Raw genomic sequence first — 72,089 nt, forward strand, 5'->3', positions numbered from 1 at the left:
GGTGCTAGCTAGGTACCAAGCTAACGCTAACCAGCCCAGAAGTTGCGGTCGAACAAATGATGCTTTAATACCAACGCGGTATTGTAAACACATCGTTTGAGGCCGGTATTTGCATGTTTGCAGACTTTTTTGTACAGCTTTGACAGTGCTACTGTATCTTTTTTGACACGCAAAGACCCAAACGGCGTTCCATAGTATGTATGTCATGAAGCTAATAGTGATGCTATTACTGTGTAACTCTGGTAGGGCAACATCTGAAAAATAGCACAGCAGCGAAAGCCAACATCACCCACGACAGAGAACGGTTGATTGTCAAGGGGAGTGAATTCCATTATCTTGGCTTTAATGGATTTCGCCTTTGAGTTGTCTCGCTGAAATTGTCTTACTCTTTCAAATGACTGCTCGACTTTTTGACTGCTCGATCCGCACATCAGACATTGTGGGCTAGGTTAGGAATACTGTGTCGCACGTGCACTGTAATTTCTAAACAGTTCACCCAATATGAATGAAAATACCCTCAAATTAAAGCTGACAGTCGGCACCTTAACCTCATAGTCATTGTTTAATTTCAAATCCAAAGTGCTGGAATACAGAGACAAAACAAACAAACAAGCTACTGGAGTAAATCCTCCTGCTCCCTACCATTTGCCCCTAGCTGCTCCACTGGCCTGCTGTTCTCATCTTCCTCCTCCTTGGCTCATCTGCAAGGTAGCAAGGTAGAGGTGCAACATGTCATTAGTTCGTTTTAAAGGGAGACTGCACTTACTGTTTTGGCCTCGTTCTAGAGTTGGCTCACAAAGACATGCTAGCGGCCATGACTGAATTAAATTCCTAGCAACTAAAGACGATATCGTCATAGGATATATGTTGATATTGGCCATTGTGGATCTTCTTCTTCAGTGGGGTTTATCTGTGGTTGGCATTCAACGTTATGGTGCATTTCCTGTATCCCCTTCTCACTTATACTGGATTTCAGCCTCTATCTTTCCCCCCTCATACTGCCCACACAGTAGCAGTACATGCTCCTCTCTCTCTGTTTCCTGGCAAAACTCACACTTTCTTGTTGGATGCTTTCCTTTGACATTTAAAGTCTTATTCAACCGGCTGTGTCCCACCCTTAGTCTTGTAGAAAATATCCTCCTCTCTTCTGTCTCTTCCTGCCGTCCTCCCCTCCCGACTTTCCTCTGTACTTGGAATAGACGCCTGCTCATAGTATCGCTATTCCACTGCTCCTGCCATCTTTGCACCACCACTGTCCATATCAGGCTTTTTGCTTCTGCCTTGCTGATAGCAAAAACTACAACATCAACATCCCCACTTCTAAGTGCTTGTTTAGCCAGTACATCAGCTGCCTCGTTTCCCTCCACCCCCACATGGGCTAGGACCCAAGTAAACCTTGTCTGTATTCCCATCTGTCTAAGCCTGCCATGGTTTGTAGTACCTCATACAGCAGGTCTTGTCTGCTACGTGAGCTAAAGGACTGCAGACTCATCAACACTACACATAGGTCAAAGCAAATAACTACTCTGTCTGGCTTGACTTCTTCCACCCACTGCAAAGCCAACTGTACAGCCATCAGCTCCACCATATATACAGCCAGGGGATCTGTAATACGTTTCCTGACTGCCACCCCACATTCCCGCACTACAAATGTTGACCCAGTACGTCCTGTCCGTGGATCTTTTGAACCACCTGTGTAAATGTACACAAAATCCTGATATACAGTATCCAGACTATTAAACAAATCAGATGGATCAACCACCTTCCTATCTTTCCGTGGTCTCTCCAACATGGAGGGCATGTTGTCCGGACCTCTGGCAGTCTCTATGGGGGAGCCACTGGGTTCCATCCTCGGGCCGACTCTTTTCTCTATACATCAATGATGTCGCTCTTGCTGCTGGTGATTCTCTGATCCACCTCTATGCAGACGACACCATTCTGTATACTTCTGGCCCTTCTTAGGACACTGTGTTAACTAACCTCCAGACAAGCTTCAATGCCATACAACACTCCTTCCGTGGCCTCCAACTGCTCTTAAATGCAAGTAAAGCTAAATGCATGCTCACCAACAGATCGCTGTCCACACCTGCCCACCCGTCCAGCATCTCTACTCTGGACGGTTCTGACTTAGAATATGTGGACAACTACAAATACCTAGGTGTCTGGTTAGACTGTAAACTCTCCTTCCAGACTCGCATTAAGCATCTCCAATCCAAAATTAAATCTAGAATCGGCTTCCTATTTCACAACAAAGCATCCTTTGCTCATGCTGCCAAACATACCCTCATATAACTGACTATCCTACCGATCCTTGACTTCGGCGATGTCATTTACAGAATAGCCTCCAACACTTTACTCAGCAAATTGGATGCAGTCTATCACAGTACCATCCGTTTTGTCACCAAAGCCCCACATACTACCCACCACTGCGACCTGTATGCGCTCATTGGCTGGCCCTCGCTTCATATTCGTCTCCAAACCCACTGGCTCCAGGTAATATATGTTTTTGCTAGGTAAAGCCCCGCCTTATCTCAGCTCACTGGTCACCATAGCAGCACCCACCCGTAGCACACGCTCCAGCAGGTATATTTCACTGGTCACCCCGAAAGCCATTTCCTCCTTTGGCTGCCTTTCCTTCCAGTTCTCTGCTGCCAATGACTGGAACGAACTGCAAAAATCACTGACGCTGGAGACTCATATCTCCCTCACTAGCAGCTCACAAATCACTGCACCTGTACATAGCCCATCTGTAAATAGTCCATCCAACTACCTCATCCCCATACTGTTATTTTTTTATTTATTTTGCTCCTTTGCACTCCAGTGTCTCTACTTGCACACTCATCTTCTGCACATCTATCACTCCAGTGTTTAATTGCTATATTGTAATTATTTTGCCACACTGGCCTATTTATTGCCTTATCCCTCTCTTATCTTACCTCATTTGCACACACTGTATATATACTTTTTCTATTGTGTTATTGACTGTATGTTTGTTTATTCAATGTGTAACTTTGTGTTGTTGTTTGTGTCGAACTGCTTTGCTTTATCTTGGCAAGGTCGCAGTTGGCCAGGTCGCATCTTGGCTAGGTCGCAATTAATTGTCAGCTGCTGTGTCCTAATCTGCAATGCATATCCCCAATCTCCACCTGTAATGCAGACACTGGGGAGGTCTGAAATGCCCCACTACATATTCTGAGTCCTTGCTTTGCAGTTCTTTTAGTTTGCTTTTTCTTCTCTGTGGCTTCTTAATTTTTTAATCATAGAACCCCTTGTTGGTCACCATGGCAACCAGCAGACCTGGGAGCTACCACACCTGAGCCTGATGAGCTTAACGAGCCATGTGCACCATACAAAAAGGAGTTATCAGCTCACTTCCGGCAGCTACGCTGCAAGGAAAAGTTGGCGAATGCGGACGCTGAAGTGGATTGTGAATTGAATGGCAGTAGAATTAAGGAGAATTTGAATATTATCCAAAAGAATGGAAAACGGAGCAAAGTAGTGAACAGTGCTGAGAAGGTCCCTTCGTATCATCTAGGAGAATGGTTTGTTAATGAGGAGCATCTGATCGGATTACCAATCTTGAAGAATCCGTTTGAGAGAGTGCTGGGTAAAGGGAAGGCTGTGAGGATCACGAGAGGCTGGCTTGTTCTGATTTTGTTGTACTTCTGCTTCTCATCTGATTTTATACATTTGACCTGTCGTGTGTGTCTCCTTGGAACGGGGCACCCCTCAAGGGGGTAATATCTGGCGTCTAGTGGGAAGTTGTTGTTGAAGAGATTAAAATTATTTGATTAATGCACGTCGGCTGAATCGTGTGGTGAATGATAACGAAGTTTAGAGTCTATCTGTTCTTTTGAGTCTCTACCTACTCAAGTGCAGTTGGGGTATATAAACTGCTGAGTCAGAGGATGTATCCCAAGACAAATGCAGTGTGGTCACTGTAAAGCTTTTGAACATGTTTCAAGTGTTTGCAGAAGGGAGAAGCAGAGATGTCCAAGTTGTTGAAAAGATAATGTCATGTGTTTTAAAAGTGATGAAAATGTGACATGTTGCAATTGTGGTGGGAAAAATGGAGCCACGTCTTTGGAATGCCTAACAGGGGTGAAAGAGAATGAGATGGCCAAAGTCAGAGCTGTCCAAAGCATTTCATATGCAGCGGCTGTTACAAGGGGTTAGGGTTTGAATGGTGCTCCTGAAGAGTCCATGGTGGTGGATTGGCTTTCAATGCAAGCAGCAGGGGTTGCCTTTCACCAGCAGAACACAGATATTTTGAAGGTTAAGAAGGTGGATTTTGTAGCTATGGTGATTAATGGCACTGCCCAGGTGGAGAGAATGTCCAGAAAAATAGATATCATTGTGGATATGCATCGGAGCGTTTCCTGGGACTGAAAGATTTCTTGGTGGAGGAGTTGCATGGAGTATTGTCACAAGCCGTACCACCCTCTCAGGCCCTAGAGCCTGAAAAGGCAGATTTGTTTTGGTTTTGTCAATGTACTATTTTTTATTTGGGTGGAAGTTGCTAACTGGTGCAACTAGCGTTACCCATAGCCTTCCAGTCATTGTGCTAACGCTAGTTATCATTGGCTCGCAAGACTACTAACTTCCGTCATACTGGACACAGACATATAAATGGCATCCACAAATTAATCTGACTCTGGGGAAGTAAATAAAAAGCCTCATTGCCAAAATCTTGAAGTATCCCTTTAATGTAGATCATATCATGATTACAGGTAACCCTGAATGAATTGTGAATTAGTGAGGAAAGTTAGAGACTCAAGGGTCATACCCCCAAGATATGCTAACCTCCCCTGTTATTGGTAATGGTAAAAACATTATCAAATATAATTTCCCCCATTTTGCATATAATGTAGCTCAGTATGTTAATTATTTTATACAGCCATTGTTGGTCATCTTTATCAAGGGTGTCAACAATGTCGGACCCCACTGTGTATCTTGCTAGATACGAAGTGATATGTAGTTTCTGCTAACTTTAAAACAAATGATTAAAATGTTCTATATTAAAAGTGTTCACTGTAATAACCTTGTCCTTACAGAGCATAACAAAGAGAGAGTAATTGAGTTGGATGGGTGGATGGGGTGGCAGGTAGCCAGCCTAGTGGTTAGAGCGTTGGACTAGTAACTGGAAGGTTGCAAGATCAAATCCCTGAGCTGACAAGGCAAAAATCTGTTGTTCTCCCCCTGAAAAAGTCAGTTAACCCACTGTTCCTAGGCTGTCATTGAAAATAATAATTTGTTCTTAACTGACCTCCCTATTAATGGATGGGGCAGGAGCCAGGTTTAAATAGCAATCCTCTATGGAGCAGGACTAATCGTGTCACTTTATTCCATTAAACCATTCAACTCGGTACGAGACACGAGAGAGAAAAGTCCCCCAGCTTGAAAAGTTGGAGTGGTAGTACTAAGACGTAACAGACGAGGCACAAATCAGCTCTCTTAGAGAGACAGGATAACTTCTGGAAGGTTTCATGTTCTGAATATTGAATGAGTGTGAGATTGTGACAAGCCATTCGTGTTAGAAGTTTATCTACTGTGTTATATCAACAACAACAAAACGAATCAAGTGCGTTATTCAAAGAAGTCTAGCAGCAGGTAGGTAAAAAGAATAGGTAATGTTGATTGTTGAAAAGCTCTTGTTTGAACAGAACATCTGACGACATGGCCGTCAGGCCCTAACTGTAGATACACTTCGGTTTCACAAAGGTTCTTAGACTGTACAGTACATATGCCTACTCACCGCGGTTTCTTTCTTCTATGCAAATTAGACTCCAGAAGAGAGAAATGATTGACAAATGATACCATCTAACTCATTATTGTAATAATTATTTGCGGTGCACTAATGCGTTTTCAACAACCACAGTGGACAATATGATCAATATTTCATATGGCCTACATCATTTCAGACCAAGTGTCCTACAGTAACGATGAATGAATTAAAGATGGATGAAGAATGTGTTGCGCTTGGTGATACATTTCAATTAACAGTAGCTGGATATGTATGACACTTACTGCAGTGCCAGGCCATGTTCATGTAATCCAAACAGGAAGTGAATGATTATATCCATGAACATGAATATTATTTAAAGATGGAATGGATGTGGTGGTTTCACCATTAAGGATTCCAGCTTTAATGTTCAGGTTTGACTAATGGCAATGATTGGTGGGCTAGGCTGGGACATTCAACTACATCAGCCATGCTCTGCAGTGAGGACATTGTCAATAAAGTGGTCAGACCTCTTGTTGATCAGTCTTTTTAAATGTCATTACACACCTTAAGAACATTGTAAATGTACTAACAGTGTTAAGGTTTTCTTCCGTCGGAAGAGAGGAGGACCAAACTGCAGCGTGGTTATCTCGATACATCTTTAATAAAGATAATAACGAACAATACAAAAAACGTACCGTGAAAACCAAAACAGCCCTATCTGGTGCAAACAAACACAGAGATAGGAACAATCACCCACGAAACACTCAAAGAATATGGCTGCCTAAATATAGTTCCCAATCAGAGACAATGATAAACACCTGCCTCTGATTGAGAACCACTCCAGGCAACCATAGACTTTTCTAGACAACTACACCACAATCCCATAACCTACAAAAAACCCCAAGACAAAACACACCACAAAAATAACCCATGTCACACCCTGGCCTGACCAAAATAATAAACAAAACACAAATACTAAGACCAGGGCGTGACAAACAGCAATAACAGTAGATAAAATATTTTTTGTGAGGTACTGTATTGACCTCAATGAAAAGTATTTTAAATGATCAGATTACTTTTATTTACAACATATATAAACGGGGGTTCAATTATTATTATTTGAGCCATTGCAGTACAGTTGTTATAGCTAAAGCCATGGTAAAGAATAATGCAGCTAAAACGCACTTGGGATTTACTTGTGCTTTGTATTTCTGGAGCTATTCGAATAGGGATTTAATTTCTTACTTATGTGGGAGTATCCTATTCATCCCCGGTGTTCTTGACCTTCCGGAAGGTGTATCTTAATTTGACTCTGCTTCTCACAGCAGCAACAGAAATTGGAATCATTATGTGGATTACCATTAATGGACTTTTTTGTAAGGGTTGATACATTTTTCGTCAGGGGAAAATGAAGTCTGGAATTTCAAAGTGGAAATTACAAACTTCAGAAGTGTTTTAAAACCTAAAATACACAACAAATGTTGCGGTCGCCGGACGCTCCGGACCGCAGACCGTCGCCGGACGCTCCGGAACGTAGACCGTCGCCGGACGCTCTGGAACGCAGACCGTCGCCGGACTGGGAACTGTCGCCAGAAGCTCCGGACTGGGAACTGTCACCAGAAGCTCTGGAATGTGGAGGCGCACTAGAGGCCTGATGCATGGGTAAGATACAGGTGGCACCGGGCTGATGGCATGCACCTCAGGGCGAGTGCGGGGAGGAGGCACAGGACGTACTGGACTATGGAGGCGCAATTGAGGCCTGATGCGTGGGACCTGTACAGGTGGCACCGGGCTGATGACACGCACCTCAGGGCGAGTGCGGGGAGGAAGCACAGGACGTACTGGACTGTAGAGGCGCACTAGAGACACAGTACGTATGGCCGGCGCAGGATATACTGGGCCGTGGAGGCGCACTGGAGGTCTGGAGCGTAGAGCTGGCACAACGCGTCCAGGCTGGATGCTCACTTTAGCCAGGCAAGTGCGGGGAGCTGGCACAGGATTCACTGGGCTGTGAAGGCGCACTGGCGACACAGTGCGTAGAGCCGGCACGGGATATCCTGGACCGAGGATGCGTACTGGAGACCAGGAGCGCTGAGCCGGCACAACCCATCCTGGCTGGATGCTCACTTTCGCACGGCAAGTGCGAGGAGCTGGCACAGAACACACCGGGCTGTGGATACGCACTGGAGACACATTGCGTATCTTCGCAAAACATGGTGCCATGGTCCCATGCTCCTCACTGCGACTGTCTTGCTCCAGACACTCAAAACATCCACTCTACCTCATTACTACCCTCAACTATCTCACAATACTCCTCACTCAGTCTATCCCAATATTCCTCTTCGCTCTCAGATTCGCCGACCAACCCGTGTACCCCCCCAAAAAAAATGTTTTATGGGCTGCCTCTCAGGCTTACGTCGTGGTCGTGAACTTCTGAGTCGCCGTTGATCCTCCTGCATCTGCTTCCATGGAAGGCTTTCGTCTCCTGACATTATCTCCTCCCAAGTCCAGGATGTCTTCTCCTCCTGGCCACGCTGCTTGGTCCGTTTGTGGTGGGATCTTCTGTCACGATCATTATAAGGAGTGGACCAAGATGCAGTGTGGTATGTTTCCATCCTTTATTTTGGAATAGAAAACTTTAACCCTCTTAAAGATCGGGTTAATTTTTTCAACTTTTTGTTAAAAATCGCGCAAAATTTCAACGTCCTGCTACTCATGCCAGGAATATAGTATATGCATTTGATTAGTATGTGTGGATAGAAAACACTCTGAAGTTTCTAAAACTGGTTAAATTATGTCTGTGACTATAACAGAACGTGTGTAGCAGGCAAAACCCCAAGGAAAACTGTTCAAAAAAAAAAAATAATAATCCCTCCGCTAGTTCTCTGTATTGTCTATGGCAAGGGAAAATAGTTAGCGCCCAGTTTACAGTTCCTACAGCTTCCACACGATGTCGCCAGTCTTGGCAATTTGGTTTAAGTTAATCCTTGGTGAAATGAGGAATAGGCACTTCCTGTCATCGGGTACACCGGGGGAAGTTATGAAAGAGAGAATATCGACCATGATTTCAAGACTTGCTGCTATTGAATACAGATCGCCCCGTGATCAATTTGATCGATTATTAACGTTTACTAATACCTAAAGTTGGATTACAAAAGTAGTTTGAAGTGCTTTGTCAAAGTTTATAGGCAACTTTTTTAATTTAAAAAAATTATGTTGCGTTTTGGAAAGCTGTTTTTTCCTGGATCAGACGGGCTTCATAAATGGACATTTTGGGTATACATGGACGGATTTAATCGAAAAAAATAAACCCAGTTGTGATGTTTATGGGACATATTGGAGTGCCAACAAAGAAGCTCGTCAAAGGTAATGAATGTTTTATATTTTATTTCTGCGTTCTGTGTAGCGCCGGCTACGCTCATTCTTTTGTTTACGTCCCCTTCAGGTATTTCGGGGGGTTGCATGCTATCAGATAATAGCTTCTCATGCTTTCGCCGAAAAGCATTTTTAAAATCTGACACGTTGGCTAGATTCACAACGAGTGTAGCTTTAATTGAGTACCCTGCATGTGTGTTTTAATGAAAGTTTGAGTTTTATCGAGTACTATTAGCATTTGGCGTTGCGCATTTCCATTTCCTGTTGGCTAGGTGAGAGGCTAGCGTCTCACCTTGCTCTAAGAGGTTTTAAACAACAAAACAACAAAAATGAAGAAACGAACCGCTACTATAATGCTCACAGGCAACTGTACATAGACAAGATCCCACAAAGCACAATGGGAAAATGGCTACCTAAATATGATCCCCAATCAGAGACAATGATAAACAGCTGCCTCTGATTGGAAACCATACTAGGCCGACATAGAAATATAATTCACCTAGATAACCCACTCTTAAATCACACCCCGACCTAACCAACATAGAGAATAAAAGCTCTCTATGGTCAGGGCGTGACACTTAACTCTAATTGCTCTGGATAAAATCTGAATGAATTCCTTCATTAAAACAATATAATAAGAATCTTCACTGTAAGGTATTGAAGTGATCTATTGCTATAATATGTTACATTATTCAGATTTTCTGTACTAAGTATCATGTTATTGCTGTTATATTGGTTAATACTACTGGGAGTGGTGCGATTAAATTGGTTTGAAATCCAGCAACAATTGGACTAAAAATATGAATTTGAAAGTCCATTTAAATTAATGGAGTCAGTCATACCCTTCTATGAAATCAGATATGCATCATTAAACTTAATAAGTTGTCAATATCCCTCCGATTGACCTTGAATTGACCGGTGCATCAGCGACCCCACATTGATTTATGTCTGTGTCATCATGTTTCCAGCAGGTCTCGCTCATGGGTTTTGACATAATTAGATCTTGTATTTACGCATTACATCGTGATCAAGAAAAACGAGTGGTTTGCTCTCAGCAGGTTAAACATTGTATTTATCTAAATAGAAAGTGTTATTATGTTACAAAGCTGCCAGAGACAAGACAATCACCATCTGCAATGTTGTCTGTCGCCTGTGTAGACTTGATAATCAATATATTTTTTTAACCTTTATTTAACTAGGCAAGTCAGTTAAGTACAAATTCTTATTTACAATGACGGCCTACACCGCTGGGCCAATTGTGCGCCGCCCAATGGGACTCCCGAACGCGGCCAGTTGTGATACAGCCTGGATTCGAACCAGGCTGCAGTGACGCCTCTAAAACTGAGATGCAGTGCCTTATACCGCTGCCCCACTCAGGAGCCCACAGTAGGAGGCTATATTTCCTACTCATACAAAGCAAGCTAGTGACTATACATTTCTCTATTTGCTTGAATAAATAGCATAACGAATGTAAGAAAAAGAATACTTTATTTGCAATATATTTATACTTTTACACAAGTAAAATAAAATGCATATCTATAGTACACAGCAACTTCAGTGAACAAATAGACAGTACTCTTTTGAGAATGCTACCCATAACCACAGCGTGACAAGAAACATTAAGTATTTGTCTTACGTTTACACTTATAAACATAAAAATAGCATTTAAATCAATGTTCCACTCTAAAAAAAGATTAACAAAAATAAATGGAGAAATACGATCTATCACATCTTTGGGGTTGTCATGAAGGAAACCTCAAAACATTCTTAGTTTTAAACAGCTTGTGCTGTTTCAATGTCTTTGTAATAACCAATCACCACCATTGGCAGAGTAAACCTAGAGAGGATAGGGCCTCCCAGAGTAAGTGCTTTATATCTGGGCAGAACATACAGTATCACCTGGGAACAAATCCATTACATATATACATTTGGAATGGACATACTGTAGAAAGGCATCCATTTGTTGATTTGTCTTTTTTTTAGCTCTTCCAATTCTCTTTTCAAATTCATATCATCAGATCTACATGTAACTGACAAAATAAAGGAAACACAGACATAACGTGTCTTAATAGGGTGTTGGGGCACCACAATCCAGAACAGCTTCATTGCACCTTGGAATATATTATAGTGTCTGGAACTCTATTGGAGGGATGCAACACCATTCCACGAGAAATTCCATAATTTGGTGTTATGTTGAATCTACCATAAGTGTTCAAATGGGTTGAGATCTGGTGACTGAGACTGCCATGGCATATGGTTTACATAATTTTCATGTTCAACAAACCATTCAGTGACCACTCATGTCCTATGGATGGGGGCATAGCCATGGTAGCCAAATTATTGGCCAAAATAAAGGCCTGCCCAGTCATTTTAAAGATGACTCTAAAGGCCAATTTATGCTTGCTCCATAAATGCGAAGGCTTGCGGAGATCAAATTGAGCTCTGTACAGCATCGCTGTGCGCTCTGTAATTCTCAGTATAGCTCTGCATTAAGATGATTGGTTGACAGTAGCTGGGGGTGAGAGGTCCTATATAAACACAAACTTACTTCCTTGACAATTTCCTTCACAACAGCTCTGCTCTGCACCGCAAAGTGCAAAAAATATCAATGCCCTGACTTCTGGTGAGGCCATATCACACTAAATGCTGTACGGCCACTGCAGATGGCAGATTGATCATGCAGAGCCTTTGAGCATGACGGGATGTTAAGTGCCTAATTAAATCAGGAACCACACCTGCGTGAAAGCCCCTGCTTTCAGAATACTTTGTATCCCTCATTTAGTCAAGTGTTTCCATTATTTTGGAAGTTACTTGAATGAAAGTTCTGTTCCCCTTTCCCACCCTTGGCACTTAGCAGGGCCTCCTGCACTGGCCTTACACTGGCCCATATTATCCCTCTGTTATTGTAACTTCTAACAGAAGTCTAAGGATAGCCAAAACACAGGCAGAAAGACAAGCCTCCATGCTCCAATTGTAGATCCGTGGGACTTGAGACACAGAGGGTCTGACATGTTCTCCTTTGCACACCTTTTCTTCTTTTCAGGGTCATTGGAGGGGCTTAGATGCTCTGAGGACTGGTCCAGGTTGTTAGATAATGTTCCCACTGGCCCATCGTTCAAACTCTGTTTGTTCTGGGGTTTGTTGGGGTCAGCTTCCAACAGCTTAGTTTTGGAGATGTTCTCTTTCTCCTTCAGAGGATTGTTGGTGATTTGTCTGCTGTTGTAAGAGGAGGGATCTGGGAGACCCTTGCTGGAGATGATGGATGACTTGTCTTTATCTGAGAGGCAGCACCTGGGAATACCAGCCCTAAGTGGACTCTCCGTGGTGAGTTTTCCAGATTGTGTCTTGGAACTGAAGACGCTAATCCAAGTATGGTCAGAGCTGTCATAGCAACCTTCCAGGTCAGGGATCTTTAGCTGTTTCAGGTCTTTTCCGGACAGTCTGGCCGGAACATGGCACTCAAGCTCTGAGCTAGACCCTTTAAATCCCTTAAACCAGTCCCACAGGGTCCTGGCCCGGCAGTCACAGATCCACTGGTTCCCATTCAGACGCAGGTACTGGAGGGACACCAGTGGGTCCATGGTCTCCCCTGTCAGCACTGTTAGATTATTGAAGAACAGAAACAAAGTGGTCAGCTTGCGTAGGTCATGAAAAGAATTGCGCTGGACGAAGGTCACTCGATTCTGATGCAGCAGCAAGCGGTCCAAGCTCACCAAGCCTCGCAGCATGTGATCCGTCACAGTCTTTATCTTGTTGTTGTGGAGGAACAGGTAGGTCAGGTTGGCCAGGTCCAGAAAAGTATCGTCATGGAGAGTCTGTAAGTTGTTGTCCTGGAGATAGAGGTGCTGCAGGGAAAATAGTCCCCTGAAAACGCCTACAGGCAGCACAGACAAGCCACAGCTGTGCAGGTGCAGGGTGTGCAGTCTAGACAGGCCTCGGAAGGCAGTGGGGCTGATGATCCTCAGGTCATTGTCCCCTATGTCCAGCTCCTCCAGCCTCTCTAGGCCGTAGAAGGCACCAGCCTCGATGTGGCTGATGTTGTTGGAGTAGAGCCAGAGTACGGTGAGGTTTCTGCAGGGGCTGAAGCTGGTGGAGCGGACCACGGTAAGCTTGTTGTTCTGGAGGAAGATGCGCTGGCTGTGGATGGGGATCTCTGTGGGAATGGAATAGAGGCCCTGCTGTTGGCAGGCCAAGGTGGGCCGTGGCTCGCTGTGGCATATGCATGGCGCTGGGCAGCCCTCCACCCAACCTTCCATCCGAGGCACTGACTGAAGCCAAAGGACCAGAAAGTAGAGTTCGCCAACTGCAAAAGAGGAATAAACAAGTGGGTAATGAGAATATGTTGGGGTTCTGTTGGATTTAGAAGAAAAGCATTTGTGTTAACTTCCAAACACCCAGTCTGCTGTAAATCATACAACATGAATAGAGTCTTGTCCTTGAGGCAGAACTGAGCAATTTCCTTTAAGGTAGGCCAGGTGCAAAGTTAAAATTGGCTATATTGTAAAAATGTATGAACCCCAAAAATGTGTTCTTTGTTTCTAATTTAAGGTTAGGGTTAGGCATTAGGGTTAACAGTGTGGTTAAGGCTAGGGTTAAGGTTAGGGTTATGTTTAAAATCATATTGTATGACTTTGTTCTAGCATAGGGTTTCCCAAACTCAGCCCTGGTTGATTATTTGAATCGCCTGTGTAGTGCACCCAGGGGGGGCCCCAGGACCAAGTTTGGGAAAGCTGATCTAACACATACTGTAGAATATTTAAACAGTCTCTTAAACTACCTCACAGTACGTTTATAAAGTTCGAATTTACCTATTAAAGCTAGAATATATTTAAACAATGGAAAATACAACACAATAACAGTAGAAGCATGGAATTCATGATTTTACAAATTTAGTGCTCTTTAGATCTTTACGTTTTGGGATTTTGTTGAATGAAGCAGCAAAACACAAGACCCTCTATAAAATGGCGATATTTACAATCCTTAGAAGGAATAAGTTTTGCAAGTCTAATCAGAGCAGAAGATCCTGGTTTAGTTTTCACTGACTGTGCCTCAAAATGTCATCTCTGTTCAGCTCTCCAACTACTACAGTATCACAGTCTCTTCCTCTGTTTTACTACTATATAATCCCCTTATGATGTCTTCAAATGTAGTTTTTATTTACTATAGAAAACAACATTTATTAAGTGAAATGGATATAATGCACACATGATGTACTCACTCAGTCAATTCACATAAAAATCCACATTTCCCTGTATGAGTAAACCATACCATATAAAGTGGATAGCGGCTGAATACACACCAAATTTGGTAGCTTTTGACCACTTCATTTTGATTCCTGTTCTGGAAGCACAGGCCAGAGAGATAGGGAAAGAGACAGAGGGGAGCGAGAGAAAGGGGGGATGTAGGGAGAGAATGCAGGAGTGGGGGGGGACTATTTGACAAATTAACAAAACATTAGTGGGTTGAGAAAAATTTCTCCAGCCTAACAGAGCAAATCACATTTGAGGATAGCTGGGAATTACCACTTGGCCTGTGCTAGAGATCTCAGAGTGGATTTTCTTGCTTCAATGGTAGTGATGGAGTGATGGGGTGGAGAAAGGAAAGTTGGCATAGGGCTCTCACATCAGTACTGACATCACATGAGTGCCTACAGTAGAACTCGTGTCCAGTGCAGGACTTTACTCTTATAGTAAAGGACAACTCAATTTGATAAAACAGATATGTTTTCTTAAACATAATATCCATAAAAAACATAAACAAACTGTGTGCTGAAAAGTCTTACATTGCAGGACTATGCCACCTCACCAAAATATCATATGGACTACAGGTTTTCACATTGGCTACGGAGAGTGGGATCACATTTGTCCAGAACAGCTGGTGCTCACATGCACGCTTCAGTGTTGCTTGCCTCGAATTGAGCATAAAAGGCATTTGGCTTGTCTGGTAGGCTCACCTCACTGGGCAGCTCTTGGCTGGGTTTGCCTTTGTAGTCTGTAATAGTTTGCAAGCCCTGCTACATCTGACGAGTGTCAGAGCCGGTTAGTAGGATTCCATCTTAATCCTGTATTGACTCTTTGCTTGTTTGATGGTTCGTCTGAGGACATAGCAGGATTTCTTATAAGCAACCGGATTAGTGCCCTGCTCCTTGAAAGCGGCAGCTCTACCCTTTAACTCGGTGCGGATGTTGCCTGTAATCCATAGCTTCTGGTTGGGATATCTACGTACGCTCATTGTGGGGATGACGTCATCGATGCACTTATTGATAAAGCCTGTGATTGAGGTGGTATACTGGTCGTTGCCATTGGATGAAACCCGGAACATATTCTGTATTGAGTGAGTCACTGGTACTTCCTGCTTTAGAATTAGCTTGTAAGCAGGAATCAGGAGGATAGAATTATGGTTTGATTTGGCAAATGGAGGGCGAGGGAGAGTTTTGTATAGATCTCTGTGTGTGGAGTAAAAATGGTCTAGTTTTTTTCTCTGGTTGCACATGTGACATGCTGGTAAAAATGAGGTAAAACAGATTTAAATTTGCCTGCATTAAAGTCCCTGGCCACTAGGGGTGCCACTTCTGGATGAGTGCCGTCTTAGTGCCAGCATCGGTTTGTGGTGATAATTAGACGGCTACGAAAAATATAGATGAAAACTCTCATGGTAGATAGTGTGGTCTATAGCTTATCATGAGGTACTCTACCTCAGGCGAGCAATACCTTGAGACTTCCTTAATATTAGACATCACGCACTAGCTGTTATTGACAAAAAGACACACACACCCACCCCTCGTCTTACCAGACATAGCTGTTCTATCCTGCCGATACACAGAAATCCCAGCCAACTGTATATTATCTGTGTCGTCAATTAGCCACGACTCGGTGACACCTAATATATTACAGTTTGTAATGTCCCGTTGTTAGGATAGTCTTGAACAGAGATTATCCAGTTTATTCTCCAGCAATTGCACGTTGGCCAATAGAACGGATGGTAGAGGCGGTTTACCCACTCGCCAACGAATTCTCACAAGGCACCCCGATCTCCGCCCCCTGTATTTCTGTCTTTTCTTCACGCGAATGACAGGGATTTGGGCCTGGTCTCGGAGAAGCAGTATATCCTTCGCATCAAACTCATTAAAGAAAGAATCTTCATCCAGTTCGAGGTGAGTAAATGCTGTTCTGATATCCAGCAGCTCTTTTCGGTCATAAGAGACGGTAGCAGCAACATTATGTACAAAATAAGTTACAAACAACGCAAAAAAACACACAAAATAGCCCAGTTGGTTAGGAGCCAGTAAAACGGCAGCCATCTCTTCTGACACCATTATTAATTAACACAATATAATCTATTTGTATTCTAGGATTTTTTTAGAGCCATTCCAACCAGACAGTTATTTCATCAACATTGCCCAACGTGTTCTGGGATGTGGGCATTGCCCATCGGTCCTCAGTGTGATAAAGGCAGGCCTTAGTCATCTAAGTTAAATATTCCTCTGGCACAGGTGCCAGCTTTGGGACTAGGAGACCTCTCAGAAGAGATGCTCACAGCTTCAGCATTATGTTCTCTCTCGTAAAGGTCCCCACAGCTACAGTAATTATCCTGTAAATGAAGCCATCATCATTTCAGGAACTGAGAGGTGACTCCCAAATGAACTGCCGCCACATAGCATATTTACTCACAGTGAAAATGGCACGTGTGCATTTTCCGACACTAAAACGAAACCTGAAATTGTACAATGCACTCATGAAGATGTTTGTCGGTATTGACATACTGTACATGTATTTACAGTACATTCATAGAAACTCATAATCAAATGTCTTAACAGGGTTTAATTTATTATTGGTATAAAGATTTTCAGGACACCCATTGTTTCTGAACTGCTTGGGAGTCTATGGCTATTATAGTTGGCAGCAATTCCGCTGGTTCTTTTCAGAGGGAGAAAAAAAGCATAGCTTTCAGCATCGAGCCATGCAAGAAGAAAAGGCTGATGCTTGCTAGACAGGACACCACAGTACAGACAGTCACAACAAGTCATTAAATCTGCAAAGCATTGAGATCAGCTCAGGAAGAAGTGTTTGCAGTAAATATACAGTACATAAAGTCAACTCGACACCCAAGCATACGGTATCAGTATTTATGAAAAATGTGTTTTTCCTCCAGATGTTTCAGAGTTTATAACACATTTTTTCACCTTTATTCAATCATACAAATCAGTTAGAATGAACTTAAAACGTTCAATTCCATTATAAAACTGGTTGTTTAGATCCCGGTTGCTAATTGGGCGAGCTGTCTACCTATAGTAAACTGTAGTATACCGTAGAATACTATACTACACACTGTACTATCCCTCGATCATGATGGAAACTCTATTCACAGTAGGATACTATAGTGAACACTACAGTATTATGCTAAAAAAAACACTGTAGTAAATACTACAGTATCTAATTTGCATATACCCTGCCCATTCCCCTTCCCCATATCACAGTTTGTACCACATATAAGTGAGAGACCTACATGCCAAGTATAGATGATATATTGTGTTCCCTACAGATAATATGAAAGAACAGAAGCACTGAACTATCTGTTCAGATCTACCTACCTACTGGTTATGGAGAATGTGCTCTTTTAGTATTTCTCCAGTAGGTTCCCTCAAGGAAACAGGCTCTGTTTCTATGTCAAATGTAATAATACCAAAACACTATAGTAAATACTACAGTACAATAGATTCTGCAAAAACACTACAATAAATACTACCGTTTTGTAATGTCTGCAAAAATGTGACAGTAAATACTACAGTACACTACAATCTGCAAAAACAGTATATTAATTACTATAGAATAATATATACTACAGTTCTTTTACTACAGTATTTATACTATAGTTAACTGTAAATACTACAGTATACTACAATATACTACACTAAATACTATAGTAGGCCTAAATACTAAAGTATTGTCCACAAAAACACTCCAGTGAATACTACAGTATTTATACCATATTATAAACTGGGTGGTTCGAGCCCTGCATGCTGATTGACTGAAAGCCATGGTACATCAGACCGTATACCACAGGTATCACAAAACATGTATTTTTACTGCTCTAATTATGTTGGTGACCAGTTTATACAGTGCATTCGGAAAGTAATCAGACCCCTTGACATTTTCCACATTTTGTTACCTTACAGCCTTATTCTAAAATTGATTAAATTGTTTTTTTCCCCTCATCAATCTACACAAAATACCCCATAATAACAAAGCAAAAACAGGTTTTTACACATGTTTGCACATTTATATACATATAAAATATATATATATATATCACATTTGCATAAACATTCAGAACCCTTAGTACTTTGTTAAAAGCATCTTTAGCTGCAATTACAGCCTCAAGTCTTCTTGGGTATGAGGCTACAAGCTTGGCACACCTGTATTTGGGTAGTTTCTCTCATTCTTCTCTTCAGATCCTCTTAAGCTCTGTCAGGTTGGATAGGGAGTGTCGCTGCACAGCTATTTTCAGGTCCCTCTTGAGAAGTTTGATTGGGTTCAACTCCGGGCTCTGGCTGGGCCACTCAAGTACATTCAGAGACTTGTTCTGAAGCCACTCCTGCGTTGTCTTGGCTATGTGCTTAGGGCCATTGTCCTGTTGGAAGGTGAACCTTCGCCACAGTCTGAGGTCCTAAGCGCTCTGGAGCAGGTTTTCATCAAGGATCACTCTGTACTTTGCTCCATTCATCCTTCCCTTGATCCTGACTAGTCTCCCAGTCCCTGCCGCTGAACAAAATCCCCACAGCATGATGCTGCCACCACCATGCTTCACAGTAGAGATGGTGCCAGGTTTGCTTTAGACGTGACGCTTGGCATTCAGGCCAAAGAGTTCAAACAGATCAGAGAATCTTGTTTCTCATTGTCAGAGTCCTTTAGGTGACCTTTGCATACTCCAAGTGGGCTGTCATGTGCCTTTTACTGAGGAATGGCTTCTGTGTGGCCACTCTACCATAAAGGCCTGATTGGTGGAGTGCTGCAGAGATGGTTGTCCTTCTGGAAGGTTTTCCCATCTCCACAGAGCAACTCTGAAATGCTGTCAGCATCGGTTTCTTCCTTACCCAGATCTGTGCCTCAACACAATCCTGTCTCGGAGCTCTATGGACAATTCCTTCAACCTCATGGCTTGATTTTGCTCTGACATGCACTGCCAACTGTGGGACCTTATATAGACAGGTGGGTGCCTTTCCAAATCATGTCCAATCAGTTGAATTTACCACAGGTGGGCTCCAATCAAAACAGAATGCACCTGAGCTCAATTTCGAGTCTCATAGCAAAGGGTCTGAATACTTATGTAAATAAGGTATTTCTGTTTTTATTTTTAATACATTTGCAAAACATTTATTATGGGGTATTTTGTGTATATTGATAAGGAAAAACATGTATTTCATAGATTTTAGAATAAGACTGTATCGCAATAAAATGTGGAAAAAGTCAAGGGGTGTGAATACTTTCCGAATGCACTGTAATATTTTTATTTAATTTTACCTTTATTTAACTAGGCAAGTCAGTTAAGAACAAATTCTTATTTTCAATGACGGCCTAGGAACAGTGGGTTAACTGCCTGTTCAGGGGCAGAACGACAGATTTGTACCTTGTCATAAATAAATAATGCACTTCAGGTTTTTGTGGTATATTGCCAATATACCATGGCTAAGGGCTGTATCCAGGCACTTGTGCAAAGGAACAGCCCTTAGCCGTGGTATATTGGCCATATACCACACCTCTTCGGGCCTTATTGCTTAAGCATACCATAGTATTCATGTGGGCAACCTCGGAAACAATGTTTCACTTTTGAGTTTTGATCTCTGTACCACCAGAGGCTGTGTCTACACTTGACACTTACATGCGGTTGCTGCTATCAGAATACGAAGATCGCATTGAAGGTCATAACAGGTCAAGATGCACGAAAGTCGCATTGTGGTCAGATTGTGTTCAGATCTGGCATACTACTTCAGTAGGTGGTCAGGGACGCATTGTGTGCGGTTTTCTTCTCAGTCTGGATGCAATCAGGCCACCTGAAAGCCCATAGATTGGGCGACTTCATCAGCACAAATCTTGTGTTTTGGGAGCGGCAGGCACCTCTTTTCATTAAACGTTGGAGGAAATACCTTCCCAGCGTGTGAGGAACGTGTTTGCTGGCTTTATAAATGCTAGCCAGCTAGCTTATTAGGGAAAGCATTTTTGGGGGGGAGATATGCTAACCTGTTTGCAATACCCTTAGCTTTACTAGCTAGCTTGCTGGCTAGTTACAGAGGTTAGCTGGCTAGTTAGCTAGAGTAGTTGGCTAGTGCCATCAAGTTGTTGTGTTATTTTCAGATTTAGCCTGTTCCACCATTTGCAGAATGCATACTGGTATTTCAATATAGTGTGGGAAAAGGGTATATGGACACTATAAATGCACTAAAAGAGTCAAATGAAAGCAGACGGTTCCATCAACCAGTTTGGAGCACATTCATCAAGTCAAGTTTGCTAAAATCCGTTATGATTGATTTATTGTAAAAAGCCCACAATGTGGTTACTTATGTCTGATTTGGATATATTTGGCTGTTTTCACTGCACAACATTTGTATACCTGTAAGTGGTCCCTTTTCAGGTTTAGAAGAAGTGACTGCTAAATGCTAACTCCAGTTCGTATAAACTGGTTAGCATAGCTAGCATACAGAAATCGGTAGTCAAAGTCTTTTTTAACTGTAATGCAGTTGACTGGCGACGATGACATGAATATGTGTTGGGGTTGACAGCAATACAAGCATTATACTCAGATTTGTATCAACATAATGTGAAATACACATATAAACAATAGCCTAAATATGTCAATTCCATTGTTTTGGTTGAGTTCGATTGACCTCTTTAACACGTCTATAACCATTTTCCATATAAAAATATTAATGTGCTAGAACTGATGCGCATCAAGAAATAACGACGACAAATGTACTGGAAAACTGCTTAAATCAACTTTAGGCGCACTAGAGCACATAAGATACATTTGCTTGTAAGAAGTGATTTTAACTCCATGTTAATGTAAACTTTACTTTGAGAAACCGAATCAAGTGAGTTAAGGGTTTTATGCATGCTCAGTTGTTGGGTCTCGAGCACTGGGCGAAAGGACATTTGAAATGGAAGTTATGGAGCTCCCTTGCGTGCTTCTGTTATGTGGAAAAGTTACAGGAAACTGATATGTGGAGAATGATACATTTGCATCTGATGGCCATCACGTATAAACTCAGCAAAAAAGAAATGTCCATTCACTGTCAACTGTGTTTATTTTCAGCAAAATTAACATGTATAAATATTTGTGTGAACATAACAATATTCAACAACTGAGATATCAACTGAACAAGTTCCACAGACATGTGACTAACAGAAGAGGAATAATGTGTCCCTGAACAGGGGGGGGGGTGTCAAAATCAAAAGTAACAGTCAGTATCTGGTTTGGCCACCAGCTGCAATAAGTACTAAAGTGCATCTCCTCCTCATGGACTGCACCAGATTTGCCAGTTCTTGTCGTGATACCCCACTCTTCCACCAAGGCACCTGCAAGTTCCCGGACATTTCTGGGGGGAACGGCCCTAGCCCTTATCCTCTGATCCAACAGGTCCCAGATGTGCTCAATGGGATTGAGATCCGGGCTCTTCGCTGGCCATGGCAGAACACTGACATACCTGTCTTGCAGGAAATCACAGACCGAGCAGTATGGCTGGTTGCATTGTCATGCTAGGGGGTCATGTCAGGTTGAGCCTGCAGGAAGGGTACCACATGAGGGAGGAGGATGTCTTCCCTGTAACGCATAGCGTTGAGATTGCCTGCAATGACAACAAACTCAGTCTGATGATGCTGTGACACACCACCCCAGACCATGATGGACCCTCCACCTCCAAATCGATCCCGCTCCAAAGTAAAGGCCTCGGTGTAACGCTCATTCCTTCTACGGTAAACGGAAATCCGACCATCACCCCTGGTGAGACAAAACCGCGACTCGTCAGTGAAGAGCACTTTTGCCAGCCCTGTCTGGTCCAGCGATGGTGGGTTTGTGCCCATAGGCGACGTTGTTGCCGGTGATGTCTGGTGAAGACCTGCCTTACAACAGGCCTACAAGCCCTCAGTCCAGCCTCTCTCAGCCTAATGCGGACAGTCTGAGCACTGATTGATGCATTCCTGGTGTAACTCGGGCAGTTGATGTTGCCATCCTGTAGCTGACCCGCAGGTGTGATTTTCGGATGTACCAATCCTGCACAGGTGTTGTCACACGTGGTTTGCCACTGCGAGGACGATCCGCTGTCCGTCCTGTCTCCCTGTAGCGCTGTCTTAGGCGTCTCACAGTACGGATATTGCAATTTATTGCCCTGGCCACATCTGCAGTCCTCATGCCTCCTTGCAGCATGCCCAAGGCATGTTCACGCAGATGAGCAGGGACCCTGGGTATCTTTCTTTTGGTGTTTTTTAGAGTCAGTAGAAAGGCCTCTTTAGTGTCCTAAGTTTTCATAACTGTGACCTTAATTTCCAACCGTCTGTAAGTTGTTAGTGTCTTATCGACCGTTCCACAGGTGGATGTTCATTAATTGTTTATGGTTAATTGAACTAGCATGGGAAATAGTGTTTAAACCCTTAACTATGATCTGTGAAGTTATGTGGATTTTTACGAATTATCTTTGAATGACAGGGACGTTTATATAAATGCAACATGCAACAATTTCAAAGATTTTCTTGAGTTACAGTTCATATAAGGAAATCAGTCAATTGAAATGAATTCATTAGGCCCTAATCTATGGATTAGGGCAGGAGTGCAGCCATGGGTGGACCTGGGAGGGCATAGGCCCACCCACTGGGGAGCCAGACCCAGCCAATCAGAATGAGTTTTCCCCACAAAATGGCTTTATTACAGACAGAAATACTCCTCAGCACAAGGTGTACCTGTGTAATGATCATGCTATTTAATCAGCTTCTTGATATGCCACACCTGTCAGGTGGATGGCCTATATTGGCAAAGGATAAGTGCTCACTAATAGGAATGTAAACACATTTGTGCACAGCATCTGAGAGAAATAAGCAATTTGTGCATATGGTAAATTTCAGGGATTTTTTATTCAGCTCATGAAACATGGGACCAACACTTTACATGTTGTGTTTATATTTTTGTTCAGTGTCCATTTCTATGCCATTGTAGGCTACTGTAGCTTGCATTTGATTTGGAGCTGGTAAACAGATTCAATAAATAGCCTATAAATTCAGTTTATTGCTGTAACTTTCTGTTATTATGCAATTATGAATGGCAAAGTTTTGTTTAAATGGGAAGTTATCAATTGGGAAGGGAAAGGAGATTGGGCCTATTGAAATGGCCTAGGCCCATTGAAAATACAAGTCAATCACGCAAATTGGCCTAACTATTGCATTATCCATTTATAATGGTGTGTATAACTTCTGGCACAATTGCCAGAAAATATAATGCGTTTTTTTTTCTTTGTCCAAGTGTTCCTTGGGCAGAGACGTCGAGATCCTCTGTCCAACTTTCATCATTCTTTCCTGACCGATTCATCCTTAGCTATGCAAATGCAACAAAAAAAACATATATTTACAATCACTAGCAGTCAAAGAAATCAAATCGACATCCATTGATGGAAAATGATATGGCGAATATAATAAGGAACAATTCTATTTAGTTTTGCAACATATGCAAATTCTTTATTAAGCTTTTTTTTCATGGCAAAAACTTTTTTAAAATGTGTTTTATGTCGCTACAGGTTACATTGACTTTCCTTCTTAATTCGCTATGAAAAAAAAGGTTAATGTGGACACGGTAGACACGTTTAAATATAGCTGTAGACTCATGACGTGTTCGCAATTCCATGATCAGAACTCAATGATCAGAATACAAAAGCTGTCTAGACATAGAGAGTGAATGATGCCTAGGCTAGACTAGATGAGAAGAGACATTTTTTTCTGAGACAAACGAAATCACGCATCAACGTCATTCTCATGGAAATATCTAAGTAAATGCCCAATAGAAAAAAACAAACGAAAATGCAGCTAGTGTACTGTCATTCCAGGTGCAATGTTTGACATGATTGAGTTAGCTTCAGTTGGCTATAACAAGGACGTTATCCAGCCTTCATAGCAACCATATTGTTTAGAACATAAATCCAATTTATTTGCAAAAATAATTTACGAGTGGGTCGCATCTGTAATAACATGACCAAAAGATCTAACAACCAGATTTTTGTCCAGACTATATTTTTCTGGTGTAATAATGAAATTGTTTGAATTTACTTGTCAAAATAAAGTTTTAATGAAAATATGTTATTCATTGTTATTTTAATATCTTGGTAACCGTTTTATAAAAGCAATAAGAAAGGCGAGCCAATGCTGTATCATGAATACAGTTACAGGTAAATGGGTTGACTGGCTGTCCGCTATCGTGTCGGGTAGAACAACGTCATTTACTTTTGACTGTATTCATGATACAGCACTGCCTCTTGTACCATATTTCTTAAATTTACTTTAGTCGAAAGCCCTGATTTGCAGAACACTGAGACAAAACCCTGTCAAATGATGACAACCAACATCTGGTAAACAGCAAATGAAAGAATGGGAGCTCCCGAGTTGGTGGCAGGGGGGTTTATAAACAAAATGACAATCTCCAGATATTAACTATACAGTAATTGCAGATCTGGCAGCATATTGTAACAACTATGTCCTTGTTGAAGTCAAATTGCAGGCAGGTGCAGAACATCGCTCAGTCACAGACTATGCTAAAAAAATAAACTGCAAGAATATCCCAAATTAATTAAAGGTGTTAAGTGCATCAGTGTGCATAGACTATGTGCATAGACATAGGTGTATCGTTGTGCGTCATCTACATTCTTGACAGACTGGTGCTTTTTTCATCCTCTTTGGCGTGTCACGAAACAGTGTGAAATTGTTTTATCTGGCTGTGAAGTGCACGTCAACAGAAAAAAAGCTAAAACAACATTTTTGGGGGGAATTACATTTGCACTGACATGCAAGAGATAGAGGGGGGCCCCAATCCATCACAAAGAAATACAGAAAAGTTTGACTGTGCCCTTAAAGGTTTTCTTTATACATGCCTGTGTTGTGGGGCCCATGTTGTGCTGAACATCCTATGGAGGGGGAAAAGGTGCTGCATTATTGACAAGCTGCTCTTGTTCGGGTGCTCCTGGGTGCACTAAGCCCTGTGGTGGAAAATGGGTTCTGCAGTAAATAGTAGCGATAAGGCACGAGGCCACTAAACCCTGGCGCTCTCCACCTCTAGATCATCGCACGACGCGCTCTGGAGCTTCTCATTGCTCAGCTGATAGGACACTTCTCAGCCACAGCCTTTTATTGATCCATCACCTTTTCATTTAGAGGGCTGTCCAGTTTAAGCCCTGCCTTGCTCTCCACAGCACAGCACAGCTCCTTTGCTGGCCAGCCCAGGCAGCCATCACTCTTGGTCTTGTTCCCTTCCCCTTTTCTCATCCCCTTATCTCACCGCTGCTGAACAACAACCGAAATGCAAGCAGACATGAAATTAGTTTGTGTACCTCACTCGACATGGCCCTGAAGAAAGGGGTAGGGGGTGTTGAGTAAGCTGAAGGCAGCGTCAGCGGTGATTTGATAAGGGTCTGTGTTCGACAGGCGGCAGCTGCGAAGGTGGAGGATCGCACAGCTGTAAGGGCCCCTATCTGCTGCCTACCTCCACTGTTCAGGCGGTCACAGAGAGGAGTAGGAGAGGTTGAGCCCACACTCCTCCTGCCTGTCACAGACAGTCTGAGCTGCCTTGGTACTGCTGTATTGAAGGGGGTAAACATGCCTGCAGCTGGAGAACAGAGCCTGCTCTCTGGCCCCACCACAGCCTGGTGGTACTCGAATATTGGCTATGAATACTGTGCCTATTAAAACCATAAAACCTGCCGTAGCAATATTTATGGATCAGCTTTGTTCACAATCGTGTCAGTGCACACACTTGTTTTCTTACGAAATCTGGAAGGATCTACTTGTGACTCCTGTGCCTACACTCATATGTTCCATTTGGAATGAAGCCTATGATTATGTAAGCTCAACCTGCTTTTTGTTTGTTCAAATGAGGTGCTGCCTTGAATTCATCCTATTTTGGATATTTTCCATGGGTACACTCCAATTTTCAAATATCTGTGAGAAGAGCCCAATTGGTATTTTCACAATGCCCAAAATCATTTCACGATTTTATTTGACAATGGGTAACAAGGGTATGCATGCTACAGCATGTATTTCATGAAAACTTCAAAGCGAGTCTGATTCTATTGGGTCGCATATAAGCCAAACCTATTGTCTCAGCTTCCATCCTCCCATTGATAATAGAACAAAGCTCTAAATGTATATGTTCTTCATGGAGGCTGAAGGGTTGAGTCATAAATCACCACTTTCCACCTTCACTGCAAATAGTCTCACATTGCATCTATTATGCAGCTATGTTTTCCAAGAAATGGGGATCTGAAGTTAACATGTTAGCGTGCCTTTTGAATCCATCCAAAATCAAAGTTTATTGGTTGCGTACAAAGTTTTGCAGATGTTATCGCAGGTGCAGCGAAATGCTTATTTCTAGTCCCAACAGTGCGGTAATACCTAGCAAAAAAAATATATGAAATAATAATAATACTAATATCAGAACGAGCAATTGTTCTTCTGTCTCGTGGTTGTTGGTAATCAGGCCTACTACTGTTGTGTCATCAGCAAACTTGATGATTGAGTTGGAGACATGCATAGCCACGCATTCATGGGTGAACAGGGAGTAGATTCCTGCTATGTATGCCTTGCATAAATACACAAATAAAAAAAGTTACAGAGAAAGATGCCATACAGCAGAGAAAAAAGGATGAAAGTGATTTCACACAGATGTGACGTTGCATCTTAACGGACCTCATAAAAACTCTGCATATCTTCCATAGTTCTTCCATATGGTTTATTATGTGGCTTAGCCTATTCAAATATATTGTGAGCTTTGTATGTCACATACACTGAGTGTACACAAACATGTACGAAGCATTTGGAACACCTGCTCTTTCCATGACAGACTGACCAGGTGAACCGCACCTGTTAAATCCACTTCAATCAGTGTGTATCAAGAATGCCACCCAAAGGACATCCAGCCAACTTGACACAACTGTGGAAAGCATTGGAGTCACCATGGGCCAGCATTCCTGTGGAAGGCCTTGTAGAGTCCATGCCCAGACGAATTGAGGGCAAAAGGGGGTGCAACTCAATATTAGGAAGGTGTTCCTAATGTTTTGTACACTCAATGCATACACACACAAATATTAATAATTGTGTTAAATCGTTAAATTCTACTGATCAAACAACATTATATTCAGATATGAATAAACTCTGTCTGTATAAAATATTTTATGTACTTTGGCAGATTAAATTTAAGCTGTACATTGCCAAGCGTCTATGAATCAGCAACGACAACTTGATAAGCATCTCACACTCACCATTTCTCTCGGCTTCTCTCCATCCCTCTACCATCCCACCCTCGGTTTGTTACTTCCATAAGTCTCCTCTACCTTCCCACTCTGAGTGTCCTTGCATCTATCATCTGCCCTCCCCCTCCTTTCCTTTCATCTTTGTGTATTCACAACCACAAACTCAAGAGGGAAATCTGTTTGCACATGGGCGCCTTTGACAATCTGAACTGGGATCTCCTCTGCACACCCCCCTCTTCTCTCTCTCTCGCTCTCTCTCTCTCTCTCTCTCTCCCTCTCTCTCTTTTCACTTCCCCCTCTCTCTCCCTCTCTTCCCCACTCCTCTCTATCACACACTCCCCTCTCTCACTCCCCTCTCTCTCACACACACCCCTCCCTCTCTCAACTGCTGAAGATGTCACACATTGTATTCACAAGAGGAACACACAGTAGATGAGCTATCTGTGAAAGTAGCCCCAACGCTACACTGCCGCATGTATGCTTCTAATGATCAGAACAGTACAGTGTCAGAGCATAGCACCCCTCAATGAATACTAATTTAAACACTAAATGATTGTGTAGAGCCATATGCGCGTTGTGCCCGTAGAATCTTATTCCCCATACACATTATGCAACTTTCTGATCACCCAGTTTTAATTTGCATACTAGTTTAGGCTATATGGTATAAGCCCAAACTTTTAGAAAAGGGTTCTTCAAAGGGTTCTCCTATGGGGACAGCCGAAGAACGCACAGTTGTGTCAAGTTGCCTGGATGTCCTTTGGGTGGTGGACCATTCTTGATACACACAGGAAACTTGAGTATTAAAAACTCAGCAGCGTTGCAGTTCTTGACACACTCAAACCAGTGTGCCTGGAACCAACCACTATACCTAATGCAAAGGCACTTCAATACTTTGTCTTTCCCATTCACCATCTGAATGGCACAAACACAATCCATTTGTCAATTATCTCTAGGCTTAAAAATCCTTCTTCAACCTGTCTCCTCCCATTCAACTACACTGATTGAAGTGGATTTAACAGGTGACATAAATAAGGGATCATAGCTTTCACCTGGTTTCACCTGGTCAGTCTATGTCATGGAAAAAGCAGGCGTTCCTAATGTTTTGTACACTCAGTGTACATTCTCAGAAAACAGGGCAAATACAGTTGATCTGCCTCTCGCAAAGCCTGCAGTCTAGAAGCTGATGTTCTAAACCATATTATGGGAAAACATCAAAGTGAGAAGGTAATCCTTTTGGAAAAAGCTCCTGACTGTGAATACGTGGAAAGGTGCACCTTTAAACTGCTTTAAGCTATGCTATCATAATGTTTTATTCTGTAAACATGTGGGTGACCTGGTGTCTTTGTTCCTAAAGTGATTTGTGATCGGGACTTGAAACAACGCTGACAGAACTGCCTGGCAGTTCAAACTCACTTAATTATGCCATTAGCTCCAGTCAACATAGCAAATGGGTCATCCCACTGAAATGGAGAGAGAGATAGAGAGTAGGTGAAGAGAGGGAGTCTGTAGTAAAACAACTACTTGAGACTGCCAGGCTTAAAAAGCTACAGTACTGATGACATAATTGTCCAACACAGTTATCACCATGACATAAACAATAATGACAGCAACTGACTTAGTTATGACACAAACAGTTATGTAGGTAACCTAAGCTTCAATTAGTCAGCTAAACTATTTTCAGAGTCAGCAAAACTCAAAAAGTCCATAGTTATCTAAAAGGAAACAACCCCAAAAAATGAATCCGCACAACACAAATGAACATTGCAAACTCAAGACAAGCATCTGCTATTTACAGCTGATAATGTGTGTCCAAAATATTACATTAATATACATTGAAGAGGAACCGCAAAATCTAAGACGAAAACTAATTTAGGAGATCTATTTTAAACTGAACCCCAAAAAGGGAAAGCAGGGAAGGAAGGAGGAAAGCAAACAATGGCTTGAAATAGTTTAGAAATGTGTTCCTTTGTGTGGCATTAATCCACATGCAAAGCAAGATTGTCTTCTGTGTTGGGCAACTTGTCCTTCCATGAGACAGGATTTGCTGAAGATGGGTTTTTTTGTTTTTTGAGAGGAAGATGCTCTGGCCAACAGGGATAAATACAAGAACAGAATGCTGCCAGACAAACTAGTGGAAAACAGACAGCAGAGATCCAATGTAAAAGGATTTGATCCCGTTTCCTGTCAGATTAAGCTTGATCATATTAATGCACCATACTGTGGTCCACCCCGTCAATATAGTCTATTGGATTAGCTCGTACATAAGTCACATTTAAAGTCATTGGAGCTCCATTAAGAAACTCAGATTCTTCCCCATATATTCTTAGTGTTCCTGACTGAAAAGTGAGCAGCGATATCACTATCATTATGTCACTTCTATCAACAGGGCCTGCTAACATACAGTAGAGGTTGCTTTGGGGAAATCTCATAATATCTGAACTAATCACAATTCCACAAAAATGTGGTTACGGAGCAGAGTGATATTAGAGAGGGCAGGGACAGTGATTCACTACAGCTTGCTGTATTTTAGCTATGGAAAATGTTTTACTGAGGAAGATAGATAGAACACTCAATGCTGATTGGTTTACACATACACACAGTTCAGCAGGTCTCTTGAGCAGCCAGGCTTTTCATGCTCAATTGAAAATGTCTTAGACTATGAATTCCGGTCTTGGTCCTCGAGCAAGTCCAACCCAGCTGGTGGCCTCCAGGCAGAATTGAAATAACCAAATTAATAATTGAATTCAAACACCCAATCAGACCACAGAGAGGACATCACAGAGATTAAATGGGCAAGTCAATTAGATTGAAAAAACTGTCTGACTTTGAGTGACAAGCAAAGCTGTCTTTCTGTGAACAATGAACTCATTTTTGAGTTTGTATGGTTCTTGACATGTACAAAGTAGGCCTAAGGCAAGCTACCAAGGTAGAACAGACACCTGATAGGTCTTAGGTCAGTTAGGATCACCACTTTATTTTAAGAATGTGAAATGTCAGATTAATAGAAGAGAGAATAATTTATTTCAGATTTTTTCATCACATTCGCAGTGGGTCAAAAGTTGACATACACTCAATTAATACTTGGTAGCATTGCCTTTAAATTGTTTCACTTGGGTCAAATGTTTTGGGTAGCCTTCCACAAGCTTCCCACAATAAGTTGGGTGAATTTTGGCCCATTCCTCCTGACAGAGCCGGTGTAACTGAGTCAGGTTTGTAGGCCTCCTTGCTCGCACACGCTTTTTCAGTTCTGCCCACAAATTATCTATGGGATCGAGGTCAGGGCTTTGTGATGGCCACTCCAACACCTTGACTTTGTTGTCCTTAAGCCTTTTTGCCACAACATTGGAAGTATGCTTGGGGTCATTGTCCATTTGGAAGACCCATTTAGACCAAGTTTTAACTTCCTGACTGATGTCTTGAGATGTTGCTTCAATATATCCACATAATTTTCCTGCCTCATGATCAACATGATGCTGCCACCCCCATGCTTCACGTTTGGGATGGTGTTCTTCGGCTTGCAAGGGACCCCCTTTTTCCTCCAAACAACGATGGTCATTATGGCCAAACAGTTATATTTTTGTTTCATCAGACCAGAGGACATTTCTCCAAAAAGTACGATCTTTGTCCCCATGTGCAGTTGCAAACTGTAGTCTGGCTTTTTTCATGGCGGTTTTGGAGCAGTGGCTTCTTCCTTGCTGAGCGGCCTTTCAGGTTTTGTCGATATAGGACTCATTTTACTGTGGATATAGATGCTTTTGTACCTGTTTCCTCCAGCATCTTCACAAGGTCCTTTGCTGTTGTTCTGGGATTGATTTGCACTTTTCGCACCAAAGTACGTTCATCTCTAGGAGACAGAACCCGTCTCCTTCCTGGGAGGTATGACGGCTGCGTGGTCCCATGGTGTTTATACTTGCGTACTATTGTTTGTACAGATGAACGTGGTACATTCAGGCGATTGGAAATTGCTCCCAAGGATGAACCAGACTTGTGGAGGTCTACAATAATTTTTCGGAGTTCTTGCGTGATTTCTTTTGATTTTCCCATGATGTCAAGCAAAGAGGCACTCAGTTTGAAAGTAGGCCTTGAAATGCATCCACAGGTACACCTCCAATTGACTCAAATGATGTCAATTAGCCTATCAGAAGCTTCTAAAGTCATGACATCATTTTCTGGAATGTTCCAAGCTGTTTAAAGGCACAGTCAATTTAGTGTATGTAAACTTCTGACCCACTGGAATTGTGATACAGTGAATTATGAGTGAAATAATCTGTCTGTAAACAATTGTTTGAAAAATTACTTATGTCATGCACAAAGTAGATGTCCTAACTGACTTTCCAAAACTATAGTGTGTTTACAAGAATTTGTGGAGTGGTTGAAAAACAAGTTTTAATGACTCCAACCTAAATGTATGTAAACTTCTGACTTCAACTGTATGATAGACAGGGACACAACACTGAGTTGTATAAAGGATTTTCGCACTTCATACCGTTTCTGTATCATACAGTATACATTATTACCTGAAGTGCCCACAAGGGGCGCTTTTTATTAAATGGTATTGAAAATCATACCATCTGTATTTTTAAATACCCCAGTAGACAATACAAATGGTATATTGCCCAAGGCTAATATGTGGTGCCAAAAACTTGAGTACTTCTCATTCTGTCCTCTAAATCGTCATGGTAAGTTGCAGCTCGTGTTAAGGGCAGGCTAAAAGTGTGGGCTACACAAAGAGAGGGGCATCATTATTATATGTGACCCACCACCTGGATTCGGTCCTATGCTGCAAAATTTGAAGTAGTGTATTTTACATTGGCTAAAAGTAGAGACTCCAAGCTAGAAAATTGTAAATCATACACTGCAGTTGAGGAACAATGAGAAAGTTATTCTGCTTTGAAAGTTGATAAACTTGTAACCCCAAATGTCCCATGAATGTTTTGGTACACCTACTGGAGTGCTCTTTGTTTACACCCATGCAGCATCATTCACACCCTCTTACTTCTACCCCCTCCTTTTTCGAACATTCTGTTAAAAATCGCGCAACTTTTCAGCGTCCTGCTACTCATGCCAGGAATATAGTATATGCATATGATTAGTATGTGTGGATAGAAAACACTCTGAAGTTTCTAAAACTGGTTAAATCACGGCTGTGACTATAACAGATCGTGTGTTTCATTGAAAAACGCAAGAAAAACTGCTCTCTGAAAGCTAAAAATAATTTCCATAAGTCACTTCCATGGGTTGTTAAAAGGGGACAAAATGTAATATCGACCTGCATGCAATTCATACAAATTCCACACGATGTCGCCATTGTCGTCATTTTCAATTGAATTTTTTGTTGGAAAATCCAACTATCTGGCTTCCGTTTCTTCCAGTCTCCACCAGGATGCTGTGAATGTTGACATTGGCAGCCATTGATTTGCAGACGAGGAGCTATTGAATATACATCGCCCTGTAATCATTTTGATAGATTATAAACGTTTACTAATACCTAAAGTTGGATTACAAAAGGATTTCGAAGTGTTTTGTGAAAGTTTATCGTCAACTTTTTTAATTTTAAAAAATGACGCAGCGTTTAAAAACGATGTTTTTTTCTGAATGACACAGCTTCCATAGAAAGCTATTTTGGGTATATATGGACCGATTTAAACGAAAAAAAAGACCCAATAGTGATGTTTATGGGGCATATAGGAGTGCCAAGAAAGAAGCTCGTCAAAGGTAATGATGTTGTTTTATATTTTATTTCTGCGTTTTGTGCTGCGTCGGATAAGCAGAGTCTTTGTTTACGTCGCATTCAGGCATTTTGAGGTGTTGCATGCTATCAGATAATAGCTTCTCATGCTTTCGCCGAAAAGCATTTTAAAAATCTGACTTGTTGGCTAGGTTCACAACGAGTGTAGCTTTAATTCAATACCCTGCTTGTGAATTTTGATCAAGGTTTGAGTTTTAACGAGTACATTTAGCATTTAGCGTAGCGCATTTGCATTTCCAGGTGCCTACTTGAGACATATGCGTCTCAAGTAGAATCAAGAAGTTAAGCCTCAGTCCCACCCATCTCGTTAAGGATTCACAGTGTAGTAAAAACACTAAGATTTCAAACAAAAAGTGATGAAAGTATTAGCAAAAAGTAGTAGTAAACATTCATTGTATCTAGTACTTGGCCTATATCCTCATCTGACTTTGGTGCAGGTAATCTTGTTGCTAACATTACCATCTCTGGTCAACACACACCATATCAAATAAAATCTAAGTTTATTTAACACATGCACAGGACACAGAAGGTGTAAACGGTACAGTGAAATGTTTACTTGCATAGTGGAGTCTTTTGTTTAGACATGTAGCTAGCTAGCTAACTAAACAATAACCATAATCCCAACTCTGATGCCGCATTCAAAACAACTGGGAACAAAAAAATAATAAACTCAGAATTTCATTTCGGGACTTCGGGCCTCTTTCTAGAGCTCCTACAGAGGTCATACATGTAATGTTATCTAGCGAGCCAGCCTGCTAAAGTTAGCTACAGTAGATACCTAACAGTATGCTTTAACTTGCAATGAAAATGACTTTCTGAACAAATTAGAAGCATTTATATCTGAAAATGTAGCTAAACTCTTACCCATATACATGGATGAACGCTTCTCCCTCATGGATGCCATGGTTGCCCTTAGTTTGATGTGATCTGGAGACAGGAGTTTTATACAACAGCCTTCTTTCTGTGTTTTCTTTTTGGACTCTCTCTGCATTTGGCAATAATCTCTCTGCTTCCACCGGTCAAAGAGAGTGAGCACTGCACGATCATCCTCCAGAATGTAGTCCATCACAACGTTTTCACACTGTGCTTTGTCGATAGCGCTATTACCTTCAGGGCAGCAATGTTGAGAACAGTAGCTACATTGATTCAGTTCTTCATGATATATTTTTTTAAGCTGTGGAAAACAGGATTATCCACACATATTTAGCAGCTCATGTTATAGACAGAAGCATGCTACTTAGCAGACCAATCCGAACTCATCCATTATCTCAACCAATCACGGCAAGCAGGAAGGTTCCTGTATTTTTCGAGGCTAAGCCAACTAGGCTCGTTATTTAGCAATTTTATTCGTATTTACAGATGGCATACAAGTTCGTTATTAAGGCACATGAAAGTTCACATGTTCCACATGTTCCATTTGTGCCCAAAAATGTATTTTGATACACATTTTTACAGAAACTTCAAATGCCTCTCCTGTGAAGTAGTGACGTGCGACATACACTATTTTCTTCAGAATTTTCCTTTGTCTACACCCATTCTTTGAGAGTGTCACGTGTGCTTCCTCTCCGGCCTCTAGGTCACCTACGCTGCTCGTTATGGCGCACACCTGTCACCATCGTTACACGCACCTGCGTGTCATCACTCACCTGGACTCCATCACTTCCTTGATTACCTGCCCTATATATGTCACTCCCTTTGGTTCCTTCCCCAGGCGTCATTGTTTCTGTTTCCTGTCTGTGCGTTGTTCGTGTTTCTTGTTTAGTATTATGTTTCATTTATTTATTAAAACACTCACTCCCCAAACTTGCTTCCCGACTCTCAGCGCACATCATTACAGAGAGGGAGCTTTTGAGCATCCTCTGTTCTCTAGCCGAACCTGTCTCCCAGAGAGGCCTGAGATGTCCCACTCTCTCTCAGGCTATGTTTGTGCAGTATTTTAAGGGAGGAATTCATTCAAGTGAAAAACAAATGCTCTGGCATTATTTATAACATGCATTGTCAGGACTGTCTGGTAAAGAGATCCCTCTGCATGGGCTGGAAAAGGAATGTGGTTGGAATAGGAACCCCGATTCTAAGTTTTTACATTAATGGAGATTAAGATACCTGACATTTTCTTCTCCCACCATACATTCTATAGGTTCCTCATGCTAGCTTTAACAGCAGTTGTCCATACTAAACAGTTAATTGATAGAGTACTCTAGCAGGAAAATATTGGATAGTTCATTGGGATGCTAACACATCAGGCGTAGAAATGGACCATGCTTCTGGCCTTCCTGGTTTATCGCGTTCAGCAAGTTAGGCCATCAAGTATTCTTGGGAGAGACAGAGTGATGCCATATTTTTTCATGCGTCCGTACAGCACAATGCAAATCTACAGGTACAGTAACTGCCAAAATAAAGGAAACACTAACATAGTGTCTTAATAGGGTGATGGGCATGGAGTCTACAAGTGTCTGGAACTCAATAGGAGGGAGTTTTCAGCCCTGCATAGATCATTTGGTGTTTTGTTGATGATGGTGGAAAACGCCGTCACAGGCGTCGCTTCAGGATCTCCCATAAGTGTTCAATTGAGTTGAGATCTTTCAAAGTCACTGATAGCTCTTCTTCTAGCCATGGTAGCGAAAAATAATAGTCAACTGGGCATTTTTATACATGACCCTAAGCATTGACTCAGGAACCACACCCGTATGGAAGCACCAGCGATTCATTCTGCAGACAACTCTGCATACATTGTAATTCCTCACAAAGCTAAGCCTGACCATTGGAAACACCAATAAAACACTTTACATGCTGTATGGGTGTAGTGGTGAGGTTGGACCCAGGCGCAGAGAAGTGACCAGACGAGGAATTGGTGGTTCAAGATAAACACAATACTTTACTGAGGAACGGTAAACAAACGATCACAGTAACACTGGGAAAACAACAAACTCTAAGTCTCAAAAACTCACTCAGGAGACAAACGCACATGGCAAACAATTCAAGCTTCTGCAAAGGAAACCAGAAAACCCCCTCTTTTAACAGGTAAATCATAATGAGTAGTAGGACACATCTGAGTGTCATAAATGTCTCTAGGACTGTCTCTGCCGCCCTTTGGTGACAGGTGAAACCATGACAATACCCCCCCCCCCCCTTCTAGGAGTGGCTCCAGCCGTGGAGCCAGGGCGACCACCAGGTAGTTGGTTGAAGTCCCGAACAGGTGCTGGATGTCCCGGGCAGGCCCCCATGCCCGCTCCTCGGGACCATAGCCCTCCCAGTCCACAAGGGTACTGCAGGGTGCCTTGGACCCGACGAGTCTCCAACAGACTCCGGACAGTGTAGGGTGGATGGCCATCCATAAGTCAAGGGGGCGGAGGAGCAGGTGTGGGCAGAGAGAAGGGACTGGTCCTTACCATCTTGAGACGGGAAACATGGAAGGATGGCCAGACCCTCATAGACCTGGGAAGCTGAAGACGATAGGAGACCGGGTAGATGCGACTCAGGAGCTTGAATGGTCCCATGTAGCGTGGAGCGAGCTTCTGTGAGTCCACCTTAAAGGGAAGATCATGGGTGGAGAGACACACCCGATGACCCGGTCAGAGGAGCCAAAGAGGCCTTCGGTGTCAGTTTGCCTGGTATTGGTGTCGGGCAGAGGAGTGGAGCAAGGAGGATCGCGCTCTGATCCAGATGGGCAACATCGTCAAATGAATGCCTCGGCTGATGGCTCCCCTGCATCGGCCTCTTGTTCAGGAAACGGGGGGCGAACCCGAACTGACACTCAAACAGTGACAATCCAGTGGATGATTTCAGCAGAGTGTTATGAGCATATTCCGCCCAGATGAGGAATTGCTCCAATTGCTGGCCTGAGAGGAAATGAAACAGCGGAGGAACTTCTCCAGCTCTTGGTTGGCCCGCTCAGTTTACCCATTAGACTGTGGGTGGAACCCCGAGGAGAGACTCACCGACGCCCCCAACAGGGAGCAGAAGGCCTTCCAACACCGTGTGACGAACTGGGACCCACAATGTCCTGAGGAAGTCGGTGTAGTCGAAATACATGGGTAATCCTGAGATCAGCGGTCTCCTTCGCTGAGGGCAACTTGGGTAAGGCGATGAAATGGATTGCCTTGGAGAACCGATCGACGACCACCAGGATAGTGGTAAGCCCTTGGGATGGAGGTAACCCTGTGATAAAGTCTACGGACAGGTGGGACCAGGGCCGGCTGGGGATGGGCTGAGGTTGGAGCAACCCAGCTGTCAAGAGGACTTGCTTTGGGCACAGGTGGAACAGGCCGCAACAAAGGATCTCACATCCTCAATCATGTTGGGCCACCAGAATGTCTGCCTCAGGAACTCCAGTGTCCGATTAACCCCTGGATGCCCAGTTAATTTAGAGGAGTGTCCCCATTGTAGCACTCCAGAACAGGCTGATTGCAGAACATAAAGTCTGTTAGTGGGACCCCTGCCGGGGTCAGGTTCTCAGGTCTGGGCCTGTTGTACCATGGTCTCAATACTCCATATCACAGGGGCCACAATGCGGGAGCTGGGGATGATGGGCTCGGAATCCCTCTCCTCATTAAAGACATCATGTTGGCGGGACAGGGCATCTGCTTTCTGATTCTTGGATCCAGGGAGATAGGCTAGTGTGAAAACAAACTGTTAAAAACAGCCTACCTAGCCTGGTGAGCGTTCAACTTCTTGGCTTCTTGAATGGAGACCAAGTTCTTATGGTCCATCCAGATCACGAAAGGATGAGGTAACCTCCGCAGTAGAGATTCAGCACCCTTCGCACATTCACCTGTCATGCTCCTGTGGGTTCAGATGTGTGTGTCCCAGCTGCATGGGCTCCACAATGCTGTGTTCGGGGGGGCTTGGGGTGCTCAGGAAACTGGGATACTGGGGTAGTGTCAAAAGGACGCTGTCTCACGTTCTCGGAGGCGGTTGTAGATCCTGATTGCCAGCGTTATCAGGGACTCGAGGTCCTTTGCCAGTTCCCGAGAGGCCAGTTCATCTTTGATAGAGTTAGACAAACCCTGGTGGAAAGCGGTAACCAGGGCCTCCGTATTCCACCCACTCTCGGCGGCGAGGGTGCGGAACTCAATGGCCAAGTCAGCCACTGGTCTACCCCTTGGCGGATGTTGAACAGTCAGCTGGCAGCTTCTTGCCCGCTGACTGGGTGGTCGAAGACTAGTTGCAGCTCGGCAGGGAAGGCTAATACGGAGCTTCAGGATGGTGGCTCTTGTTCCCACACCGCCGTTGCCCACGCCAGAGCCTTGCCCGAGAGTAGAGAGATGTAGGCGATCATGGTAAGGAACGAGGAGGACTGTAGCTCAAACACCAGAGAACACTAATTGAGGAACCCCTTGCATCCTCCCGGGTGGTCATCATACCTTTCGGGGGCTGGGATCTTGGGTTCTTTGTGCAGGTTCCCTGGAGGGGCTACGGCAACGCCTCCTCGTGGAACCATGACAGTATGTCTCCCTCTTCACATCTTTTCATCAGGCTTTTCTTACACTAACTTCTCTCACTGAATTCACTTATGCACTTGCCAATAATCAGCGAAGCTCACAGCTTCACGGCATAACCCATTAGGACTATCTATAAATGACTGAGCTATGGTGCAAACTCCAAATGTTCAATTTTTCCATTGCATCAAAATGTAACACCATTGTATTTCAGGCAGGAATACAATACCCTTGTCTGTACATTATGCCCTGAATCTATCCTACCACACCCAGAAATCTGCTCCTTTTATTCTCTGTTCCCTCCGTTCTTATAGCCTTTAGCCGTACCCTCATCCTACTTCTCTTCTGTTCCTCTAGTGATGTAGAGGTTAACCCAGGCCCTGTGTGTCCCCAGGCCCTCTCATTAATTGACTTCTGTAACTGTAAAAGCCTTGAGTTCATGCATGTTAACATCAGAAGCCTCCTCCCTAAGTTTGCTTTACTCACTGCTTTAGCACACTCCGCCAACAATGATGTCTTAACTGTGTCTGAATCCTGGCTTAGGAAGGCCACCAAAAATTCTGAAATTTCCATCCCCAATTGCAACATTTTCCGACAAGATAGAACTGCTAAAGGGGGCGGAGTTGCAATCTACTATAGAGATAGCCTGCAGAGTTCTGTCATACTATCCAGGTCTATGCCCAAACAGAGCTTATATTTTTTTAAATCCATCTCCCCAGAAATAAGTCCCTCAATGTTGCCGCTTGTTATAGACCCCCCTCAGCTCCCAGCTGTGCCCTGGACACCATATGTGAATAGATTGCCCCCCATCTATCGTCAGAGTTCGTACTATTAGGTGATCTAAACTGGGACATGCTTAACACCCCGGCCATCCTACAATCTAAGATAGATGCCCTGAATCTCAAATCCGTAAACATGGGCACCCTCATAGATATCATCCTGAACAATTTGCCCTCTAAATATACCTCTGCTGTTTTCAACCACGATCTCAGCGATCACTGCCTCATTGCCTGCGTCCGTTATGGGTACGACCACCCCTCATCACTGTCAAACGCTCCCTAAAACACTTCTGCGAGCAGGCCTTTCTAATCGACCTGGCCCGGGTATCCTGGAAGGATATTGACCTCATCCCGTCAGTAGAGGATGCCTGGTTGTTCTTTTAAAAGTGAATTCCTCACCATCTTAAATAAGCATGCCCCTTTAATTAAAAAAAAAAACCAAGAACAGATATAGCCCTTGGTTCACTCCAGACCTGACTGCCCATGACCAGCACAAAAACATCCTGTGGTGTTCTGCATTAGCATCGAATAGTCCCCGCAATTTGCAACGTTCAGGGAAGTCAGGAACCAATATACAGTCAGTTAGGAAAGCAAAGGCTAGCTTTTTCAAACAGAAATTTTCATCCCGCAGAACTAATTACAACACTGTAAAGTCCATGGAGAATAAGCACACCTCCTCCCAGCTGCCCACTGCACTGAGGCTAGGAAACACTGTCACCACCGATAAATCCACGATAATAGAGCATTTCAATAAGCTATTCTCTACGGCTGGCCATGCTTTTCACCTGGCTAACCCAACCCCGGCCAACAGCTCTGCACCCCCCACAGCAACTGGCCCAAACAACTCCCCCCCCCCCCCCCCCCCCCCCGCTTCTCCATCACCCAAATCCAGACAGCTGATGTTCTAAAAGAGCTGCAAAATCTGGATCCCAAGCATAGCATCACTACTCTGGACAGTTCTGACCTAGAATATGTGCACAACTATAAATACCTAAGTGTCTGGCTAGACTGTAAACTCTCATTCCAGACTCACATTAAACATCTCCAATACAAAATTAAATCTAGAATCAGGCTTCCTATTTTGCGAACAAAGCCTCCTTCACTCATGCTGTCAAACATATTATCGTATAACTGACTATCCTACCGATCCATGACTTCAGTGATATAATTTACAAAATAGCCTCCAACAATCTACTCTGCAAATTGGATGCAGTCTATCACAGTGCCACCAAAGCCCCATATACTTTATCACCAAAGCCCAATATACTACCCACCACTGCGACTGTATGCTCTCGTTGGCTGGTCCTCACTACATATTCGTCGCCGAACCCATAGGCTCCAGGTCATCTATAAGTCTTTGCTAGGTAAAGCTCCGCATTATCTCAGCTTACTGGTCACCATAGCAACACCCACCCGTAGCACTGTCTCCAGCAGATATATTTCACTGGTCATCCCCAAAGCCAACAAGGACTTTGGCCGCCTTTCGTTCCAGTTATCTGCTGCCAATGATTGGAACGAATTGTAAAAATTGCCAAAACTGGTTTGTTAACAAGAAATTTGTGGAGTGGTTGAAAAACGAGTTTAATGAGTTTAACATGGCTCACTCGAGACATCTGATCTGAGTTGGTACAGCCACCTCGTTTCTTCACGCATCTCTCCAACAGAAACAAGCATCTCTCTCTGGTAAGAAGAAGAGCGGGGGTGTATGCCTTATGATTAACGAGACGTGGTGTGATCCTAACAACATACAGGAACTCAAGTAATTTTGTTCCCCTGACTTAGAATTCCTCACAATCAAATGCCGACTGCATTATCTAACAAGAGATTTCTCTTTGATCATAATCACAGTCGTGTATATTCCCCCCCAAGCAGACACATCGACGGCCCTGAAAGTACTTAATTAGACTCTATGTAAACTGGAAACCACATATCCTGAGGCTGCATTTATTGTAGCTGGGGATTTTAACAAGGCTAATCTGAGACAAGGCTCCCCAAATTCTATCAGCATATCGATTGTGCTACCAGGGCTGGCAAAACCCTAGATCACTGTTATTCTAACTTCCGGGACGCATATAGGCCCTCCCCCGCCCTCCGTTCGGAAAAGCTGACCACAAATCCATTTTGTTGCTCCCAGCCTACAGACAGAAACAAAAACAGGAAGCACCCGCGCTCAGGTCTGTTCAGCGCTGGTACGACCAGTCAGATTCCACACTTCAAGATTGCTTCGATCACGTGGACTGGGATATGTTCCGCATTGCAGCGAACAACAACATTGACGAATACGCTGATTCGGTGAGAGAGTTTATTAGCAAGTGCATCGGTGATGTTGTACCCACAGCATCTATTAAAACATTCCCCAACCAGAAACCGTGGATTGATGGCAGCATTCGCACAAAACTGAAAGCACGAACCACTGCTTTTAATCAGGGCAAGGTGACCGGAAACATGACCGAATACAAACAGTGTAGCTATTCCCTCTGCAAGTCAATCAAACAAGCTAAGCGTCAGTATAGAGACAAAGTGGAGTCGCAATTCAAAGGCTCATACACGCAAGGTATGTGGCAGGGTCTACAGTCAATCACAGACTACTTGCTCCCAGACAGAATAAAAACAACTTTTTTGCTCGCTTTGAGGAAAATACAGTTCCACTGACACGGCCCGCTACCAAAACCTGCGGGATCTCCTTCACTGTAGCCAACATGAGTAAAACATTTAAACGTGTTAACCCTCGGAAGGCTGCAGGCCCAGACGGAATCCCTGGCTGCGTCCTCAGAGCATGCGCAGACCAGCTGGCTGGTGTGTTTACAGACATTCAATCAATCCTTATCCCAGTCTGCAGTTCCCACTTGCTTCAAGAGGGCCACCATTGTTCCTGTTCCCAAGAAAGCGAAGGTAACTGAGCTAAATGACTACCACCCTGTAGCACTCACTTCCGTCATCATGAAGTGCTTTGAGAGACTAGTCAAGGACCATATCACCTCCACCCTACCTGACACCCTAGACCCACTCCAATTTGCTTACCGCCCCAATAGGTCCACAGACGACGCAATCGCCATCACACTGCACAGTGCCCTATCCCATCTAGACAAGAGGAATACCTATATAAGAATGCTGTTCATCGATTACAGCTCAGCATTTAACACCATAGTACCCTCCAAACTGTGTGTGAGTGTGGTGTCAGGAAAATAACCTCACACTCAATGTCAACAAAACAATGGAGATGATCGTGGACTTCAGGAAACAGCAGAGGGAGCAGCCTCCTATCTACATTGACGGGACAGTAGTGGAGAGGGTGGAAAGTTTTAAGTTCCTCAGTGTACACACCATGGGCAAACTGAAATGGTCCACCCACACAGACAGCGTGGTGAAGAAGGCGCAGCAGCGCCTCTTCATTATCAGGAGGCTGAAGAAATTTGGCTTGTCACCAAAAACACTCACAAACTTTTACAGATGCACAATCGAGAGCATCCTGTCGGGCTGTATCACCGCCTGGTACGGCAACTGCTCCGCCCATAACCGTAGGGCTCTCCAGAGGGTAGTGAGGTCTGCACAGCGCATCACCGGGTGCAAACTACCTGCCCTCCAGGTCACCTACACCACCCGATGTCACAAGAAGGCCAAAAAGATCATCAAGAACAACAACCACCCGAGCCACTGCCTGTTCACCCCGCTATCATCCAGAAGGCGAGGTCAGTACAGGTGCATCAAAGCGGGGACCGAGAGACTGAAAAACAGCTTCTATCTCAAGGCCATCAGACTGTTAAACAGCCATCACTAACATTGAGTGGCTGCTGCCAACATACTGCCTCAACTCTAGCCACTTTAATAATGGAACATTTTATGTAATCAATCTATCACTAGCCACTTTATATAATGCTTACATACCCTACATTACTCATCTCATATGTATATACTGTACGCTACACCATCTACTGCATCTTGATGTAATGTATCACTAGCCACTTTAAACAATGCCACTTTATATATTGTTTACATACAGTGCATTGCGAAAGTATTCGGCCCCCTTGAACTTTGCGACCTTTTGCCACATTTCAGGCTTCAAACATAAAGATATAAAACTGTATTTTTTTGTGAAGAATCAACAACAAGTGGGACACAATCATGAAGTGGAACGACATTTATTGGATATTTCAAACTTTTTTAACAAATCAAAAACTGAAAAATTGGGCGTGCAAAATTATTCAGCCCCCTTAAGTTAATACTTTGTAGCGCCACCTTTTGCTGCGATTACAGCTGTAAGTCGCTTGGGGTATGTCTCTATCAGTTTTGCACACCGAGAGACTGAAATTTTTTCCCATTCCTCCTTGCAAAACAGCTCGAGCTCAGTGAGGTTGGATGGAGAGCATTTGTGAACAGCAGTTTTCAGTTCTTTCCACAGATTCTCGATTGGATTCAGGTCTGGACTTTGACTTGGCCATTCTAACACCTGGATATGTTTATTTTTGAACCATTCCATTGTATATTTTGCTTTATGTTTTGGATCATTGTCTTGTTGGAAGACAAATCTCCGTCCCAGTCTCAGGTCTTTTGCAGACTCCATCAGGTTTTCTTCCAGAATAGTCCTGTATTTGGCTCCATCCATCTTCCCATCAATTTTAACCATCTTCCCTGTCCCTGCTGAAGAAAAGCAGGCCCAAACCATGATGCTGCCACCACCATGTTTGACGGTGATGAGCTGTGTTGCTTTTACGCCAAACATAATGTTTTGCATTGTTGCCAAAATGTTCAATTTTGGTTTCATCTGACCAGAGCACCTTCTTCCACATGTTTGATGTGTCTCCCAGGTGGCTTGTGGCAAACTTTAAACGACACTTTTTATGGATATCTTTAAGAAATGGCTTTCTTCTTGCCACTCTTCCATAAAGGCCAGATTTGTGCAATATACGACTGATTGTTGTCCTATGGACAGAGTCTCCCACCTCAGCTGTAGATCTCTGCAGTTCATCCAGAGTGATCATGGGCCTCTTGGCTGCATCTCTGATCAGTCTTCTCCTTGTATGAGCTGAAAGTTTAGAGGGACGGCCAGGTCTTGGTAGATTTGCAGTGGTCTGATACTCCTTCCATTTCAATATTATCGCTTGCACAGTGCTCCTTGGGATGTTTAAAGCTTGGGAAATCTTTTTGTATCCAAATCCGGCTTTAAACTTCTTCACAACAGTATCTCGGACCTGCCTGGAGTGTTCCTTGTTCTTCATGATGCTCTCTGCGCTTTTGACGGACCTCTGAGACTATCACAGTGCAGGTGCATTTATACGGAGACTTGATTACACACAGGTGGATTGTATTTATCATCATTAGTCATTTAGGTCAACATTGGATCATTCAGAGATCCTCACTGAACTTCTGGAGAGAGTTTGCTGCACTGAAAGTAAAGGGGCTGAATAATTTTGCACGCCCAATTTTTCAGTTTTTGATTTGTTAAAAAAGTTTGAAATATCCAATAAATGTCGTTCCACTTCATGATTGTGTCCCACTTGTTGTTGATTCTTCACAAAAAAATACAGTTTTATATCTTTATGTTTGAAGCCTGAAATGTGGCAAAAGGTCGCAAAGTTCAAGGGGGCCGAATACTTATAAATTATTATAAACTTATTAATAATCACAATGACATACAGGCTCCAGTTTATTACTGCTTTTATAAAAACATTTTTTTACATCAACAGTCAATAAATTGTTCAGGCAACAACCCTCATGTAAGCATTTATTTTTTGCAGCTCGTCATTTTCACACCTAGTCAATAATTATTGGCTTTATTAAAAAAAGCTGATGATTGCTTTAACTACAGGTTTGACTTGCTGAGGGTATTATGAAACCTAAAGGCTTCGTCTGCAAGGAAGGCAGATGATCCATTTTCAAACCTTCTACACTGAGAAAAAACACTGAAATATTGCTGAAGCTCTGCATTGTCTCTATCGATCACTTCTATGAAACTTTCTACAGAAATATGCCTACAGAATTGTAATTTTCATGAATGTTTGCAGTCTAAACCTATACAGTCGTGGCCAAATGTTTTGAGAATGACACAAATATTAATTTCCACAAAGTTTGCTGCTTCAGTGTCTTTAGATATTTTTGTCAGCTGTTACTATGGAATACTGAAGTAGGATTACAAGCATTTCATAAGTGTCAAATATTTGCAGTGTTGACCCTTCTTTTTCAAGACCTCTGCACTCCACCCTGGCATGCTGTCATTACATGTACTGTAATTGGGATTTTTCCTGGGATGCATTTACGATGCAGAGGAGAGGTATGAACCATTACCTTCAAGCTCTTCTGAAAAGCCCATCAGCGTCAGAATAACAAAGTAGCTAGTAGCTGTGCAACCTTTTGAGTCTGACTTTCTTCAGAATAATTATGAACATAAAATATTCTCAGTTGACATTACTTTAATTGGCATAAATACATTTGTTAAGATGCTCCCTCTTTCCCCTTACCCAGTCAGGAAGCTCAAGCCTGGGGTATCAGGGCCTGAAATCAGCAAGGATAGATTACAAGCTGAAAGTCTTAATGCTGCATTACTTATTATTTATTGAAAGACTGATTATTGGCTTACTGGTACATGCTCCTTTGTCATCAATGTCATATTAATCATCAAACTCTCACAGACCCATTTACCATCACAAAACGCCTTATTGCATCACAGAGCTCTGCCTATAATAACATGAATGGACCATGAACCAAAATTTGTTCTAAATTAAAAGGAAGTTTCAGATTAAGATGAGTAAATCCCATCGGTTTAATTCGAACTCCATTGAGCAGCAATGTTCAGTTTATGTGGAAACCATTCACATCACAGTCAATGGTCTGTGACTTCACGCTACAATACCCAAGCAAATAAAGTAAAAACACAAGTTTAACCATGCAGGTGTGTGTGATATCTAGTTGATGATGTACATTTGCCACACCCTAATTCCCCCCTTCCATGTGGCTCAATTATCAATCAACCAAGTCATTCCTCCTTTCCTCTGCAACACGAATAATAATGAGAAGAACATGCCTTCCACCAATAAACCACCAACATACCCTGCACCCTCCCAGACACTTTCATGGTAGATACCACCCGTCCGTGTCCACGACTGATTGAACCATAAAGTCTCCAGCGAGCTAATGGAAGGGGCCCACCCACAGCATGCTCACACACAGGAATGGATTCAACCCTTCTGCAATTAAAGCTAATCTGAGGCCAAAGGCGTAGCCTAATGGATTTCAATAAAGGAGGCTGGCTGCACCAGACAATTGGGACGTTGATTTATGTGTGCTGAGCTGTGGAGGGAGAGTGGTTGACGTACAGGAAGCACTGTGAGGAGCTGTGCACATCTCAGTGGTTGTTTCTCCTAGAGGGACATCATGCACTGCTGAGTGTAATGACTACAGGCTCAATCTTTCAAAGGTGATGGGTTTGGGGATGGATTGACCTTTACACTGACGAGATTCCTGTTTCCACTCAACATACCATATCATATGAGCATTTGTCTGATCTTTAAACCTGACCAAACACAGCAGAGCCATAACAGAGGAGTTACGATTATTTTATTGGATAGCAAAGGATTCGTGCCTTGTTCTCATTTGCAAAAACATTCTATATTTACAGTGTAGATTGTTCAGGGTCTTTCCTCCAGTAAGTAAGAATGAAAAATACACAGTACACCACTTACATGATTTATAAACAATTGCCAGTGGATTCCAGATTATTACTCACTTCCTACAGACAATGGTGTAACTATGCACACTATAGGAAACAGAAACAATAGCTATACCTGTCATGCTTGTCATATTACATAATACCACAGACACTATGTCTATACAGACATATATAACAACCTCTTGATAACCGGCTATCCATTCCTCCTGCATCCTCACTGTCTTTTATCCCATAATCTTTGCTCTTGCTTCCACACACACCAACAGGCACGACAACGCCTCTTCCCCCTCAGGAGGCTGGAAAGACTGCTAGGCACTACAGAGGGTAGTGCATACTGCCCATCACTGGGACCGAGCTCCCTGCCATCCAGGACCTCTGTACCAGACAGTGTCAGAGAAAGGCCCTAAAAATTGTCAAAGACTCCAGCTAGCCAAGTCACAGACTGTTCTCTCTACTACCGCATGGCAAGCAGTACTGATGTACCAAATCTGGAACCAACAGGACCCTGAACAGCTTCTAACCCCAAGCCATAAGACTACTAAATAGTCAACCAAATAGCTACCCGGACAATCTGCATTGACCCTCTTTGCACTAACTCGTTTGATTCATCTTTATTATCTATCCTGTTGCCTAGGCACTTTACCCCTACCTATATGTATATATCTACCTCAATTACCTCATACCCCTGCACATCAACTTGGTACTGTTACTCTGTGTATATAGACAAGTTATTGTTACTCATTGTGTATTTGTTCTTCATGTTACTATTTTTTCTATATTTTTCTCTCTGCATTGTTGGGAAGGGCTAGTAAGTAAGCATCTCACTGTTAGTCTACACCTGTTGTTTACTAAGCATGTGACAAATGATTTGATTTGATGGTTTTCACCATCTGCTCTCAAGTATTCTCCATGTCTCTAATGAGTCTAATCCAACACCCTGTTTGCAATATCTTGCATATTCTCTCTCTCTCTCTCTCTCTCTCTCTCTCTCTCTCTCTCTCTCTCTCTCTCTCTCTCTCTCTTCCGCTCTCTCTCTCTCTCTCTCTCTCTCTCTCTTTCTCTATCTCTCGCTCGCTCTTTCTCTCTCTCTCTCTCTCTCTCTCTCTCTCGCTCTCTCTCTCTTTCTCTCTCTCTCTCTCTCTCATTCACACACACTTCACACCCTAGTTTCTTGCTGTCTAGATTTCTAGCACACACTTAGACACTTCCAACCTATGCTCTCTCCCTATTTCTCTATTCTTTCTCTGCTTCCTTTGAGCTATGGATCGTTTGATGTATTTTCATCACACTGGGCATTTGGTTGGGATTATTATTCATTATTCAGGACTGTTCTCCTCTACCCCCCAGCTGGTGTGATAGACAGGGATCCAGCCTGGCAGCCTCCCTCCCTGGGTCTGGTGGTGAATCACACTTTATGTATTGTGACCTGGGCTCTCCAGGAATTAACATTTAAGAGGTGTGCAGTGGCAGCCCACATGCACAGACAGAAAAAGAACAAAGACAAAAGTAGGCATGCACTCACTCATACAAACAAGAAACCATATTATTTAATTGCTATTAGGTAAGGCAAACACCCCGCCCAATCCCCAACTCCCCAGTCCCCAAATCCCCACTGCGTGACTAGATGCGATATACAAAATGAGCAGTGAACACTGATAAATCATTTTCATGAGCTCTGGTGGTCTTCGCCAACATTTAGGACGACATGGGTGATTGGTCACCGTGCACAATAGTCTCAAAGGCGCTGGTAAAAAAAAAAGAGAGCGATAGAGAGAAAGCTTAGTGCAAACAGAACCCCCCCACTTTTTTATCTGACAAATGGAGCCCTTGGGATGTCACGTGTTTACACATTGATTATTTTGGGGTAACTATAAAACAACATTACATGTTTACTATGCATGTTTTATGTGTTCCAACTATCATGCAACATTAGGCTACAATATCATTTTAAAAGATAAACGTCGAAAAAGACTTTGCTTATTATATATCTATTAGCCTACATTGGCATGTTACAGGCTGTATCTTCTCATTTAAACAAGTTAAGTACACATTAAGTAGGCCTAGGCTATACATAAATACGTTGTGTTCAGACTTACAATAGCAAGCACTGATATTTAAATAATATGTTTCTGCAAATCAACATAAAATCGTCTGCAAATTGAATCGGAGTTTGCTAAACCGGTAAAAGACTAACAAACAAGCAAACACACGACACATTCGGATCTGATGTAAACGTATCCCATACGTACCACGGATAAAAACGGACTTCATTTTGGAGATAGATTCCAAAAGAAGGCACCTCTTGTGTGCGTGGTAAAATACTTGTTCTCTGCTTGAAAAGCAAAAGACCCTGTTCAGAGGGATAGCAGTGGAAAATCCAGGGCACCGTCCATGAAAACTTTAGCCCAAGGTTTTAACATAGAAGCGAGATGGAGAACGCAGTCTCCTCTTAGCGCCACGCTTAGTCATTTGAGAGGTGCGCAGGGAACAAAACCTCCGATTTACATCCGAATACAGGCAACCCAAAGGAACGTCTCCAAACGGACCACATAAACGCTGCAATCCAATGGGCTACAGAATTAAAACCAGCAGCTGTCCACGGTTAAGAACAGTCATATATCCAATCATCCTTCGTGTGGTTTCCAACGCAGAGTTATCCTAGATGAGTAGTTCATTGTCGGTTGGCTTGTGAAGGTGGGGATCCAAAGACCTGTGGATCTCTAGCAGCTTAGGACAAGACAGGGCAGTGGGGAGATGCAGGCGCGCGGGCGTCTTTTTGAGCCAGAACGCGAGGAGGCAACTGAGATCATGGACTCATTTACACAGGCAGCCCAATTCTGATATTTGTTTTCCACTAATTGGTCTTTTGACCAATCACATCATATCGTTTGACATCTGATCTAGTTCAGAGCTGATCTGATTGGTTAAAATACCTATTAGTGAAATAAATATCAGAATTGGGCTGTTTGTGTAAACGCAGCAAATATGTTGGTGTTGCTGAACTTCTCTGTACCCTTTCATCACAACCCATATCCTTGAACAACAACCACATTCACGCAGAACCGATGATCGCAACAAACGACATCCACTTGGCAAAAACTGGTTGTATCAACGTTGTTTCCACGTCATTAAAAACACACAAAGAAACAATATGACGATGAATCAATGTGGAAAACTGATTGGATTAGTGAAAAGACTACAATTTTTTTTACCCAACTTTTAACCTAAATCCAATGGCATGGTGACATTTGTTGTTGATTTAACGATAAATTCATGTTGACAACTCAATCAAATGTAAATCACAACTAGACGTTGAAATTATGTCTGTGCCCAGTGGGTAATACGCATCTCAGTACCGTTATGTGACGGACAGCAAACAAATTGCATATTTTTATTTAGTGATAGGTGTTGGTAGTGCTCTTGATTTATCTCGACCCGTTTAATTGATTGTAACACGACATAAAAAACGAGCTTATATCATAGGCTAGTCGTAATGATAGGTGAGAATGAGATCTTCCTATCAGGCTATTCTAAATTAAGAGAGAGAGACGCCTCCCAGCGGTGGTGTGAACACTTAAGTTACCGCACCTCCCTGACTGTACTGTCTCAACAAGCCTATATTATATAACTATTATACATGTTGCTGTAAAAAAAAAAAAGCACACCATTTAATAGAAGCATATCAATCGTTGTTTCATGAAACAGAGAAGACAAACATGTTTTTTCTTTGAATGTCTGTAAAACACACTTCAACAGAGATTTATGTTTTTGCCTTTTTTTTTTTGCCTTTTCCGCCTTGCCTCATTGTGTTTATGCTAATCAGCACCATGGACAGCGCACGTATCCACCGCGCTCTTTCCCCTCGAGACGAGTAAACTTGAGGCTATCCTGCAGTAAGGAGTGCAGACGAGAACACTGGCTGTTGTAATTACTAGTCCTGTTTCCATGATAGATTGATGATTTGGCTCCATGTGTTTAATGAACACTGTGTGCAAGTAACAGCAGGCCTAGCTCATGCAATGCTAAACGGAACACTATTTTGCGCCATAGAAAACATAAACTCATCAAAAAAAGAAATGTCCTCTCACTGTCAATTGCGTTTATTTTCAGCAAACTTAACATGTGTTCATACAAATATTTACACAACAAGATTCAACAACTGAGACATAAACTGAACAAGTTCCACAGACATGTGACTAACAGAAATTGAATAATGTGTCCCTGAACAAAGGGGGGGTCAAAATCAAAAGTAACAGTCAGTATCTGGTGTGGCCACCAGCTACATTAAGTACTGCATTGCATCTCTTCCTCATGGACTGCACCAGATTTGCCAGTTCTTGCTGTGAGACTTTACCCCACTCTTCCACCATGGCACCTGCAAGTTCCCATACATTTCTGTGGGGAATGGCCCTAGCCCTCACCCTCTGATCCAACAGGTCCCAGACGTCCACTATGGGATTGAGATCCGGGCTCTTCGCTGGCCATGGCAGAACACTGACATTCTTGTCTTGCAGGAAATCACGCACAGAACGAGCAGTATGGCTGGTGGCATTGTCATGCTAGAGGGTCATGTCAGGATGAGCCTGCAGGAAGGGTACCACATGATGGAGGAGGATGTCGTCCCTGTAACTTACAGCATTGAGATTGCCTGCAATGAAAACAAGCTCAGTCCGATGATGCTGTGACACACTGCCACAGACCATAACGGACCCTCCACCTCCAAATCAATACCCGCTCCAGAGTACAGGCCTCGGTGCAACGCTCATTCCTTCGATGATAAACGCAAATCCGACCATCACCCCTGGTGAGACAAAACCGCGACTTGTCAGCGAAGAGCCCTTTTTGCCAGTCCTGTCTGGTCCACCGACGGTGGGTCTATGCCCATAGGCGCCGTTGTTACCAGTGATGTCTGGTGATGACCTGCCTTAAAACAGGCCTACAAGCCCTCAGTCCAGCCTCTCTAAGCCTATTGCGGACAGTCTGAGCACTGATGGAGGGATTGTGCATTCCTGGTGTAACTCGGGCAGTTGTTGTTGCCATCCTGTACCTGTCCCGCAGGTGTGATGTTCGGCTGTACCGATCCTGTGCAGGTGTTGTTACTCGTGCTCTGCCACTACGAGGACGATCAGCTGTCCGTCCTGTCTCCCTGTAGTGCTGTCTTAGGCGTCTCTCTAGGGAATGTGTCATCATCTGTACAAAAACTGGTTGAATCAATGTTGTTTCCACGTCATTTCAAACCCAGAAATGTCAATGTGATGATGTTCAATCAACGTGTAAAAAGAATTGGATTTGCAAAAAGTAATCCATTTAACTTCATTTCATCTTATTTTCACCCAACTTTGAACCTAAATCCAATGACATGGTGACGTTTTTTGTTGATTTCACCTTGAATTCACGTTAGTTGACAATTCAACCAAATGTAAATACAAAACTAGATCTTTAACTGAAGTCGGCCCAGGAGGATAGACAACACAGCTTTAGAAAACGAAAAAACACAAATTTGTTAGGGTCAGTAATTTGTGCAAATCTCTGCATTCATTACCTGCCTGTCACACTTGGCATCCATTCACATGAAACAGACATTATTTATTCCATCGTGGCTGGGACCTCTGTTCCTAACAAGATCTCATAGTCTCATTTCAGTATTCAACATTTATCAAATTTTGAAGGGTTAAGTTTGGGCATTAATTCTGACTGGTTAAGGTAAGGGTTAAGTTTTGGGATAGGGCTAAAACAGTAAAAACATCATGGTTGGGTGTAGGCATTAATTCTGACTGGTTAAAGGTGCAATATGCAGAAATCACAATTTCCTGGTTGCTACAATTCTAATAGTTTTCCCAATTTCAGCTTTTCTGACATAATAAGCTATGTATAGTGTAGAGAATCATTGTACCGAATCATACCAAAATAACTTTTCAATAACCATAAATATAGTATTTTCAGCTGTTTGAAGCTAGTGTACAAAACTGAAAGTAAAAGACACAAAAAAAAAACTTAAAAACAGGAAGCATTGAAATGGCTAACATCTACCGCTTCTTAGACTTGCTTTCAATGAGAATGACAGATATACAGTGGGGCAAAAAGGTGGGTCTCATAATAGCTCTTTGAGTGGGTGGTCTGGCAGAAAGCCTCCGTCTCATTGCGCGCGGTCACGAGAGAGTGTTCTTGAGTTCCTATGCGTTTCTTCAGACAATGAAATTCTCCGGTTAGAACCTTATTGCTGATTAATGTTTAAAACATCCTAAATATGGATTGCATACATCATTTGACTTGTTTCTACGACCTGTAACGGAACTTTTTGAGTTTTTGTCTGGAGGAATTGCTCATGCTTTTTGAGGATTGAATGCTGGGCTGAACAAGCTAACAACAAGTGACTAAATGGTGGGCTTTATGGGACTTTATGGAACAAATCAGTCATTTATTGTCGAACTGGGATTCCTGGAACTGCCTTCTGATGAAGATATTCAAAGGTAAGTGAATATTTATAGTGTTTTTTGTAGCTTCTGTTGACGCCAAAATGGCGGCTATTTCTTTGGGTTCTGAGCGCCGGTCTCAGATTATTATTTTTCCGTAAAGTTACAAAAAAAATCTGACACAGCGGTTGCATAGAGGATACGTTTATCTTTAATTCTGTGGATAACACTTGCATCTTTTATCAATGTTTATTGTGAGTATTTCTGCAAAATCACCAGATGTTTTGGAATCAAAACATTACTGCACGTAACGCGCCAATGTAAACTGAGTTTTTTTTATATATATATGCAGATTATCGAACAAAACACACAATACATGTATAACATGATGTCCTATGAGTGTCATCTGATGGAGATAATCAAAGGTTAGTGATTCATTTTATCTATATTTATGCTTTTGTGACTGTAAAAAATCGCTGTGTGTGTTTTGAATTTGGTGGTCATCTAACATAAACATATGTTGTGTTTTCGCTGTAAAACATTTTAAAAATCGGACACGATGGGTAGATTAACAAGATGTTTATCTTTAATTTGCTGTATTTGTAACGGCTTTCTTCCTGGGAAGGAGAGGTGGACCAAAACGCAGCGTGGTTAGGGTTAAACATCTTTAATAAAGACGAATACCGAGAAAACACTACAAATATACAAAACAATAAATGTGAAAACCGAAAACAGTCTTTTGGTATTTTGGCCCATTCCTCCATGCAGATCTCCTCTAGAGCAGTGATGTTTTGAGGCTGTTGCTGGGCAACACAGACTTTCAACTCCCTTCAAAGATTTTCTGGGGTTGAGATCTGGAGACTGGCTAGGCCACTCCAGGACCTTGAAATGCTTCTTACGAAGCCACTCCTTCGTTGCCCGGGCGGTGTGTTTGGGATCATTGTCATGCTGAAAGACCCAGCCACGTTTCATCTTCAATGCCCTTGCTGATGGAAGGAGGTTTTCACTCAAAATCTCACGATACATGGCCCCATTCATTCTTTCCTTTACACGGATCAGTCTTCCTGGTCCCTTTGCAGAAAACCAGCCCCAAAGCATGATGTTTCCACCCCCATGCTTCACAGTAGGTATGGTGTTCTTTGGATGCAACTCAGCATTCTTTGTCCTCCAATCACGACGAGTTGAGTTTTTACCAAAAAGTTATATTTTGGTTTCATCTGACCATATGACATTCTCCCAATCTTCTTCTGGGTCATCCAAATGCTCTCTAGCAAACTTCAGACGGGCCTGGACATGTACTGGCTTAAGCAGGGGGACACGTCTGGCATTGCAGGATTTGAGTCCCTGGCGGCGTATTGTGTTACTGATGGTAGGCTTTGTTACTTTGGTCCCAGCTCTCTGCAGGTCATTCACTAGGTCCCCCCGTGTGGTTCTGGGATTTTTGCTCACCGTTCTTATGATCATTTTGACCCCACGGGGTGAGATCTTGCGTGGAGCCCCAGATCGAGGGAGATTATCAGTGGTCTTGTATATCTTCTATTTCCTAATAATTGCTCCCACAGTTGATTTCTTCAAACCAAGCTGCTTACCTATTGCAGATTCAGTCTTCCCAGCCTGGTGCAGGTCTACAATTTTGTTTCTGGTGTCCTTTGACAGTTCTTTGGTCTTGGCCATAGTGGAGTTTGGAGTGTGACTGTTTGAGGTTGTGGACAGGTGTCTTTTATACTGATAACAAGTTAAAACAGGTGCCATTAAATACAGGTAACGAGTGGAGGACAGAGGAGCCTCTTAAAGAAGAAGTTACAGGTCTATGAGAGCCAGAAATCTTGCTTGTTTGTAGGTGACCAAATAGTTATTTTCCACCATAATTTGCAAATAAATTCATAAAAAATCCTACAATGTGATTTTCTGGATTTTTTTTCTCCCTTTGTCTGTCATAGTTGAAGTGTACCTATGATGAAAATTACAGGCCTCTCTTATCTTTTTAAGTGGGAGAACTTGCACAATTGGTAGCTGACTAAATACTTTTTTGCCCCACTGTATAACTCACATTTCTATGTGAGTTATGTTTGGCATAGGTTTGAAAAAAATAAAAAATAAAAAAAATAAAAGAATGCTTGGCACTGGAATTGAACCCGCAATCCTCAGAGCCGGAGCACACAGGTAATAGGAACTCACGTTGCCCCCAGTGGAAGGTATTGAAGGAATCTCCCGATGTCCTGGATACCTGGCCGAACGTTGAATACTGAAGTCTATCTGGTGTGATCTAGCTAATCTTCCCTACTTATGAGATATGGCTAATTTGCCTCTGGAGGCTGAGAAAATGCTGCACTCCACTGCATTGTTTTTCAGAGAAAACACAAACCTCATTAACATCTTGCAGCCGGGACAATGTGAAATTGCTTATGTTAAGCTGCAATTACATGGCAACCTACTCTTTTTACTCACACTCACATTTCATCATTTAATTGGATTTCCTAACACTTCCTGCTGTTTGCAGGCTGCAGGATGGAGGGGTGTAAGTGTAAGTCTCTCTAAAATGCATGTCTAAATCTGCCTACCCCTAACACTGTGAATAAGAACTTTTGTCAGTAACTCAGTATAATGTAGAAGTAATTCTACCTGTTATACATGTTCCTATGATTGTCAGGGTTGGCAATCTGTTTATTAACCAATACATTTTAGCTGAAGTAATCGTGTATCCAATTGACTTGCTCCTGCCATACAGTACAGCTATGACTGGGCTGTAAAGTATTTCCTTCACATTACAACCAGACAACAAGCTCAATGATGCAACATGCTCTTCTGCTTCTTGCATACACACGTTTATATGAAGCTTCATGAAAACTTAGTAGCTTATAAGCTGTCTATAATATTGGTTAATGCTCATGGCATGTTTGCTCTGGTCATCGGCTGTGTTTGTACCATCCCTTTGACTCTTGTTCCACCCTAATGTTGAGCATTAGTAAACAACAGCCTTTGCCAGGTCATTTTTTCTGCTGCATTAAGTAATGATGCCTTAGTGAATTAGGCATGTTCCCTATGGAGTTTTTATAAAGAAGCCAACATGTGAAGGTATGCATGCCCTGTCTGACGTATTACATATAAATAATAAAGTATCTTAATATGCTGCAGGCATTTATCAAAAGACAATCACTTTATTAAATGCATCACTTTATCCTGTTGGTATTTTTCTGTTCAGTAAATTTATTTTTTAAGTCCACACTTAAGACATGTTATATAAATCTTCTGTGCTCTGTCTTTTGGTATTAGGCTTACTGTGAGCTTGGGGATACAGACAGTTCTGTGTTTCTCTAAACTGGTTGGTTTGTACAAAACAAGTACAACAGATCCGTTTACTCTATTTACTGTGCCTCAGAAAATTCTAGGTCATATTTTCTGCCAAATGTCTGAAATTATACATCAATACAAGGAAGGTAATATAACTGTTACAAGTTTTGGCCTGAGGCAAGAAAACTTTATGGATTTTGAATCAGCTTATATATCTTGCCAAAAATTCTCCTCGGCATCACAAAAACAAGTTATCTTTATGTACATATACAATCTATCCACATAACTCTACCCATCTCCCACTCGCTCCCAATTATATATGGAGCCTGTAATTAAAAGATGCAAATCGCTGTGGGCGTTTCAACTGTCAGGGAAGGGGGTGAAACAGGAAGGGCTTTGTGATTCAGACCTTCTGAAGTACCTGTGACACACGGTTTGTAGTCAGTTGATTAATTCTATGCTCTGTGGACTCATTCACTCCGCTTTTAGAAAGCTTTCCGGGTCTATTTGAAGACATCTCCAAAAACACTTTACATCTCACCAAGATGCCCTAACCCTACAGAAATATGTACCTTTTATGGCACAGACATGTACTGCAACATCAGGTTTCAACAACAGAGTTTTATTTAAAATCATAAATCATCCTAGTACTGTCTTGGTACTGTTGGAAAGAGCTGTGAGCAGGTTCAGCAAAGGTCTCTTAGGACAGGCAATTTTTTGTACAGTAAACTTGAGCAGGAGCCATATGATGGACCCTCCAGCACCACAATCTATGTTCTGATTAGAACTTAGCAGAGATTGAGTGATGTAACAACTCTGTTTGGAGATGTGTAGGCAGCTATTAATATTCTTGAGACAGTGTTCCGGAGCAGGAACCCAAAGCTTCTTAGCTGGGGGATGAAAAAGTCAATATGAACATGAATTAATGATTCCTAAGCTCATCAGCAGCGCAGTGTTCACCAAGGCCGACATGTTGTGTACAGTCATTAATTACCTCTGTGCATACATCAGGCAGGAAGGAACACATTCGTGTTTGACATTGTGGGACTTCCAATATGGGTGGAAGACACTGATGGGCCCCAAGTCCAAAGAGGAGAAAGCTTGCCATCTGCCAATGAAAGAGAGTCAATGACAGTCACATCTGCTCTTTTCACCAGTTTGGCATTAGCGTCAGACATCTATGCAGGAGACACACAGACACAAAACATTTAGCAAAATGACTGAAAACGTATTCGTCATCTTATTACCGGTGATACTTTTTCAACAAGCTAAAAATTCCTCCTGCAGGATTGATGCCCCTTATTGAACAAAGCATAGCTCAAGTTTTAAACTCATTCATTAAGTGAATGGTAACAGACCCCTTCTGCCTCCAATGAACAATAAGAATGAACACAAGAATAGGAGGACCTTTCATCATTAATAATCACCTGTTCCTGCAATTCAGGAGAACAAAATATAAGTCATCCAAACAAAAATTAGAGTGTTATGATTGAAAAGTAATGCTCAAAATACAAGTTTATGATTAAAAATGTATTCTCAAAGTAAAGGGTTATGATTAAAAAGCATTGCTCAATGTACAGGTTTATGCTTGAAAAGTAATGCTTAAAGTGGAGGGTTATAAATGAAATGTAAGGTTAGGTTTCACTATCACCAGCATGATGACAATGATTTAAGTATAGCACGGGAGTGCATGTCTATTTCAACTGAAAAAGTAATGAAAAAAGGAAACTCAGAGTGATGCATCAACCTCACATATCCACATTTATAAAGCAATGGTTCAACATAATTACCCTTGTCGAAGTCATTGTCCTTGTGTATTATCCTCTAATACTGAAAAAGTTCACACCACAAAGCAAAATATAACATGTTATGCTTATTGGCACTCAAAAATGTTCACATTTCAACAAGGGCTAGAACAGTGAAGGTAAGATAAAGTTCAGCTATTTCTCAACCCTGACATAGAAGTGACATTGACGTGTGGCCTAGCGGGCACCTTTCTCACAGTACACCTTCGTCAAGGTGCTTTGTCTATATTTGTTGACCGACCTTTCCTACATTCAGATAAATTGGAAAGGTATGGTGTTCTCTGACAGGGACTCTTTTAAACGTTCAAGACAATGACAAGACTGAGTCTCTCCAGCACATTGCATTACCATATATAATACTGTACTGTATATTGATACAAAGACTTATGATTAATTTCTTCCATTGCTACAGTATCGTGTATTACATGTATTTGAAAGTGTAAATATCCCAGGTAAAAAAACAGAAATCATATATTTTAACAGCACGATTACTGTCTCAGTGGTTACTAGAAAGAGCAGAAAGAACGGAGGCAAAAAAGCCATTACCTTGTCCTGGAGAGGGCTCTCTCTGGATGCTTAGCTGACTTCTGATGAGCAATTAAATCCTCAGGTTTCTTCTCTGTTGGTACAGCATTTAGAATAGCAATGGGAGGAAAGAGGGAAATGCTTCTGGATCATTATTTTCACAGATCTACTGCAGATGGGATTTTCAGTCAAGTCTTGTCTACCTACTCAAATAGCTTGCTCTTGCCTGGGTTGCTCTTTGGGGGGAGGGGGGGGGGCTGAAGAGATCACGTCTCACCACCAATCTGACATTCCTCAGAATTCACACCCACCTTAGCTGGGTGAGAAGCAAGCAGACCTGTAACGACAGGTGAAGAAGGGAGAAGGCCAAACACGCAATAGAGTACTTTCTCCAATCTGTGCCTGAGGCACCTACACTCCAACACCACCATATTATGTGTCATCCTATATCTTGTCTAATATAGAGGTGACTGCAGTCTGAATGGCCCTAATAATGTAACAAATCCTGTTGTCGTTTTGCGAAAAAAGCGGTCTCAAAGGTCTGACAACTGTTGTGCGATCTGGAGCTGATGCTGTTCACACCTTGGTTCTCAGTGTTAAATAGAAACAGTCTCTCTCTCTCTCTCTCTCTCTCTCTCTCTCTCTCTCTCTCTCTCTCTCTCTCTGTCTGTCTGTCTGTCTGTCTGTCTGTCTGTCTGTCTGTCTGTCTGTCTGTCTGTCTGTCTGTCTGTCTGTCTGTCTGTCTGTGAAATGGAGATCAGTGATATGTAAACAAGGCCATTCCACAGGGCAGAAGTCAAGGCTCAGCTCCTGTTGCTAATATACAGAACCGGCGAATATCATAACATATCAAATCAAATGTTATTTGTCACATGCTTCGTAAACAGGTGTAGACTAACGGAAAATGACACGGTGAACAACGAATAACTATAACGAGTAATAAATGACGCATATGTAGGGAGTACCAGTGCGGAATAGACGTGCAGGGGTAGAGGTAAATTGATGTAGCTATGTACATAGAGGTATGGTTAAATTGACTAAGCAACTGAATAGATAATAGACAGTAGCAGAAGCGCATGTGGTGAGTGTGAAAGTGTGTGTGTGTGTGTATGTACTGTATGTGTGTGCGGGCATATGCAGTGTGTGTGTATGTGTGTGTTGTGTGTGTTGAGGTGTCAGTGTAAGTACTGTCCATTCTGAAAGTATTCAGACCCATTGACTTTTTCCACATTTTGTTACGTTACAGCCTTATTCAAAATTGATAACATCTTTTTTCCCCCTCATCAATCTACACACAATACCCCGTAATGTCAAAGCAAAAAACAGTGTTTAGAAATGTTTGCAAATGTATAAAAAAACTACTGAAATATCACATTTACATAAGTATTCAGACCCTTTACTAAGTACATTGATGAAGCACCTTTGGCAGTGATTACAATCTTATTGGGTATGATGCTACAAGCTTAGCACACCTGTATTTGGGGAGTTCCTCTCATTCTTCTCTGCAGATCCTCTCAAAGTCTTTTAGGTTGGATGGGGAGAGTCACTACACAGCTATTTTCATGTCTCTCCAGAGATGTTCGATTGGGTTCAAGTCCGGGCTCTGACTGGGCCACTCATGCGTTGTCTTGGCTGTGTGCTTAGAGTCGTTGTCCAGTTGGAAGGTGACCAAGGGCCTTTCTCCCCCGATTGCCCAGTTTGGCCAGGTGGCCAGCTCTAGGAAGAGTTTTGGTTGTTCCAAACTTCTTCCATTTAAGAATGATAGAGGCACATTGTTCTTGGGGACCTTCAATGCTGCAGACATTCTTTGGTACCCTTCCCCAAATCTGTGCCTCGACACAATCCTGTCTCGGAGGTCTACGGACAATTCCTTCAACCTTGTGGCTTTGTTTTTGCTCTGACATGCACTGTCAACTGTGGGACCTTATATAGACAGGTGTGTACCTTTCCAAATCACGTCCAATCAATTGAATTTACCACAAGGAGACACCAATCAAGTTGTAGAAACATCTCAAGGATGATCAACACTGGAGCTCCCCAGGGGTGCGTGCTCAGTCCCCTCCTGTTATTCCCTGTTCTCGCACGACTGCATGGCCAGGCACGACTCCAACACTATCATTAAGTTTGCTGATGACACAACAGTGGTAGGCCTGATCACCGACAACGACGAGACAGCCTATAGGGAGGAGGTCAGAGACCTGGCTGGGTGGTGCCAGAATAACAACCTATCCCTCAACGTAACTAAGACTAAGGAGATGACTGTGGACTACCGGAAAAGGAGCACCGAGCATGTCCCCATTCTCATTGACGGGGCTGTAGTGGAGCAGGTTGAGAGCTTCAAATTCCTTGGTGTCCACATCAACAACAAACTAGATTGGTCCAAACACACCAAGACAGTCGTGAAGAGGGCACGACAAAGCCTATTCCCCCTCAGGAAACTAAAAAGATTTGGCATGGGTCCTGAGATCCTCAAAAGGTTCTACAGCTGCAACACCGGTTGCATCACTGCCTGGAACGGCAATTGCTCGGTCTCCGACCGCAAGGCACTTCAGGGGGTAATGCGTATGGCCCAGTACATCACTGGGGCAAAGCTGCCTGCCATCCAGGACCTCTACACCAGGCGGTGTCAGAGGAAGGCCCTAAAAATTGAGAAAGACCCCAGCCACCCCAGTCATAGACTGTTCTCTCTACTACCGCATGGCAAGCAGTACCCGAGTGCCAAGTCCAGGACAAAAAGGCTTCTCAACAGTTTTTACCCCCAAGCCATACGACTCCTGAACAGGTAACAAAATGGTTACCCGGACTATTTGCATTGTGTGTCCCCCCCTCTTTTACGCTGCTGCTACTCTGTTTATCTTATATGCATAGTCACCTTAACTATACGTTCATATACAGTGCCTTGCGAAAGTATTCGGCCCCCTTGAACTTTGCAACCTTTTGCCACATTTCAGGCTTCAAACATAAATATATAAAACTGTATTTTTTTGTGAAGAATCAACAACAAGTGGGACACAATCATGAAGTGGAACGACATTTATTGGATATTTCAAACTTTTTTAACAAATCAAAAACTGAAAAATTGGGCGTGCAAAATTATTCAGCCCCTTTAAGTTAATACTTTGTAGCGCCACCTTTTGCGATTACAGCTGTAAGTCGCTTGGGGTATGTCTCTATCAGTTTTGCACATCGAGAGACTGAATTTTTTCCCATTCCTCCTTACAAAACAGCTCGAGCTCAGTGAGGTTGGATGGAGAGCATTTGTGAACAGCAGTTTTCAGTTCTTTCCACAGATTCTCGATTGGATTCAGGTCTGGACTTTGACTTGGCCATTCTAACACCTGGATATGTTTATTTTTGAACCATTCCATTGTAGATTTTGCTTTATGTTTTGGATCATTGTCTTGCTGGAAGACAAATCTCCGTCCCAGTCTCAGGTCTTTTGCAGACTCCATCAGGTTTTCTTCCAGAATGGTCCTGTATTTGGCTCTATCCATCTTCCCATCAATTTTAACCATCTTCCCTGTCCCTGCTGAAGAAAAGCAGGCCCAAACCATGATGCTGCCACCACCATGTTTGACAGTGGGGATATTGTGTTCAGGGTGATGAGCTGTGTTGCTTTTACGCCAAACATAATGTTTTGCATTGTTGCCAAAAAGTTAAATTTTGGTTTCATCTGACCAGAGCACCTTCTTCCACATGTTTGGTGTGTCTCCCAGGTGGCTTGTGGCAAACTTTAAACGACACTTTAAGAAATGGCTTTCTTCTTGCCACTCTTCCATAAAGGCCAGATTTGTGCAATATACGACTGATTGTTGTCCTATGGACAGAGTCTCCCACCTCAGCTGTAGATCTCTGCAGTTCATCCAGAGTGATCATGGGCCTCTTGGCTGCATCTCTGATCAGTCTTCTCCTTGTATGAGCTGAAAGTTTAGAGGGACGGCCAGGTCTTGGTAGATTTGCAGTGGTCTGATGCTCCTTCCATTTCAATATTAGCGCTTGCACAGTGCTCCTTGGGATGTTTAAAGCTTGGGAAATCTTTTTGTATCCAAATCTGGCTTTAAACTTCTTCACAACAGTATCTCGGACCTGCCTGGTGTGTTCCTTGTTCTTCATGATGCTCTCTGCGCTTTTAACGGACCTCTGAGACTATCACAGTGCAGGTGCATTTATACGGAGACTTGATTACACACAGGTGGATTGTATTTATCATCATTAGTCATTTAGGTCAACATTGGATCATTCAGAGATCCTCACTGAACTTCTGGAGAGAGTTTGCTGCACTGAAAGTAAAGGGGCTGAATAATTTAGCACGCCCAATTTTTCAGTTTTTGATTTGTTAAAAAAGTTTGAAATATCCAATAAATGTCGTTCCACTTCATGATTGTGTCCTACTTGTTGTTGATTTTTCACAAAAAAATACAGTTTTATATCTTTATGTTTGAAGCCTGAAATGTGGCAAAAGGTCGCAAAGTTCAAGGGGGCCGAATACTTTCGCAAGGCACTGTACATACTACCTAAATGGCCCGACCAACCAGTGCTCCTCCCGCACATTGGCTAACCGGGCTATCTGCACTGTGTCCCACCAGCCACCAACCCTTCTTTTTACGCTTCTGCTACTCTCTGTTCATCATATATGCATAGTCACTTTAACGATACCTATATGTACATACTACCTCAATAAGCCTGACTAACAGGTGTCTGTATATAGCCTTGCTACTCTTTTTTTCAAATGTCTTTTTACTGTTGTTTTATTTTTTTACTTACCTAAACACACACACACACACACACACACATACCTTATTTATTTTTTTCGCACCATAGGTTAGAGCCTGTAAGTAAGCATTTAACTGTAAGGTTTACACACCTGTTGTATTCGACACACGTGACAAATAGAGTCAATGCAGGGTCAATGCAGGGTCAATGCAGGTAGTCCGGGTAGCCATTTGATTAGCTATTTAGCAGTCTTGTTTAGCAGTCTTATGGCTTGGAGGTAGAAACTGTTCAGAGTCCTGTTGGTTCCGAACCTGGTGCATCAGTACCGTTTTCCATCCGATAGCAGACAGAGCAGTCTACGGCTGGTGGCTGGAGTCTTTTAATTTTTTGGGGTGGCCTTTCACTGACAGCGCCTGATATAGAGGTCCTGGATGGCAGGGAGCTCGGCCCCAGTAATGTACTGGGACATACTCACCACCCTTTGTAGTGCCTTGCGGTCGGGTGCCTTGCAGTTGCCATACCAATCGGTGATGCAGCCAGTCAAAGGTGCAACTGTAGAACTTTTTGAGGATCTGAGCGCCCATGCCAAATCAGCTTGCTGATGGGGAAGAGGCGCTGTCATGCCCTCTTCACAATTGTGTGGGTGTGTGTGGACTATGTTAATTCCTTAGTTATGTGGACACCAAGAAACTTGAAGTTCTCGACCTTCTCCACTACAGCCCCATCGATGTGGATGGGGACATGTTTGACACTCCGTTTCCTGTAGTCCACAATCAGCTCCTTTGTCTTGCTGACACTGAGGGACAGGTAGTTGTACTGGCACTACACTGCCAGGTCTCTGACCTCCTCCCTATAAGTTGCCTCATCGTCGTCTGTGATCAGCAGAATTGTCCAATATTTAACCGGAAGAAAAAACATTCTGTACAAAAATTTGAATTAGAAATTAGAACTAGAAAAACTTTATTTGGAAATTTGTCTAAGGCTTCAGTACATAAAAACAGATATTATGTAATATGCGCACATTTTATATCGACGGAAGGAGGAGATTGAGCTGCACCCACTGCAAGTTACGGTAAATCTCTAGCATAAACACACGGGAGTTATTCTATATTCAAAATGACCCGTGACGTGTGACGTGAGGGCGCATCAATTGACTACATCATCAGGAGCACATCATACTCGAGATCATTAAATAAACTTTACAAAAGTGCAAGTGCAGTTCCAAGTTAGTATACTTTACATCATCACTGGTCTAAAAGCCATAATCAACATAAAATGTATAATTAAAATAAATCATCATAATTAAATCATTAAGACTGAAGGGCACCTGGTCATCTACATAATTCAATAATTCATATGTACGTACATCATGATCCTAAAAAATTATATTAAAGGGAGAATCCATCCCCAACAATCAAAATCATAATATTCATGGTAATTCGGTGAAAGCCTATGTTCTATTAGTGAGTAAAATTCTCCCTATAATTTAACTTCTAAGGGGTCTGTCTGTGAAATCAGGAAATCATTTAGGAAAACATCATAGCTACACTACATGACCAAAATTATCGGGACCACTGCTCGTCGAACCTCTCATTCAAAAATCATGGGCATTAATATGGAGTTGGTCCCCCATTTGCTGCTATAATTCCCTCCACTCTTCTGGGAAAGCTTTCCATTAGATGTTGGAACATTGTTGCGGGGACTTGCGCATTAGTGAGGTCGGGCACTGATTTTGGGTGATTAGGCCTGGCTCGCAATCGGCGTTCCAATTCACCCAAAGGTGTTTGATGGGTTTGAGGTCAGGCTTCTGTGCAGGCCAGTCAAGTTCTTCCATCAATCTCAACTAACCATTTCTGTGTGAACCTCGCTTTGTGCACAGGGGCATTGTCATGCTGAAACAGGAATGGACCTTCACCAAACTGTTGCCACAAAGTTGGAAGCACAGGATCATATAGAATGTCATTGTATGCTGTAGCATTAAGATTTCCCTTCACTAGAACGAAGGGGCCTAACTTGAATCATGAAAAACAGCCCAAGACCATTATTCCTCCTACACCAAACTTTACAGTTAGCACTATGCATTGAGGCAGGTAGCTTTCTCCTGGCATCCACCAAACCCAGATTAGTCTGTTGGAATGCCAGATGGTGAAGCGAGAACTGCAACACTGCTGGGTTTTTCACGCTCAACAGTTTCCCGTGTGTATCAAGAATGGTCCAGAACCCAAAGGACATCCAGCCAACTTGACATCACTGTGGGAAACATTGAAGTCAACATGGGCCAGCATCCCTGTGGAATGCTTTTGACACCTTGTAGAGAACTGAAGCTGTTTAGAGGGCAAAAGGGGGAGCAACTCAATATTAAGAAAGTGTTCCTGTTGTTTTGTACACTCAGTGTATTTAGCTAAGATGTGCTCAATCTAAACAGTGTACCAAATTATTCAAAAAGTACCATCTCGCAATGCTCCCTGCGTATCTGTGGGAAATGTGGGAAAGGCTGTTGTAGCCATAGCAACATACTGTGCACTTGCTCTAGGCAGGGAGGAACTGCACGTTGAATTAGTGAAATAGACTCCTAAATTGACAGTGCAGTTTGTTTAGGCAATTGTACAGCTAGCTAGCTACTTCACATGCTGATATGTGATTGATCTAGCCAGCCCCGAGAGAGCATTGCATTGTGGGTTTTGTAGTCGACTTGAGCTCCAACAGATTTCCACAACGATTTTCACATGTTGCTACCAACCTAGTCTCGGTTAGTAAAATTCTCTCGCGAAAGTATGTCATTTCTTGTTTTACTACTGGGTGGTATGGCGTTAACAATTGCGATAACCTTTTTGCAAAGAAAAGAAGCAAAGTCTCCTCCCTTGCAAACGGATTCTCTCTGCCAAACACCTCCCTTCCATTAATTTTGCCCATGTTTATAATGAGCACATTTGAGCTTTCATACATTTTTCTGAATCAGAAAATGTTGACTTTGTGACTGTGGAATCGTATATATCATCAGCACACAGGCTTGAAATCACTGCACCAGTTTAAGCACTGCCTTTTCCCAATCCTGATTCGTGCAAATAATTAATGATAAAAACCCAAAACCAGGAACTACTGCTGCTCGTAATCACATAATTATATGTGAGCCTTGATAGATTCTCGTTGTTTCATCTGTCCACGAGAATCTGTCCATGAGAGATTACTACTTATTATAACAACAAAATTAAACATTTGTCCACAAAAAATATTGTTTTAGCATATTTGTGTTATTTAACACGGTTTAACACTCTTAATCATAGGAATTAGTGTTTTGGGGTGGATTATCCCTTTAACATTGACAATGACACGTTCAGAAATATCAATAGAGTAGGAACCTCTCCAGTAAACCACTAACTGCCTGGCAAAGAGCCTTTGTAATACCAAATGTCACTGTCAGGCCATTTTAGTAGTTGCACACCTCTAAATAGTGTGTCAGTGTTCTCTCAGCAGTCAGTGTCTGTCTCAGTAGCAGCTTGGCTGGTGAGTGTCTTCACACAACGCAAACATTTGATCCCAGTTGTAATTGATATTCATCTAATCCCTCCTCCAATTCCAGGCGGTTAGACATGCTAAAATCATTGCATCCCTTCTGCTCATGCTCTAAAGCCTTCTCCTGCTTGGCAAATTGATGTGTGTCCCGGAGGGCCTCGATACACATTAATCTGCTTAATCCAAATGTAATTGGTGCATGCTTCCTCTTCTCTTCAGAATGGCTCTGACGGGTTTACTGAGTGGTGTTCATCATCACGCTGGGCATTATTTCCCTATCTGTTCTGTTGTAGGAGAGAAGGCTCATTGTCATCTTCACAGTTCATACCCTAACTGCTGGTCTGGTAAGAATTCCAGGGGATGGAATGTTGGATACATACACTCATATGCTACTTTTCGACTGGTAACACCAGTGTTACACTAGGGCATATACCCTTATGCTGTACTAGGGAAGTTGTGTTTCTAATTCTGTCAGTGAGGAGAATCAACAGGTGTTAATATTTACAGCTAACCAACGTTATTTAAATGAAAGCTGAAAGGTACCAGTGACATGGCTTTGGCCCAAAGTGAGAACCGGTCCGCCGGGCCATGGCCAGTGAGACACAGGTGCCGGCCCACGTAGATGCAAACAGAAAAGTCTGAGCCTTTTGGGTAAAACACTGTGGTAAATCCTGTATGGAAATGTGCGAATAGAGTGTATTACAGAGGAGGTTGGTGGGAGGAGCAACAGTTGAAGTAGGAAGTTGCATACACTGTCGCCAAATACATTTAAACTCGTTTTTTCAAAATTCCTGACATTTAATCCTCGTACAAATTCCCTGTCCTAGGTCAATTAGGATCACCACTTTATTTTAAGAATGTGAAATGTCAGAATAATAGTAGAGAGAATGATTTATTTCAGCTTTTATTTCATTCATGACAATCCCAGTGGGTCAGAAGTTTACATACACTCAATTGTATTTTGTAGCATTGCCTTTAAATGTTTTAACTTGGGTCAAACGTTTCAGGAAGCCTTCCACAAGCTTCTCACAATAAGTTGGGTGAATTTTGGCCCATACCTCCTGACAGAGCTGGTGTAACGGAGTCAGGTTTGTAGGCCTCCTAGCTCGCACACTCTTTTTCAGTTCTGCCCACAAATTCCTATAGGATTGAGGTCAGGGCTTTGTGATGGCCACTCCAATACCTTGACTTTGTTGTCCTTAAGCCATTTTGCCACAACTTTGGAAGTATGCTTGGGGTCATTGTCCATTTGGAAGACCCATTTGCGACCAAGCTTTAATCTCCTGACTGATGTCTTGAGATGTTGCTTCAATATATCCACATAATTTTCCTTCCTCATGATGCCATCTATTTTGTTATGTACACCAGTCCATCCTGCAGCAAAGCACCCCCACAACATGATGCTGCCACCCCCGTGCTTCATGGTTGGGATGGTGTTCTTCGGCTTGCAAGCCTCCCCCTTTTACCTCCAAGCATAACGATGGTCATTATGGCCAAACAGTCCTATTTATGTTTCATCAGACCAGAGGACATTTCTCCAAAAAGTACGATCTTTGCCCCCATGTGCAGTTGCAATCCGTAGTCTGCCTTTTTTTATGGCGGTTTTGGAACAGTGGCTTCTTCCTTGCTGAGCGGCCTTTCAGGTTATGTTGATATAGGACTTGTTTTACTGTGGATATAGATACTTTGGTACCTGAATGCATCTCCTTCCTGAGCAGTATGATGGCTGCGTGGTCCCATGGTGTTTATACTTGCGTACTATTGTTTGTACAGATGGACGTGGTACCTTCGGGCATTTGGAAATTGCTCCGAACGATGAACCAAACTTGTGGAGGTCTACAATTTTTTTTCTGAGGTCTTAGCTGATTGTTTTTTTATTTTCTCATGATGTCAAGCAAAGAGGCACTGAGTTTGAAGAATACATCCACAGGTACACCTCCAATTGACTCAAATTATGTCTTTAGCCTATCAGAAGCTTCTAAAGTCATGACATCATTTTCTGGAATTATCCAAGCTGTTTAAAGGCACAATCAACGTAGTGTATGTAAACTTCTGACCAATTGGAATTGTGATTCAGTGAATTATAAGTGAAATAATCTGTCTGTAAACAATTGTTGGAAATATTTTTTGTGTCATGCACAAAGTAGACTTACCAAAACTATAGTTTGTTAACAAGAAATTAGTGAAGTGGTTGAAAAATTAGTTTTAATGACTCCAACCTAAGTGTATGTAAACTTCCGACTTCAACTGTATGTGAGGATGGGCTCATTGTAAAGACTGGAAATATAATTAATGGACCGATTCAGGCACATCAATCGTGTGGAAACCACATGTTTGAATCTGTTCCATTTATACCATTCCATCCATTACAATGAGCCCATCCTCTTATATCTCCCCCAGCAATCTCTGGTGTATTAGTGATGTTGGCTGCTCTGCCTGAAAGATTAGTTAAATAAGTAAATGAGCAAGATATAAATACAATGTTCTGGCAATGTTGTGCTGAGCATATTTAAAATGCTGAACTTCTCTTCCTGTTTTTGGAATCTCTCAGAATTATGAATGGCCCAGAGAGAAGGAGAGCACATACGTGTACACTAACCCCTCCTTTGCTGACTCTAGCAGAAAGTCCTGAATGTTGATGATTTTGTGTATAATCATGTTGAAGAAGGATGTTGACCCACAATCGACAACAGGTCAGGCGATGATGGATGGCATAATGTTTTCAGATTTTTACGAGGCCATTTATTCTTCTGAGTTGCCTAGCTGTAGGTCCACGTAGCATAAGTGCTTCCACTTTTGCTTTCAGTCCAGTTTTGTACTCAATTCTTCCTTCATCTCAAGTGTACTGTACCTAACAACAAAACACATCTCTAGAATTATTCCCTGTCAAACTATGCTTTCCTCTCCCCCGTTATATTTATATCATTACTCAAATTCTGAGAAGAACATTTCTTAGGAAAACAAGATAGAGGGTAAAACGAGTGAACAACAGCAATAGGGACACTTCATAGGCCTTGACTTACTGAATATGATTGTTATGTGTTGATAGTGTGTCTTGGGTTGGGGAGGTGAGATATATTGTCACCATTGGCCTATGCAGCCAGGCTGAGAGCAGAGCAGCAGAGGACGTCTCCAGGCTCCCCGGCCGGGCCTTCACACCCACAGGAGCTCATTAGAAGTTAATGAATCAACACTATTGATCCGTTGTCACTTCCCTGTGCTGGTTCCTGAATGGAGCTAAGGGTTCACGTTTAACATGGCATGCTCCACAGGGATGAAAGACCCCTGTCTGCAGGCTCCATGACCTGACCTGAAGGGCATGGGCCGAGTCAGGATGGCACCAATTTAAACTCTTTACCCCCAGTAACTCCAGCCAACGGCTTCTCTAATTCTCTTTATGTTTATTTCTTTGTCTCCCACTCACTTGCTCAAGGTAACTACAATGATAATGATGCCATTTCCAACATTATTATTCTGTTTGTAGAATAGTTTTTGTGAGTACAAAACAGCATAATTGGGCTCTAAATAAGAAATGTGTTTACTTTGTTCTTATTGCATGCTATTAGGTATATTCATTAATAAGAAATATATTAAATTGTATATTGAATATACAGTTGAAGTAGGAAGCTTACATACACCTTAGCCAAATACATTTAAACTCATTTTTTCACAATTCCTGACATTTAATCCTAGTAAGAATTCCTTGTCCTAGGTCAGTTAGGATCACCATTTTTTTAAGAATGTAAAATGTCAGAATAATTGGTAGCATTGCCTTTAAATTGTTTAACTTAGGTCAAACGTTTTGGGTAGCCTTCCACAAGGTTCCCACAATAAGTTAGGGGAATTTTGGCCAATTCCTCCTGACAGAGCTGGTGTAACTGAGTCAGGTTTGTAGGCCTCCTTGCTCGCACACGCTTTTCCAGTTCTTCCCACAAAATTTCTATAGGATTGAAGTTGGGGCTTTGTGATGGACACTCCAATACCTTGACTTTGTTGTCCTTAAGCCATTTTGCCATAACTTTGGAAGTATGCTTAGGGTCATTGTCCATTTGGAAGACCCATTTGCAACCAAGCTTAAACTTCCTGACTGATGTCTTGAGATGTTGCTTCAATATATCCACATAATTTTCCTACCTCATGATGCCATCTATTTTGTGAAGTGCACCAGTCCATCCTGCAGCAAAGCACCCCCACAACATGATGCTGCCACCCCCACAACATGATACTGCCACCCCCGTGCTGCACGGTTGGAATGGTGTTCTTTGGCTTGCAAGCCACCCTTCCTCTTTTTCCTCCAAACATAACGGTGGTCATTATGGGCAAACAGTTCTATTTATGTTTCATCAGACCAGAGGACATTTCTCCAAAAAGTAAGATCTTTGTCCCCATGTGCAGTTGCAAACCATAGTCTGGCTTTTTTATGGCAGTTTTGGAGCAGTGGCTTCTTCCTTGCTGAGTGGCCTTTCAGGTTATGTCGATATAGGACTTGTTTTACTGTGGATAAATATGCTTTTGTACCTGTTTCCTCCAGCATTTTCACAATGTCCTTTGCTGTTGTTCTGGGATTGATTTTCACTTTTCACACCAAAGTACATTAATCTCTAGGAGAC

At 42.5% G+C, this 72,089-nt stretch overlaps 1 protein-coding gene across 1 annotated transcript; it reads right to left on the reverse strand.

Moving 5' to 3' along the window:
* Positions 1-12,012: 12,012 nt before the first annotated feature.
* On the reverse strand, positions 12,013-49,604 carry LOC139421923 (reticulon-4 receptor-like). Its single transcript, XM_071173059.1, has 2 exons — positions 49,469-49,604; positions 12,013-13,403 (listed from the first exon to the last, which is right to left on the reverse strand). The coding sequence occupies exons 1-2, from the start codon at positions 49,488-49,490 to the stop codon at positions 12,013-12,015; spliced, it is 1,413 nt and encodes a 470-aa protein (XP_071029160.1). The 5' UTR covers positions 49,491-49,604.
* Between the last annotated feature and the right edge of the window lie 22,485 nt (positions 49,605-72,089).

Source organism: Oncorhynchus clarkii, chromosome 12, assembly GCF_045791955.1.
Source record: "Oncorhynchus clarkii lewisi isolate Uvic-CL-2024 chromosome 12, UVic_Ocla_1.0, whole genome shotgun sequence".
Lineage (NCBI taxonomy): Eukaryota > Metazoa > Chordata > Actinopteri > Salmoniformes > Salmonidae > Oncorhynchus > Oncorhynchus clarkii.

What these genes read in the sequence shown, in the direction of transcription:
- LOC139421923 (XM_071173059.1), bottom strand. Translation starts at nt 49,490, where the DNA reads ATGAAGTCCGTTTTTATCCGTG. An exon ending in GAAGTCCGTTTTTATCCGTG is followed by an intron (nt 13,404 to 49,468) that starts GTACGTATGGGA and finishes CCTCTTTTGCAG; the next exon opens with TTGGCGAACTCTACTTTCTG.